Genomic DNA, 71,934 nt, shown 5'->3' with positions numbered 1-71,934 from the left:
CAAAATAAAATCGCTTTGCGTTCCTTCAGATTCAGGAGCCACAACAAAGTGGAGTCTTGCGTGCCAGCTGGCGTGAAATCAGGAGGAAGACGACAGCCTCTCTGTGAAATCTGCATGCAGATGGTCGGCATTGTTCCCTTCATTTAAGGATTGTTTCTGAGAAAATCAAAGGAAAATTAAAAAATAAATAAATAAAATATGCAAATACTCTAGCGATTGGAGCGAGCTGCTTTACATCCCACTATGTAGGTCGCAGAAGTCTTAAAGCTTTTCTTGCTTTTCACTATAATGGGACTTTTTCAGGAGGTTTTTGTTTTTCTACAAAACAAAAACCATCAAATATGTATTATTTTTTACTATTTTCAATGCTGATTCTGGCAGCAGCAAATCCTAACCTCCAATCAGCTGCGATCTTCCTCCAAGCCAAACCAAACTCATCCTGTTAATTAACTTCTCTGATGGCTTTCAGGTTGGGGGGTGGAGGCAGAGGGATGCTGCTCACCTTTCCAGCTGACATTTGCCTTGTTAGAATATTAAAAGCTTCATCATATTGAACCTGCGGGCTCAGACATCCATCTTTCCGCATGTTACCTCCGCTGTGAATTTGGCTCCTGGCTATCATCTGTCCATCAGAGCGGCGGCGGCAGCGGAGGTGGCGGCGGCGTGGAGATTTGAGCATTGTTGAAAAACAAGCGTTCACAAGAGGACTAATTAAAGTGTGAGGACACACTCGTCAAACCTGAAAGTGGGAGAAATGAACCAGTGACTGTTCATAATTTAATTATTGCGACATTTTATGTTTTTTTTTAAACTTTAACTTTGCTTTAATGAACTATCAGAATCCATTTGAGTCACTTCTGTTCTCGCTGCAGGCTCAGTCGTGACCACCTGAAGAATTTAAGCAGTTTATGTTTAACCTAAGGGTGTAGGGAAAAATCGATTCAAGGATATATCGCAATATTTTTGTATATCGATTTAAAATGCAGACAGGAGTCACCAATCTTTTAGAAACTGAGAGCTACTTCATAGATACTGAGTCATACAAAGGGCTTTTACTTTGAAATAACAAATTAACTTAGTTTGCCTTTAGTTATACATTATTAATAATGAATAATGATACTCCTCAATGTAAAGACACTGATTTCTCACCATAATGTTCAACAATGACAACAAGCTAGGAAACAGATGTCAATATTCGGCACTTTATTAATCTCAGTAATTGTTACATTTTCAGATAATCTCTTACATTTCATAGGAAAATTTCATAGGGGTCTATGGGGCAACCTGGTACCAGCAGTGCCGGGTGAACTGGACGCGGTACCGTATGCGGACCAGTACCGCGTTAAGGTTAGGGGACACCCAAAACGTCAAAAAGTGACGCAGTAGGGAGCCTAACCAAACACCAATATGTGACGACCTGGGGATGAGAGTGTGTTGTCGTGGTACGATAAATATTGTGAGTCGCATATTGCGATATGTATTGTAAACTACCCTCTTGCCAACACACACCCCTATTTTAACCCTTTAACAGTGTAGCTTTAGCCAGGTTAGGGTACCAGGTTAAGGACCCCTATGCGTTTTTTTCCTATCTGTGGCCCTTGGACCAGTACTGGTTTTCACCCCGTAGGTTGGGGACCCCTGATTTAATGGGAACAGCCAATACATCAGAAAACAGCGGGTCAAGGACACCCAAAATGTCAAAAAATAGCACAGAAGGGGGCTTAACCAAATGTAAATATATGACGACCTGGGGATGAGAATGTGCTGTCTTGGGCTATATCGTGATACATATCGTATCTTGAGTCACATATCGTGATATGTACTGTAAACTAACCTCTTGCCAATACACACCCCTATTTTAACCACTATTTTAGCTTTAGCCGGGTTAGGGTTCCGGTCCACGTCCTGAAGGTTGGAGACCCCTTATTATGGGTAGGGTGGACCGGTACTGGTTTATAACCTGGAGGTTTGGGGCCCCTGAATTAATGGGAACAACCAGCATGTCAAAAAAACGACAAGTTGGTGAAAGTGACACGTAGGGTGCCCGAACCATACGTTCATATATGGCGAGTTGGGAGTGGAATGTGTTGGTTTTGCATGCTCTCCTTGTTCATGTGAAGATTTTCTCCTGTTTCCTCCCACAGTCCTAAAACATCCTCCATAGGGTAACTAAGGATTTCAAATAGATGTAACTGTGAGTGTATGATTCTGCAACAATGGAGAGTGTGGAAAAGAAGTGAAGAGGAGAGTGCAAGCAGGTTGGAATGGGTGGAGAAAAGTGTCAGGTGTGATGTGTGACAGAAGAGTTTCAGCACAAATGAAAGGAAAGGTGTACAAGACTGTGGTGAGACCAGCCATGTTGTTTGGACTAGAAACAGTGGGACTGAAGAAAAGACAGGAAGCAGAGCTGGAGGTAGCAGAGATGAAGATGCTGAGGTTCTCTTTGGGAGTGACCAGGATGGATAGGATCAGGAATGAATACATCAGAGGGACAGCACATGTTAGAGGTTTTGGAGATAAAGTCAGAGAGGCCAGACTGAGATGGTTTGGACATGTTCAGAGGAGAGACAGTGAATATATTGGTAGAAGGATGCTGAGGAAGACCAAAAAGGAGGTTTATGGATGCAGTGAATGAAGACATGAAGGTGGCTGGTGTTAGAGTGGAGGATGCTGAAGACAGGCTTAGATGGAGGAAACTGATTCACTGTGGCGACCCCTGAAGGGAAAAGCCGAAAGGAAAAGAAGAAGAAGCCTATAAATTAATGACACAAGCAAAGGTGGAAAATAGTTCATAATTATAAAGATTCTTAATTTAAAAGTAACATTTTTTTAACCTGAAAGAAAAACCGTTTCGTTAATTTATTAAAATCAATGTTAATTTTCAATGTAAAATGTGTTGTTTTCCATTGAAGTGAAAAGATTAACAAATCAGTTTCTGTTTGAAGCTGGAAATGTTCACTTATGAACTTCATCTTCTGTGTCTTTCAGTTTGGGTTTTATAAATCTATCATGAAAAAGGTTCATGTGGTGAGTACAACATCAATGTTCTTTTAGCTTCAGGAATATAATCCTAATTTTATCTGAACAAACCTGGATTCTTCAAGAGTTTGCACATCATTGGTATCAAATATATCTGTTGTCCGAGCAGAAAGTGAAAGATGATGGTTCAAAGACCGTTTTCATCCAAAACATCTCAGCCAGCGAGGCCAGAGAGCTCAGGGAGATTCTGACAAACATCGGTTCCCTGAAGAACTTAATGCCTCTGCTCAACAAGGTACTCCAGCCGCAGAACACGCCCTCTGGTTTTTAGAAGTCACATTTCGTCTGTCTCCTCCTGTATTGATTTATACTTGTTTGGGGACTACAGATGGAAACTAGCTTCAGCTATAATCTGGTGTAAAGCATCTTTAATGTTTTTGCACATTGTCCCTGTCAAATAAACTACTACTACTACTGAAGGTTTGGGTGGAGTTTAAATACGTTGGCGGCGCCGACCGTCTGGGTGTTTGGTTCAGCCTCCTCAATCGTCGTCCGGTTTACAGCGTCTACAGGGTCAAGATCCCACAGAGCAGCAGCACGCCGTCGCGTAAGGATTGACTCACGTTTGTTCCCTGTGTGGAGAAAAGCTACAACATACTGTCATTACAGTCATTACTATCATTACAAATAACCAATTCTCAGATATTTATGAAAAAAATCCTAACAAATGTGCACGAATGAAGATGAAGAAAAAAAGTGTCCAGATTGAAGAAGATGTGCAAGTATTAGAGGTTTATGGTTTGAAATTGGCATTTAGTGAAGTTACAGCTTTTGGGAAGAAGCTGTTGAAGACAGTTTGAAGAGGTGATGATGGGGTGGGTGTGATCCTTCTGGATGTTTGTGGCTCTGTTGAGGCAGCAGGAGGTGTAGATTGAGTCTCAAATTCCACTGGAACCCGATGTCCAGGAGGTCCGTACGGCTGTAGAGTCTGTTCAGTTCTGTTAGGGTAGCAGCAAGCTGAAACAATGTTAAGAATAATATTTAAAAAACACACAAAGACGAGGAGCTGTAGGCTGCTGCACTTATGCACGCTGCCGTCCTCCTATACATAAGCTTATAAACGTATCTAAATATGCTATTTATGAGTGTGTACATACTTAGGTATGTGTGTGTAGTACTTATACAGAAAGTTGTGAACCGCTCTTAGTCTGGCTCGTCACCAAGGAAGTGTCTGTCATGAGAAACCCTACCAGGGGCAGAAGCCCCAGACAGCTCAGCTTCAGGGATCATTCGAGCTCTCAAACCCCTCCACCACGTTAAGGTGGCGGTCGAAGGAGGGGGGGTGTGTGTGTGTGTGTGTGTGTGTGGTGTGTGTTGTATGTATGTGTGTGTGTTGTATGTATGTGTATGTGTGAGGGTGTGTAGGTGTGTTTTTGTGTGTATGTTTTTTTTTTTTATTATTTTTTATTTTTTTATTTTTTTTTATTATTATTATTTTTTATTTTTTTATTTTTTTTTATTTTTTTATTTTTTTTTTACTTTAGTTTTTGGGTGCATTAAAACTAAACTCAAAACTAAAATCCTACTAAATTAAAACTAAACTCAAAACTAAAACATTAAAACTAAAACTTCATCATTGGACCCGGTTCTGGTCCATGTGGGCGAACTGGAGCTCCCAGAGAAAACCCACGTTTCTTTTTTTTTATATGGGGGGGGGGCTGCACTGTTGGAATCCGACCACATGAAGAATCACATTCTGATTTTTTCAGTGGTCAGAAAGGTTTGGGTCAGTGCAGCTGGTCAATGTCTGTTTTTCTTCTTCTTGCCTTTTTTGTTGTGTTGAACCTTCTTCATTTGTGGTTCACAGACATTGGATTGTTCAGACTCTGGATTTCCCGTGTCGTTCTTAAATTGACCCTTGGCAGCTTCCATTAGAACATCCAGTTGTTTGGTGAGCTCAGTGACCTCCTGTTGAAGCGGTTCATTTTCTTTTTCCTGTTTCTCCAGCTTGGCTGCCAGCTCCACATTGGATTGAACCAACTCCTCAAGTTGCTGATTTTTATTTTTTAAATCTTCAACTTCCCCAAAGTCATCAAGCTCATTCGAACTCCACGTTTTCTGTGCTTGTTTGCTTTTGGATTGAACAAGTTGAAATTTTTCAGTCAACTCAACCTCATTTCCTTGAAAATCACCAAGGACTTCTTTACATTTGGAGATTTCCTCATCCAAAATCTTCCTCCGATTGTGTTCCTCCTGGAAGTCTCTTTCCAGCGGTTTCAGTAACTGGATGTACCAGTCTAAATCCTTCTCAGCCGATTTACTCTTCGGTTTTTCCAGGTTAATAAAAACTTCCTTCTTCTGAAGTTTTTCTTTTATTTCCTGGATCTGTTGGAGGAGTTCGCTTTTACTCTCCTTTTTCTCCTCTTTCTTAGGAGGCCGGTAGTATTCCTCTTTCTTACGAGGCCGATATTCCTCCTTGTTAGGCTTTTGACCTCTCCACTCTTGTGCTGTCAAATCTCTGCCCTCAGCTGTTGACATGAAGCAGAACACTGTCTTAGGAGCGTTTTTGAAGGGGTTCTGCTTCTTTTTACCCCCTCCAGTCTTCACCTCGGTTGGACCGTTGGTGGCTGTCGTCTTATTGTTGGTGGACATGTTCTGCTTCTTTTTACCCCCTCCAGTCTTCACCTCGGTTGGACCGTTGGTCGCTGTTGTCTTTTCGTTGGTAGACATGATGATTTTAAATTCAGATGAATTCAAATTTCAAACTCTTGGGTTATCTCCAAGTTTCTTTGGTCTCTGGTGCTTTTGAAAAAGCTGAGCAGACGGTGGAAACCACTCGCCTTCAAGAATTTTCTGACAGTGACATGATGAGATCAAATGATGTCACACTATGATGTCAAATGACATCACACAGGGAGATCCACTTTGACATGGTTTAGTAGTTATGGGAGTAGTGACATCATAGGCTTCTGTGTGATGTCACATGATGACGTCATCTAACATGGATTTATTATATTCATTTATTGTTGCTTAAAATAAGCTGAAAGTGAACAACAACATTTATTGTTGCTTAAAATGTTTTTTTCACATGCAAAAAAAGTGGCTTGGATAGGCTCCAGCAACCCTATGACTCTAAAAGAGATTCAGGAAATTCAAATGATGGATGGATCGATGTTAATAGATTGGATTAATGAATTCTCTCACATCTAACTATTAATGGATTTTTTAATGTTTTCCCCTATCAATCAAATAAGGGCTAATTTTGTGGCAATCTCCTTAACCCGCCCCTAAAACACACATTTGTTATCTTGTAACAGAAAACTACATAAATAGGAAATATCACAAAGGTGTTTTAAATACATTTGACATCCAACACAAGTTGATGTGCTTCTTGACCTCCTTATAGTTTGATTCTAATGTCTTTCTCAGCAAAAGATCTTCTTCTCAGCACATGAACCGGTGTGTTGTGTCTCCACACGGGAAACTACGCGGCAGAAAAAGCAATTTAAATAGCTCCTAAGGCACTCTGTAACTAGAAGCTGGTCACAAAAAGGCATAATTTGTTTCCATTTCTTTAGCTGTGTCTGTGAGAAATGTCACAGATAACAGAGTGTGGGAGATAGATTTTCCAATAAAAAGGTGAGCTGAGAGTTGGGCTTATCTTGACGTGGCGTTGAGTGTCTCCTTAAAAGTTGGAGAAACTTTCCAAGTGGCTGTAAAAACGAGTCAAAAGGGATGAAGAGACGGTCGTGATGGTGTCACTTTTGGCTTGTAAATGGTTCTCTGTGTCGCCTGGTACGGTTCAAAAACTTCCAAACTCCAACCCATCAGGCCGGCCAATGGGGGGTTCATCCCCGGACTAAGATTATTGGTTTAAATCGTGAACATGAATACACTGGGCGGATAATCTCTGACTCTCAAAGGACTCTGAGGTAAAAGGAAGTCTCATATGGGGCGACCATATTGACTGGGATTTACTCCGTCCGACCCAACAATATTTTCTTGGGGTATGTTCTCATCATTTTCAAGAGAGATCTGAACCTGGCTTAAACACGAGTCGAGGGGGCCAGTATGAACGTACTTTAACCCTTTATCTGCCTGCTCAGCCACATTGATTGTGAGTAGAGCTGCCCCAAATGACGATTTTACTAGTTGACTAATTGGCAATTGATCACTGCTGACATCACACTACCTACCACTACATTTACTGCACTAAGACTATTTTATGTGACACTGGGTGTCTTTTATTTTGAAAGGTTGTCACATCAACATATCTCAAAGGTTGAAAGCATTGTCATATTTTGTGGGCACCAATTACAATTTTTAACAGCACAAATTATTATTTTGTGGAGACAAATTGAATGTTTTGTATGAGTAAATTTAAATTTTGTGGTAGAAATTACTGTTTTGTGGGCATAAGTTGGCAATTTTTTAGGACAAATTGGTATTTTCTATTAACAAATTAATATTTCGTGGGAATAAATTAGTATTATGTGGGCACAAGTAAGTATTTTGTGGGCAAAAATGTGTATTTAGCTGAAAAAATTAGTGTTTTGTGGGAAAAATAGTATTTTGTGATCGAACTGTTGTATTTTGTGGGCACAAATTGGTACTTTCTAAGCACAAAGTTGTATTTTCTTTATCCACTAATGAATTTTTTGTTGGCAAAATTTTGTACTTTGTGGAAAATGTAGTATTTTATGGGGAAAAAAATAGTATTTTGTGATTAAAAAATTTGTATTTTGGGGAAAAAGGCAATTTGTATCTGTGTTTTTGTTTCATTTCTGCCAAAAAAATAAAGAAAAAACTGTTTAATTATATTATTCATAACAGTAAATGGTGACGTAAGATTTTGTGCCTCCTACTGGGTTGTGGTCTGTAATAATTGGCCTTTTAAAGGTTCCAGATCCATGCAATAAGCAGCAAAAAATAATAATAGTAATAATTTATTTTGTCTTGATGGGTAGTTAAAGGGTTAAAGATTATGTTGTTTTTCAGCTTGTCACGTCTATGGTATCCTATTTTTTTATTGATTATAATTTTCTATTTGTAAGTTTCTTTTTTTGTCTCATTCAGGTTTGCCGAGTCATTTGCAAAGTCTTTTTAGCGATCCTCCGTCTGTTCTGTTTGGGTCATCCACCTTAAAACAGCTCGACAGGACGTTTAGTGAGCACCAGCAGCTGAAAACTGCACGTCAAAGTTCCACAAATGAGATTTTAATAGTGTTTGGACATCATTGGAGATGAAATGCTGGAGGAGGACGAGGCGCCGGGCTCACAGGTGCACGGCCGACGCTTGTTAGAGGACTGAATAGTGACAGACTTGCTCTTCCTTAATGAAACTCGCCAGGATTAGGCGATCACCAGGAGGGCCGGTCCCAGCCGCCATTAAACACAACCTGATTTAACATGAGAGCCAATGAAGCTGTTGTATTCAGCACATTGCTACGAAAGCGTTTTCGCCCGACTGTAACCAAACTCCCCCCTCGAGTTGGATGTATTTTTTTGGCCTAATTGCAGCCAGTGGCTAAATCCTTTTCCATTTGCATCGATCTCCTTTGAAGAGGGATGCAGATGAGCTTAACGAGTGTGCTAATTACGGCGGAGCGGCGCGGGGAGTCTGCTGTATCCGCAGCTTTGGGTGTCGGGTTGCATGCGAGCGCGTTTGGATGCTTCTTCATGCATGGAAATGATGCGGACAGAGCGTTGAATTAGAATAGAAAAGGACTTCAATTGATCCCAAAACGGGGGAAATCGATTTGTTACCACACCTAAAAAAGTAAAATACAATAAATAAGTGTCCAATGTCTATGGGTTCATGACATATTCAGCACAGTGAGTTTCACGTCTACTGCAGGAGCTGCATCTGAATGACGGACGCTTTCAGCGGTACTTCCATCTCAGCTTGATGACCTGCTGTCCCGCATTAGTCCGAAGAGGGAAACAATAAAAATAATAATAAAATCAGAAGGAATTTGTTATTGTTTTCTTGATCCAAATACCATAAAAATCATAAAGTTCAGGAGGAGAACGATCAGATTCTCCTCCATGTTGGTTTTGGACTCCACCCCCTGATCATATTAACAACGTGAAGTCCCTGATTGGCTGATGCAACACATCTTCTTCACCAAAGTTCAGATATTTATACTTAAATGAAACACAACTAGCATGTGACGCCCGTTCATGATTGTGGGTTCTTAAACACACATTTTACCCATAGAAATATATAAATCCCCCTCTGCCATAGTTGCTCTTTGGCTAAAGAATGATAAAGTAATAGCATTTTTTAAAACTAATTTAGCATTTATTCAATTTAGTTTAGTTAAATTTATAAATTAGTGACTTTTGAGTATCTAGAAGACAAACTACGTAAAGTTTTTACATCCCTCCTGAGTCGAAGAAGCCTTGTCTACTGTAGAATGCACAAAAAATTAAGCAAAACTTTGGTGAAAAGTCTGATATTTTCTGCATTTAAAGCACATATTAAAGCACAACAATGGTTAGTCGTTGTCCAGAGCTGCACTGAGATGATCCTCTTTGGCCTAGGGCAACTTTTATTTTGAAAAAAAATCAAATGAGCTTCTGTCAAACGCATTCTAACTCTCAACTCCACATATATGGACATATGGTTTGGGCTCCATCCAAGTCACTTTTTGACGTTTTGGGTGACCCCAACTCATCCTTTTTTGACATACCGGCTGTCCCCATTAGATAACCGGTACCGGTCAGACGGTCGCTTGGTACCGGGCCACGGACAAGGAAAAAAGTGCTTTCCCCAACCCTTAGGATGTGGAGCGGTACCCTAACCCGATATACCCGTATCCTAACCTGGTACCGGTTCCTTGTCCATTAACATGTCACCCAAGAGGTCAAAAAGTGATGCAGAGTGGCCCTGAACTACATGTCTATATATGAGGAGTTGGGAGTGAGAATGTGTCAAACATAAAGACAACTTCACATTTTGAGAAAATGCGAATTTCTCTTTATATTTCTGGTTTAATTAAGTCCAGAAATCAAATATGACTATTAATTGTTAATATAAATTAAAAAAAACATTAGTTTTAGTGGTATAAATGTTTCCTAAAGAGTCAATGAAGACTCTGCGGCTCCTACTTGGTTTTGATCAGTAGAGAACCGTCCAGAAGGCCTCTGTTCCTGTTAAAGGCTGCAGAGACCTGCAAGAACAGCAACATAAAAAGTTTATAGAAGAATCCTGCAATTTCTGAGTCCTCTCTGGCCCTTCTTCTACAGGAACGTCTGTTGAGATAAAAAGATTTTAAGTGTTTGTGTGCACATGAGGCCGGTTGGGTCCGGGTTCTGAGCTGGCGTCAGTTTGGCAGGCACTCACAATCACAAACAGACTCAAACGTTGTTCGACAGGCCTGTCCTTTCTCTCCTTCACTCCCCTCGGCTGAAAGGAGTGTAGCGACACGGAGGAGTGACGGGACGGCGGACTGACACCGGCCACAACACGCACTGTTTGCGACTAAACATCTCGGAGACGTGGAAAAACGCCGTTAACTGGCTGCGATTCTCTGAACGAGCTGAAGGGCTGCAGCCGTCACAACATGTCAGAGTTAATGGAAAACCTTTAGAAATCTCGCCGGCTGGCTTTTGAAATCGTATGTGGGGGGAGCTTTCAGCTCTCAAAAGAAGCTCTGATTTCCTTGAAACTCAGAGCGCCACATTGGAGAAACGGTTGACACCTCCGACATTCTCCAACGCCACGGCTCCCATTTCGGAGTCAAAGCACAGTTTGCGGCGTGTAATAATGACGTCTTTGGGGCCCTGCTGCTCCGTTTCAATCTGCCTTGTTACCTGCAGAAGGGAAAACAAAGCAGGGGCTTCATTTTCATGTTGATGAGACAGACGCTTTCCACTTTATTTCGCCCTGCTTGGAAATCCTGCGCAGGCCAAAGATGCATTGCCAGCAGACACGTCTAACTACACCGCTAACAAGGATAGGAAATTGGATATTCAAAACAACCTGCTGTAATAATAAGCCAGAGCAGTATATTGAAAGGAAATTGTGACTCGGAAAGTGTACACACTGTTTTAAGAGATGGAAATGAGTGTTTGTTCAGGACAAAAACATCTCTCAACGTCGCGCTCAGATTCTGCTGTGGTACAAAAATGGTTTCTGAAATGAAATCAATAGTTTCCCAAAATAAAAAGAAGTCTAAATGTATATGTTTACACGTAATATACTTTTCCAAAGTTGGACGTTATCTGGGATAGGACTTCATACGTGTGCATGCACCTCAATACATGCAAGACTTTGAGATGATGTACTGTTTGTGTTTGGGAACAGTATAAAAAAGCCTCAAAAGTAAGGCCTTCGTGCACTCTCACCGACAGCAGGTTTTAAAGAACAGTTGACAGTAAATCACAACAGTTATTTCTTGTAAGAAAATGCTCATTAAATTGCGCTAATTGTGTGCATTGTGCTGATGCTGAGTCAAAGTCAGCAGAGGATGAGGTTTGATGAACTCTGTGGTTTAGTGACTCCACTAATGCAGTGTGACCCTTTGTAATTTCAATAGGATAATTGGAAGAAGTCCCTGTGTCCCCTCCATGTCCTCTCTCACACTTGCAAAAAAGCAGTACAGCTCCCCCTGTTGGAGAAGCTCAAAAAGCTACTTTTTTTTCACAAACCTCTTTGTGGCCAAAAGTACTTTAAACACAAGAGGATTCACTAAAGCTGCAAAATACTCCAGTGTGAATTGCAACATAGTAATACAATGTTATTTATACTATCAAGTCAATGAGTGTGTAACATTGTGCAATAAAATGAATGATGTTAATATGAGAGAAAGGTTCAGCAACGATCAAAAACTCACAAATGAATGTAGTCGGCGGCAGTCAGGCATGCAGAATGGTCCACTTTTATATACCTCTGGGTTACCAGGCGGCTGGCGGTCAGTTGTACTATATATGGACGACCACAATCTTTAGACATTTAAGCCTCGTTTCCACTGAGCAGTCCGGTACGGGACGGGCCAGTCAAGTCTGGCTAGCGTTTCCACTCAGTAAGGCGTGTGTGATTGTGTGTCACTGTGACAAGCTGGCGACTTGTCCAGACTGTAGTCCACTCATCTTTGACTGGTTAGGCTCTGGCAACCCCGTGACCCAGAAAAGGTTAAGAAAATGTAAAGCAAAAATCTATTAAATATGAACATTTTACAAAGACTATTTATGAGTTCTGATGATGAAAATGTGGATAGTTTATTAAAAAAAAACACTAAATTAAAATTGGGTTTTTGTCACCAAAATCATTCAAATGCAATGCATTGTGGTCTTTATTTGCTAATATAGTGAGCACCGATGAAAACTGTTTTTTTGCAGAAACTCCTGGGAAATTTCTAGGGCACTCAATTTTGGAATTGTACAAATGGTGAACGCACTGTATAGTGAGTAGTGAAGGAATTGACACAGCAACCAATTAATCTAGCTGGAACAGCCGCCATTTGGGATGCTTTCAATGACTTCATAATAAAGTTGTAAATAGGAACATCCAGTTTAAAACAGTAAAAAAAAAAAAAATCGAGTTCTTGGTAAAAATCAAACAATAGGATATAAGACAAAAAGGCTCACTTATAAATTATTCTACTGTTGATTTATTATACCTATGTGAAGATTTCTGTATAAAAAGTTTTGGTGTACAGAGTTTAAACGCACGAACAGACCTTGAACGCACCGCGCTCAGCACTAACTTCCGGTTCGTCGGAAAGTGTCGATACAGTCTATGGTCCGAACATGTCCGCGTTGGTACGAAGGGTCGCGGCTCTGTCCGGAGCGTCCGCCGTTGGACTCGGAGCATACGGAGCTCACGGTGAGTCACGCGCGCACATTTTGTAGTAATAGTCGTCGTTCGTGTGTGGTGAATAATCACCAGAAGGAAGAGTTCCAGCCTCCATTGACAAATCTCCCGCTTTAAGGTTTTACTTCCTCGCGACACAAAGTCCCGTTCTTCATGAAATTTTTACTCATCGCGGAAAAGGTAAACGGACACCGGGAGTAATTCGGCATTAAAATTATCCGCCTAACTGCGTGTTTTAAGAAAAACAAACGTGGTTTTGTAATAGAGGTGACCCGTGTGTTTGTGTATGTATGGAGGAACTTCCGGTTTGTATGTTGCGTCACGTGATTCCCAGTCTCAGCGTGCACAGTGGAAATCTGATAACTAGAGCTGGGTGTCGCCAGTAATTTTAAGAATCGATTCGATTCCAACATTTTTAGATTCTTTCAATACATAAATTTGATTCAATTCAATTTTCAGTTGACACATTTAGACATATTTGTTTAGAAATACATTGTCTGTTTGTGTCTGCCTAGAATATTTTCATATTAATCCAATAAAGTTCACATACTGTAAAATGTATTGGTGAAATAATGAGATTGTTAATAACATACAGTGTTACACGGATCTCAAATGGAGAAGCTACAACTATTGTTCTGCCTCTCCTGGAGGGCGTCTCAGTTTGGCCACTAGGTGGCGATCACCCTATAGCGTTACACCTTATTCCAGAAGAAGAAAGTATGAGCAAAAAACTGTGTTTTAGACCACAAATGGTCACTATTTCCTTAAGAGTTTGGAAAATTCATGCTAGTAAGTTTATAAAGATGTTAATGTATGTTTAGGTCAACCAAGCGTTAGTATTAGTCGTCCTATGGGAAATCCTGTCATAAGATAGCATCAAGCTAGCAGACTTTAGCAATATGTGTTAGATCTATCCCTACTTTTATGGATTGATTATTGAACTATTAAGCTTAGATTTAGATCGATTTTATCAACCCAGCCCTACTGATAACAGACTTGGGTTGTATTCATCAAGGTGGCTTACAGTCAGCGCAGTGCCAGTTTTCCAGGTGCTTTTGCTGAGGTAGGTGCCTTACACCTGCCCCTTTCTCGTGATATTTTTATGATGATTGACATGTGACGTCAAAGGGAAAAATTACCCGACATGCACCATAATGGAGGCAATCTGATTGGGTGATCTCAAACACACCTAATATTAGGTAGGGATTGTGAGGGGTGAAGTTACTCCATGCAAACAGCCCCACTTATAAATCAGAAGTGAACTGCTGCTGCTCTACCGAAACTGTCAAAGTAAACAGCAGTTTTTAAAGATTTTGGCCAAAAACGACATAATTCTTATGATAAAAAAAAACACTGGCAACACTTTTTGGCTTCTAAAAGAGGATTGGAGTGAGTCTTTAAAATCTTGTCCCTATGTTGTCAAAATTAGACACTGTGAAGGTTGACTTTATTTTTTCAGTTTTTTTTAACATCAGATAAGTTAATATAATCTAATAGATATTAATAGGCAAAAATGATATCACATTGTCTTGCTTACACAATCACTTAAATGCCGATGATCTAATAATCGTGGGAAATAAAGATAACATTTTGTTAACTCTTAACTCTATTTTAGGCATAAAAAATGGGGTCATCTGGACCTCACAAGACAGCACGAGGGTTAAATATCTGAGGTTTGTCCAGTGACGCCTGAATAGCACACACTCTTTGACATACCCTTGATCGATCAACATGAATCAGCTGATTCTGATGCAGAGAAAAACAGTATTGGCTTTGCATTTATAAACAACACATGAAAAGTAAAAGTGTTGCATAACAGCACTAAGCCGCTTTTCTCAGTGATAGAATCTTGCTGTCACCAGTGTCATTTCAACATAAAACCAGTTGGCCAGTTTTCTCATCTGCAGTTCTCATTTTAGGCTTCAAGAGCAAGGATCCCGATGACTATCAGTTAGTGGTATGTTCTGTTTTTCTCATTTATTGGACTAAATCTGAGTTCCCTTCCTACTCCATAACTATTGAAAAACTCTAGCAAGAGACTGGATTACATAAGCAATTCGGACACCATGCTCAATTTTTAATTTCTTTTTACATCTCTGATTTCCCAAACCTAATAAGTCTCAACATTTACAAAGACTATTTATGAATGAACTGTTTTCTGGTAATGAAAACTTGGATGGTTAAAAAAAACAAAAAACAAATCCATCCACATTCCTCCGCTCATCCAGGACCAGGTCACGGGGTAGCAGTCTAAACAAAGCTACCCAGACTTCCCTCTCCCAGGTCAGGAGGAGCTGGATCTACCAACAGGCAGAGTGGTAGATCTCGAGGACCAGGATTGGGCAGCCCTGTCCTATATTGTATACCAAGTAGTGAGTAGGGAAGGGATTTGGATAAAACTTTAGTCTTAAAGTGTGTTACTGCATAAAACTTCTACAAAATCTGATACTTTTTTGCCCTAATAAAAGATTTCTCTTGACTTCTCTTGTAACCAAAGAAGGCAGACTTCCTCTAACAGTTGGGCTTGTGTGTTTTTGATTCCCCCAGCTTTATGAAACGGCCAACAAGTACCATTTCTACCACAGCCTGGCCCTGCTGGGAGCCGCCCACTGCGGCAAACCCATTGTGGTGAGTATGGAAGCTGAAGATCAGCAGTGGTGGAAGTAGATTAGTGAGGAATACATGTGTATATGTAATTATCTTTGACCTCATTAAATGCATAAGTTGCATACACTGGCAAGATGACCACAAAAAAACATTGGTTGAAATGAAAGGTATTAGCATATGTGGAAACATACTCAAAATTTAAGAGGAAAAACACACTACAGGCTGATGTAACTTTGATGCAATGTCTTTGAAACAAGTCAAAATGAGGCTCAGTGGTGTTCACATGTCCATATAACTTCCCTCCAATGCCTGGGAATGATTTTGAGGATGCGGCGGATAATCCTCTGGGGATCTCCTCCCACATGTGGACCAAAGCATCCGAAAGCAATTCAAGACAGTCTATGGAATAACCTGGGGTTAAGACATGATGTCCTAGAGGTTCTCAGTTGGATTAATGTCTGGGGAATGGTTGGACCAGTACATTATATCAATGCCTTTGTCTAGCAGAAACTGTTGACACACACATGAGGTCTAGCATTGTCTTGGATTAGGAGGAACCCAGGTCATATCGCACCAGGTCTCACAAGGGGTCCAAGATTTTTTCAGCCCTTGTGACGCTCACCTCACAGTCTGTCCTTATGATGGCCCTTCCTTGGTGGGATGTCACACGTGGTATTTGAGGAGCTCAAAACTGACACTTGGTTGCAGCGGCTTCCAAACTGCGTTTGCTGATTTGCGTCCAGAGCAAAAATAAATGGCGGCGCTGGGGCTAACTTGCTGGGCCAATCCATTCTGGATTCCTGCCACACTGGTGTGGACTCTAAGAGGGGGGGCTTAGGTCGCTTTGGGATTTTAAAAGAAGGTGGGTGCTGGACAACTTGTGCTAAAGCCTGTTGTGTAGCCAGCTGAGGGTCTGGCTTTCATGGGAGGCAAAGTTGGAGATTCTCAACTTCCTTTTTCCTTGCCTCACACCAAGGCAGAAAATACTTTCTAGAATGACTGGATCCATCCAGCCTGCCCCTTCCCTCCTCCACCTGGGGCAAGAGCACTCCACCCACTAAACGAGGGCAAACTACCTTTCTCCAATCAAGAACGGCTGAAGGTCCTTGCTCGATGAAGCCAACAGGACAACATCATCTGCAAAGAGCAGATAAGAAATGTGGTCTCCAAACTACACCCTTTTCACCCATAGCTGCGCTTAGAAATTCTGTCCATAAAGAATGTGAATAGAACCAGTGATAGAGGGCAGCCAGAGTCCAACAATTACTGGGAACAAGTCTGATTTACTGCTGGCTCTGCGATTCAAGCTCCTGTTCTGGTCATACAGGGACTGGATGGCCCTTAGTAAGACCCCATACTCCCAGAGCGCCCTCCACAGGATACCACAAGGGATTCAGTTGAACGCCCTCTCCAAATCCCCCCCTAAAATGGATAAGCAAACTCCCACAAACCCGCCAGAACTTAGAGGGTGTATAATGTTCCATAATCAGGACGTAAACTGCCCCGTTCGACTATCAGCCAAACTCTCCTCTCCAGTATCCTGGCATAGACCATCCCATAAAGACTCAGGAGTGTGATTTTTCTGTAAAGATAAATCAGCCAAGCCCCTTAAGCATTTGTGTTCTTTTACATCCTTGGTTTTTATCAGTAGTTGCATTTCAAGATTCCATTTAAATTGTTTTATTAAAGTTATTTTCTTTTTGTGTACTATGTCGTTTAGGCGGGAACCCTGCTAATTGCAGGCATGGGGATGTTCTGCGGCCCTCTGTACCACCAGGCCCTCACAAAGGACCCCAGCCTGAGCAAGCTGGCTCCCATGGGTGGGATGGCGATGATCGCCGGCTGGCTCGCCATGATTCTCTGAAGTGTGACAGCTCGCATCGTCTCCACGGGGCCAGCACGTGACACTAAGCTGTCAGACTTCTTATGGATGAATTGGACAGCTGTAGCAGCAGCAGCAGCAGTTTTCTGAAGGGTAGAGCTGAGTTATAATGCCAACCGTCCAACTGCTGCCTGTCTCTGGGAAACGGATGTCAGGAGGGGATAAGGTCACAAAAGGAATATTACTCTTCTGCCATTGCTGTCTGTTTATGATGGGCGCTCTTTGACGTCTGCGTTTTATTGAAAATGAACGTAGATTGTTATTTTTAACTTGAAGATATTTTAATAGTTTTTTTTTTTTTTTTTTTTTTGAAAGGCGGACTCATCTGGGCTTAAAGTGGAGATAAAAAGTTTGGATCAATCTGTGCTCTTCAGGATTATTATTTTTTTATTTATAAATACAAAGTGAGATAAAATCAAATCAAAATTATACATTTTTTTGTTCTTTTTGCTTGTTTAGTTAATGTTTAGAATTCATAAATGTGTGAATAAACCTACTTGTACTTGTAAAAATGTTTACATCTTCATTTCCAGTTGCTTTTGTACTGACGGGACTGAGGATGATTTCCCTCCTGGTTGTAGCTTATGTCAGTCCGTTGACTCTATTGGAGAACTGGACTTAGTGAGAGTGATGTCACCCATAAAAAATGGCTTACATCTGGCTCCAACCAACTGAAGTCAATTCACTAGCTATTTTTTTGCGATATAAATGCCGCCATGTTGGAGCCAGACTTTGTTAGTCAGCAGTGATTAGTCGGTTTGAGTTACGTTTCTATGGCAACCACTCCTAACAATCAAGAGTTAGCTTGTTGGAAGTCCACTTTTTAAATGATTTTATTTTCAGTAGTTTAAGTTGTAAAAGTAATAAACTCAGATGCCTCAATAAAAGTAGGTGGCCCAAAGTTTAAAATGTTTGACAGCTTTTAAGCGGTAGCGGTGTGGACCTTCTCAAAGCTCATTCCTGATTGGCGAGAGTATTTCTCATAGAAACCAATTGGATCACCCACTGCTAACAAATGAGATCTGACTCCAACTTCAATATTGTGAATTACTGCCGACTGACTTGACTTATTCTTGTCCATTGACTGTACATGTCCACAGGGCGACTGGCTAGCTTTGCGGACTCTATTGCTCCAGTTCCGTGGGCTCTGTGACAGGCTGACGATCTGTCCAGGGTGTATCTGCTTCGCTCAACGGTGGTCGGGACAGTCTCCGACAACCCCGAAAATGGTGACGTCACCATTTTCAGTGGTTGCAGTAAAGGGTTGCCAAAATCATCATAATAAAAAATTAAGATTATCAAGAACCCTTTAAAAAACTATGGTTCTTCTGACAAACAGAATGACTGAGTAATCGCTGTTTATCTCTCTATAGAAGTGTATGGCATTTTGGCTTCTTGGAGGCCACTTCACTTCCTGTTTCAAGCGGTTTTCATTCAATGATTCAAACGCAGTTTGTTCAGGTGTAAATGTTATAGAAACGTTGACTCCGAATTTGGGTCTGTGAACTCTGGCCTGGACTAAGACCCTAAGAAGCGTCTAAATCAGGGATAGGCAACCCCAGGGCCGCAGCCCTACTGGTGACTGATTACCTGGTTCAGGTGTGTCCAGCCAATTGGAACATGCCAAAGCAGGGTATGTTGTAAAACATGCAGGAGTGCAGCCCTCGAGGCCTGGAGTTGCCTATTCCTGATCTAAATGGTGTGTTATTGGCAAGAGTACGATATGTATCGGGATACGTGTCTTAGGATAGAACATGGGTCACGATATATCCCTATACTGTACCAGAACAGTTTCACTTTTTTTCTCTATTTATTTTGGTGAGGTTTAGAGCAGCTCAGTGCACTGTGCTGCCAACTAGTGGTCTGGGGTTTAAGTGGAAAACAAAAGTAAGACACTGAAAGACGCTCATAAATATTTAAATAAATATCGTTTTTTTTCTGCGTTTTAAAGCAATACAAGTATTGCCAAATGAAATATTGTGATATATTGACAAATAGATTTTTCCCCACACCTCTACTAGAATGACTCTTTAGTTCTCTTCATTATGAGTGAACATGAACTTTCCTAACCTCTTTGTCTTTTTTGGAACTATAGAGGTCATGCTAACAGTTGAGAGTTGTGAACAAAGCTAGACCAATTTCATTAACGCCCAGCGTCCAAATGGAGAGGGACACCGATTCTACTCTCGCCTTTGTGTCTGTGAATGGAGACCCTCCGAAAATAGCTTCGTAAATCAATCTCCGGGGTCAGAACATGAGGCAAAACTCTGGTCTGAAGAGGGGAAGCGACGAACCAAACTCATTCCCGATGACTTTTTGATCATGACTCGTGAACCCCTCATTAAAACGAAAAGACGGATTTTGCCTTTCAGGATGGAGTAATTGCAGAGCACAGAGAGCTCTGACACCCAGTCAGAGAACACACATCTACCGACTTAATGCAACCTTACAGAGTGTTCTGCTCTAAAGCACCTTTTTTAGCCACTTGTTAAATATTGGAAATAGAAATTGTGTGACAGGAGGTGAGTTACTGATTCTTACCAGTTTAATTAGGATTTTTCTTCCTGCTCTTTTGACACAAAGCTCTACACTTTGAGTTAAACAGATTGTTAGAAAAGTCATGACTTGATTTTAAACTGACACCAGTGGAAATATTAGGCATAAAAAATGAAAATTTTGATTTTTCAGAACATGAGAAATGATTTAGAGTTTAAAAATGATTTTGTTCCAACCCACAAATGTGATTTGGGTTTACAAGTAGAACTTGATCAGGTAAGACTATGGTCACATGTCTCAAAAAGCAGCCGTGCAGAGACCTAAATGCAAGTTTTTCAGCAAAATTGGCAGGCATCCATTGACAGACATTTGTAACCAGGAGGTGGTTATCAAATTTTTCACACCAGCAACCAGACAATTTTTTTTACATCAGTTAGTGGCCACCGAGGCACATATGGGGGTTGTTCAGTGGGAGTCCAGCGAGAGGAAGGCAGCAGCGCAATAATAGACTGATCGGAAGGTCTCAAAAGTCAACCAAATCGTCTTATGATTGTCAGATTTTAGATTGCCACACCCCTAGCCCCCATGCTGCAGTCCCACTTCCACTTCCTATTGTTAGATATCATACGGTAGTAGCCCGGGGTGCTGACGTGGGCCGGGGACCTAACAATGACCAGCCAGTAATGTAGAGAGCATGGGTCCAAATGGGGAGACTGCACTGATCCTGTAGAAAATATAGCGATATTGTAAAAAGGAGGGATGAATTAGATTCCAATTTAGAAAATAATATTTTATTGCAATGGACTAGTACTACACTAGAATGTAGAACTGGTCTATACTTCATTAATATGATCAAGTACAGCATATAATAGAACTGGACTATACTTTATTAATATAATGCAGTACTACACAAGTACACTAGAGTGTAGGACTGGACTATACTTCATTGTTATGGTCTAGTACTACACTAGAATGTGGAACTGGACTATACTTCATTAGTTTGGTCCAGTACTAAACTCGAATGTAAAACTGGACAATATTTCCTTAATATGATCCAGTACTACACTAGAGTATAGAACTCAACTATACTGCATTAGTATACCTACACTAATTAAGTATAGTCCACTACTACACTCTAGTCTAGCAATGTGCCATACTAATTAAGCAGTGTCCAGTTCTACTCTCTAGTGTAGTACTGGACCATATTAATAAAGTACAGTCCAGTTCTACAATCTAGTGTTGTACTGGATCATGCTAATGAAGCAAAGTGTAGTTCTAAACTCTTGTGTAGTAATGGACCATACAAATTAAGTAATCAAACTAATAAAATATAGTCCAGTTCTACACTCTAGTGTAGTACTGGACCATATTAATGAAGTATAGTCTAGTTCTACACTTTAGTGTGGTACTGGGCCATACTAGTGAGTCATCGTCCAGTTCTACACACTAGTGTAGTAATGGACCATACTAATGAAGTAATCATACTAATAAAGTCTACTCCAGTTCTACACTCTAGTGTAGTACTGGACCATACTAATGAAGTATAGTCCAGTTCTACACTCTAGTGTAGTAATGGACCATACTAATGAATTATAGTCCAGTTCTACACTCCAGTGTAGTAATGGACCATACTACTGAATTATAGTCCAATTATAGTCCACTACACTAGAGTGTAGTACTGGACTATACTTCATTAGTTTGATCCAGTACTATACTACAGTGTAGAACTGGACTATACTTCATTAGTATAGTCTAGTCCTACACTAGAGTGTACAATTGGATTATAATTCCTTAATATGGTCCAGTACAACACTAGTGTAGTTCTGGACTATACTTTGTTAGTATGGTTCAGTACTACACTAGAGTATAAAACTGGACTATTCTTAATTAATATGGTCCAGTACTACACCCAAGTATAGTACTGGACTATACTTCATTATGGTCCAGTACTAGAGTGTAGGGGGGGGGGCACTGATCCACTTTGCATTTGTCCGCCTTTCATTAAAGACTGTTTGATGCTGCCTGAACTCTAGTAAGGACCAAATAAGTGAACCATGGTGCACTTGCAAGTAAACCCTGATGTAGTTTATTTTATTGTGAATGCAGAATATTTAACAACTCAATGAGCAGAAACCCAAAAAGTTGGTCTCCTTGGCCAATTTGGGTGACACCAACCCCAAATAAGTAACTGTTGTACCTATGTGACGGTTGTGGTTCGGTTCAGTTTGGGGATTTTCACCTGAGGTTTATGCAGTTTTCTGGTGTAGTATTTCTCACTCATTTTTACTCATGTGATCCTGTCAAAACCTGACAAACCTCTCCAACTCTAAGAATACCATGAATTGTATCAACCTACGATATGTCTTCTCCCCTGTGGTTTCAGTCATTTTACATCACAGCTTGCCCTGTAGATGGTTAATTAGATGAACTCACTCCCACACAGGGATACGTCTTATGCATTTAATGCTTCTCTTCAAGGACTCTTAGAATCAATAGGCCATTATGCAAAATGAATGCTTGTCTTTGCTGTTTGCTGATGCTGTTTCGATTCACTGTAGTGTGTTCACAGCCTGCAGATCTTACCTTTCATTGTCTACAAATGTTCAGGATTGAAAATACCATTTATTGTTTGTTTCAAGTGCCTTGTGTAAAATATCTTAAGTAAAAAATATATAACCTTTCATGTGATAAACAGACAATTCTTTAATTGCTTGTTTTTGCACACAAATAAGTCACTTTGGTCTGAAGACTGGTTTCGCATCTGTTTCAGTGTGAAAGCTGCTGTTGTTAGCTTCACCAAAAACAGAATCCATTGTTAATTATATCTCCAGGGACTTTCTTTTGCACTTCACAAGCATTTCTCCTGCTGTTTCTTCACGCTGGAATATATATGTTGCTTGGTCAAAAATATTTCCTATTTCCTCTTATTGCCCATTTTTAAAAATGACTTAATCTTAAGTCACTACTGCCCTTATCGGTGGATACACTGGTGGGCATAAAAGGGTTAAACCTGTAGGCAGGTGGCCCACACGAAATATTAAGGTCATAGACTGTTCAGTGAGCGTGTGATATCAAAGTTTCCTTGTACATTTCTTTCAATGGCCATGCTGCGAGCGACATGAGTGATGTAGGTGATGCACAGTTGTGTCATACGGATATTTGCTTAATCACAGTCAGTTTTATAATTGTGGCTCCTTCCAAGTTCCCTGCATCCAGTTGGACTGCTACAAATTAGGAAATAACAGTGTAGTTTTTTAAGACCTTCTCCAAGCGTCCTATGCATTCTTATGTTCACTTGACATCAGTAAAAGGCCAGTACTCGGCCCTTACCAATAATTAGAGAGCACCATCAGGGCACCATATGACACCATAGTGTACATCATGAGAGCATGCGCATTCTCCTGATACACTGATCGTATGCAAGCCAATCAGACGTTACATTTTTAACGACCATTGAGGGAACTGCAACTGGTAGATACAGGATGTCTGTGAGCCAAAAATGGGCAAACAGCACTCAAAGATAAGTAACGGTGAAGTAGGGGAGATGAAGGTGTGTCATACAGATTCTTTGTGTTTTCAATCTCCCGAATCCTGCGCAAGTAGCCCGTTAGTGCTGTTCATGTATTAAATGTGCCCTCCCTGTATCTAGCTTGACTGTTAAGAATGAGGAAATTAGACAATCAGAGTGTAGTTTGTGAGGACATCTTTATGTATCACAAATACACCTCAAGCATACATCACTGTGGCATCAGTAAGGATCCAGTACTACACTAGAGTCTAAAACTGGACTATAATTCATTAGATTGGTCCAATACTACACTGGAGTGTAGAACTGGACTATGATTCACTAGTATGATCCAGTACTACACTAAAGTGTAGAACTGGACTATACTTCATTAGTGTGATTACTTCATTAGTATGGTCCATTACCACACTAGTGTGTAGAACTGGTCTATACTTTATTACTTGGGTCCATTACTACACTAGAGCGTAGAATAGGACTATTCTTCATTAGTGTGGTCCAGTACTACACTAGAGTGTAGAACTGGTCTATACTTCATTAGTAGGGTCCAATACAACACTAGAGTGTAAAATTGGACTATACTTCATTAGTATGGTCCAGAACTACACCAGAGTGTAGAACTGGATTATATTTCATTAGTATGATTACTTCATTAGTATGGTCCATTACTACACAAGAGTTTAGAACTACACTTTGCTTCATTAGCATGGTACAACACTAGATTGTAGAACTGGACTATACTTCATTAGTATGCTCCATTACTACACTAAAGTATAGAGCTCGACTGCAGAGTGTAGAACTATACTATACCTTATTAGTATGGTCCAGTACTACACTAGAGAGTAGAATTGGACTATACTTCATTAGTATGGTCCAGTACTACACTAGAGAGTAGAACTGGACACTGTATGGTACATTGCTAGACTAGAGTGTAGTAGTGGACTATACTTAATTAGTGCAGGTAACTGACCTTATGAATACTTCATGATACACTGACCACACACACAACCATGTTTAATGTTCATGACGTCCCTTAAGGTGGCCATACAACCTCAAGGGAACTGCAAAACACAACTGCATAGGCCGCCCCTCTCTACAACCTTCTACAGGCCTGGACCCAACCCAGAAACCCACAGCACCTTTACTGGTGCAGTTAAAGCCTAAGACTAAGGCTTTAACTTCATTTCTACTGGGGTGTGAAAGACTTTCAATTCCATTTATTTTAAATTCAGTCTTTCTTTTTTCTCACACAAACATGTACAGAAATAAGGTAATAGTGAGCTTACAGGTCTGATAGACTGAATGGATGGATGTGTTCACTCCAGATCCTCCATCAGAAGAGCTAAATAAAACTCTTTAGCAGAGAAATCGGACTCAATTACCCATAAAACTTCCTCCCTCTCATTCGCAGGGTGCAGGGGACACACAAACTCCTTCCCACTGACACATACAGGCAATATATTAAAGTGCATGCTCAATAATACACACCGGTGCAGAGCCAAATCCTCTCTCAAAGGCATCAATCAGGCAGCTGGGACTCAAACGGTGAAGCGGAATGACTGGAACGCTCATCTCGAGTTCTCCCGCTCCCCGGCGCCCCCTCTGACCTCTTCACAGCCGCTTAAACGACGGTCAGTTTTATCTCACCGTCAGATAGATTCCTACATCCCTTCAAAGGACACCGGCGCCCGTCACTGCTGACATTTTTCACGGCGCCGTGCCCGACCCTTTCTCTGCAGCCGAGGATGACTCCAGCGGGAGCTGCCATTGTTCCCTTATCATCACCGGGACTATCAGCAGCCGCCGTCTCACACAGAAATGCAATGTTTGGGGATGGTTATCGGCCCTCTGGGAGACGGTATAGATGGAGGCGGCAGTTTGGATTATACTGTGTAAATGATGTCACATAAACTGTATTTACCGACATGGTTTACAGGAGGAAACACGGGCCGGTAAAAAGCTCCTTAACTTGATTACCTTAATGCTCCCAATACAGCACATCAGAGGGAGCTGCCATGATATTGCTGAGGGGATAATGCAGCTGAATTTATCACTTTTTTATATGGATATAACTCAAAGTAACTGAACTGTGGATCGTCTTTTAAGACACTTGCTTTGAGTGCTGTGTTGCCATCTGTCGCATATCTCCAAGTTACCTATTTAAATGAACAATATTTTAAAAAGTTTCATGGGATACAAACTATATGCTACTATATGCCTGTTTCAGTAGACAAGAACATTTACTCACTATAAAAGAAATAGAAATATAGCATGTTGTTTTTTAAATATATACCAAAAGTATTGGCTCACCTGCCTTAACTCACATATGAACTGAAGTGCTGTCCCATTCCAAACCCATAGAGGTCAATAAGATGCTGGTCCACCTTTTGCAGATATTAGAGCTTCAACTCTTCTGGGAACCACAAGGTTGAGGAATGTGTTTCTAGGAGTTTTGGACCATCCTTCCAAAACTGCACTGATGTTGCCTGGGTCTCAGCCTCCGCTCTAATTCATCCCAAAGGCGTTCTATAGGGTTCAGCTCAAGACTCAGTCCAGTTCATCCACACAAGACTCTGTCCTCCATGTCTTTATGGACTGTGCTTTGTGCTGTGGTGCACAGCCATGTTAGAAGAGAGAGGGGCCCGCTCCAAACTGTTCTCACGACGTTGGGAGCGTGGAATTGTCCAAAATGTTTTCCTGAAGCATTCAGAGTTCCTTTCACTGGAACTAAGGGGCCAAGCCCAACTCCTGACAAACAAGCCCACATCATAATTCCTCCTCCACCAAATTTCACACTCACACAATACAGTCCAAGATGTACTGTTCTCCTGGACACCTCCAAACCCAGAATCGTCCATCAGATTGCCAAGTGGGAAAGTGTGATTCATCCATGAGCTAAGACGCCCTGTACTAGCATCACGCATGGTTAGTAAAGGACCAGTAAGTACACCGTACTAACGATCACACTGTGCCATAAGGGTACTGAACGACATCTTCTATTTGTCGTAAGTGCTTGCCGTTTCCATTAGCCTTCCAATAAAAGTTCAAATTTTAAGACGTGTAGTGGAGATGTGACAGTCCAAGTCACACTTAAACATGCCTGTGCCTCTTTATCAACCTCTACGGGCTTGGACAACCAAAAACCCACAACACGTAGTTGGGTCAACCTCCATAAAAGTATATGTGACTATAGCTTTGTTTCTACTGAGTGTTCCACGTTGGCACGGTACGGTACAGTTAATTCTGGTGTTTCCACTCAGTTAAACCTCGCTTCCACTGAGCGGTTTGTTTCACGGCGCATTCATGGTGTAGACCGCTAGTGTTTCATTGCGTCATTGTACTGCGACGACTTGAGAAGCAACGACAATGGAGGTCTTCCAGCCGCTGGTCTTTTTATTGCTGTTGCTTGCAGGTGTTTTCAATATAAACTCGTGACCAATTAGCCTTGTTTCCACTGAGCGGTCAAACCAATGTGGACTTAATTCATATGATTATTTATTCATTTTTTCCACTGGTCCATTTTACAACGGAAACAGATTAACTTGACAGTTAATTAGAAAAATAATATTTATAATACTTCTGTTCATGTAAATGTACTTATTTTGTGTGTATTGCTTATTTTTTAAAGAGATAATTTAACTCCATTTACATTAAAAAAGAGAAAAGTTGTATGACTTTAATCTACAGTGCTACTAATAACTGACAGGAAGAGTGATTTGCCCATTTTTTTTTGTATTAAATAACACTTTAATGATTTTTTTCCTATTATGTGGCACTTATTTCTTTTTTTCTGTCTTCTTTCCTTTTTTCCTCTTCTGGCTTTGACTCTTCTTAATCACTTTTCCTTCACTAATGGTGCCGAAGATTGCTGCCAGACTGAAACTTTGGGTTTAGTGCTGAACATACATCTTTTCAACTGAGACAAAACCACCACAAGCTCGCAATTTCAGCCTGATTTGACTTGCAAAGTGGAAAGTACTTCAGATTTAGCTCCGAATCTCGACAGCAATGACATATGTGAAGAAAGCTACAATTGTTTCTCCAGTTCCCGGTGGGAAAAAAAAAAAAAAAAAACGACGGAGAGGACGGGGATGAAAGCAGCCAGTTTATGAGACAGTACATTCATTTTTGAAGTATCTGCCGAAGGTCGGGGTTGTTTCTAGACTCTCATTTGGTAGACGGCTCATGACGCCCCCTCAACTCGCTCATTTAGCGGTATGCACGCGGCGTTATCTTGATAAATGATCCACTTATCCCCCAGGGAGGGTTGATGAATCAGGCTCTGTGTGGCTGCATATTGTCAGCTCTTCTTAAAGTCAGTGTGATGGCTGATAGAGGTCTGACAGGTTGCGCCCGGTGCCATCAATCCAGTGAAATTTAGCATGCACAAAATGAATAACAGAGCGTTGTCAAGGACGCCCACGCACATTAAGCTACAAGTGTCTGCCGCGCGGTGAGGAACAGCTTTTAGTGCTTTCACCTGCATTAAGAGAGACTTAAAGGTGCCATAGACAACACTGCAGCTCTTTTTTATTTAAGTCACCCATTGCAGAATGGAAAGAAGGACAAACTGTTGTTGGGAAACCTCATACTAGAAGAAAAGACCTTAAAAATGAAAGAAAAATGTGTCGAGCATTAGAAAAATTTATAAATATGTATAACTATGATTTAAAAAAAAAATCATAATATAACTGATTTATTTTAGTTTATTTCAGATCATTAAAAAAGACCATAAATACACATCAAATGTATTTAAGATATTAATTTATAAATTGAGTAGAAAATAAAAAAGATTGAGATCATAATTGCTCCCAATCATAAATAAACATATTTCTACTACGATATCACACAACTAAATCCATGTAATAATTGTCAAATAGTTTGAAACAGTTGTAATGTTAAGACTGGAGCTGAATTTCAGGTGTTAAAGGGTCAAATTGCAATAAACTAAATTAAAGCTGATGCTAAAGTAAACATAAAACCACGCTTTATGTAATAATCTGGAACATAAAAACATATATATTTTTTAATTAATATAATAATGATCGAGACTAGCATTAACTATATTCACTCATGTGGGTAAATTCAGTTGTACTTGTGTTTGTACCTGTATATTTGTACTTGTGATTACCAATATGTCCCATTGTTCTACCCGAAAGCAAACGTAAAATATATAAAAATTCATAACTTACGTAATTTAGGTCTATTAAGCCATGTTATTTATATTTGTGTTCAGAATTTGAAGGTCTATTATCTGTGGTCACCAGATTTCTTCTTTGGACGTTAAAAAACGGTATCTTGTAGTCCGGATTAGATACAATCCCTGATAATTCAGTTCTGCTGTGGCTTTTTTATTCTCAGCATTTTTTTTTATTAATTGCAGCACCATTTCTATTATTTGTTGCTTTTTTTTTGCAACAATCTTTTTTTCATTTGCAACGTAAGTTATTTTTATTTTGGGCAGTGTTTTATGTATTTGCAGCAGAGTTTCTTATTGTTTGCAGTGGATTTTTCTGCAGCATTTCCTTTATTTGCCAGATCATTTTTTTCTGTTTGCAGCAGCCTCTCTTTTATTTGCAACATGATATTTAATTATTTACAGCAGTTTCTCGTTGTTTGCAGAAGCACTTCTTTTAATTTGTATTTTCTTTTTATTTGCAGCAGTGTTTCTTGGCATTTTCAGTGTTTTCCTTTATTTGCAGCTTAATTTCTTTTGTATTTATAAGATATTTTTTTTATTTGCAGAAGCGTTTCTTGTTGTTTGCAGCAGCACTTCTTTTCATTTGTAATTTTTGTTATATTCACCAATGTTTCACTTTTTGCAACATCATTTGTTTTAGTTCGCAACATAAATTTTGTTTTCAGTAGTGTTTCTTTTATTTGCAGTAGCGTTTTTTTTTAAATTTGTAGCAACATTTGTTTGCAGAAGCATTTCTTTTTGTTTGCAGCGTTTTATTATTTGCAGCATCATTTCATTTTATTTGCAACATATTTTTTTATTTGCAGCAGAGTTTCTTGTTGTTTGCAGAAGCACTTCTTTCTATTTGTAGTTTTTCTTATTTGCAGCAATGTTTCGATTAATGCAACTTAAGTTCTTTTGATTTGCAACATTATTTTTTTGGTACCGTTTATCTTATTTGCAGCGTTTTATTGTTTGCAGTTTTTTTTTTTTTTTTGGCAGTAGCGTTTTTTTATTTGCAGTATTTCCTTTATTTGCAACATTTCTTTTTATTTGCAGCAGTATTTATTGCCATTTGCAACGTTTCTTTTATTTATTTTTTGTGTTTGTTTTTTTTAGAAAAAGAGTTAAAAAGAGAGAATTGGGACACCCCCCAATCCCTGCCCTTATCCGCCCATTTTCTAAATGCGGCCGTGTCCCAATCATAAACTTGAAACAGCATTAGCTGGATTAGTAAACAAACCCCCCTTTCCCGTTTGCCCTCGGTTAATTCCATTACGCACATTAGTGTAACCCTTCTCTGGTGGCTCCTCTAATGCCTCGATTAATTGGGTGTAGTGGCATGTGAGAGCCAGCCTCCACAGCCGGTCAGTTTCCATCCCCAAACCCGGGAGGGGGCCACCTTTGCACGCGCTTCAGATCCGCGCAGGTGGAGCCCCGAAGCCCATTGAAGCAAACTTTATCAACGTTACGAGGCAATAGGGGCAGTTTGAGTCATAATAAAAGAAACTAGCGTGGACTCGTGCCAGTGGGCACGCGCTAGTACACCGCTAATCCCAGAATCCTGTGAGCGGGACCATGAATGCTGGGACGGCGTTGCCGGGGGGAAGGTGGTGGCGCCTGGGACCTGTTGGAGATGACTGCTGAAGGTGGAGGATGGACGCAGGACGGCAGTAGATAACGAAGAAGGTCCGTTTGGGTCCCCCGCCCGACAGGTACCCGGAGTCTTAGCCGCGCGGGCTAATTATGCTGGCAAGCTAGCGACGCGCCCGCGTGGGCTCGCGCTTATGCCGCGTTGGGGTGGAGGTTTTCTCGTGGTGTTGGAGGTGCGTGGATGTGGGGAACTTCGCTTCGACGGTCCGAGTCTCACGTGTTAGCTGGAATGCTAATTTATTCCTAGCTAGGAGGCTAATATTTGGCTAATAACAGCAATTAGCCGGCTGGGCGAGGCGGCGTTCTGACTCCTCCAGTGAGAGTAGGGAGTGTTAGTGACCTCATTAAGTCCTTATTAAACTTTATTCGAGTCTCACTGAAGTTAATTGGTAGTATTCTATCAAAATATATAGTTTTCTGGCGCCGAATTCTTGACGAGAAGAAGCTAATTTCTTCTTTAAGCTAAGTAGCCGAATGCGGGGCAGCTAATTGACCCAGTTCCGTGGGGGCAGAGGCCGTCGGTCCAGCTGACACAACTTTGTTTACAACTTTTCCTATTTTTTCTTACACATAATTGTGAAAATTACATTTTCGTGGGCTTTATATTTCGTTTGGTTCGGTTTAAAGCACTTAAAGCCCCCCAAATGTCACTGTAATGCGCGTGTTTACATTTAACTTTAGCTCTCAATTTGATTTCTAAAAAATACCTTTTAGGTTTGAAATTGGGATTAATTAATCTGAAATTGTGATCATCTTTGCTCCATAAACAGTGTAAAAGAAGCTATTTTTTATGTTATCTTTCATAGATACAGTTTAAAGCTTTATTTGAGAAAATAAAATAAATGTAATAATTAGCAAAGTGCTAAAATAAGTCACCTTTGTTGGTAAAAATCCAATTAAATTAGCAAAATATCCTCATTAAATTGTGTATTTGATGGGTAATTTTAACAGTTTTAAGTGAAAATTAATCCAAACTTTCATTGTTTTGAAAAGTGGTTCTTATCCATTTCTCCAAGTGCATCATGGGAATTGAGGTTTAAAGGGTGCTGTCGTTTGACTTTTTGGCTCAGAAGAAGTTAAGCAATAAAACAAACAAACAAACAAACAAACAAGAAGAAAAAGTAAATTAAACACACATTTTTAAAGAGAAATATATAAAACTTAAGAGTAAAATTTTTATAGTCATGTTTTATTTGTCCCTATTATGTCAATTACCTTAAATCAGCATCTATGACGGAGTACCACTTTACTAACATAAATTTTTTTAAAATTACAACTTTAAGTCTCGAAAATTTACAAGATAAAAGTCGTAACTGCTAAATTACACAACTAAAGTTGTATATTTATTACTTTAAAATTAATCTGCTAAATTTATGAATGGTTTTCTTGTACATTCACAACTTTTTATCTCGGAAATTTATACGATTAAAAGTCAAATTTACGAGATAAAAATAGTTTTTTTTGTTTGTTTTGTATTTTTTTTGTGACCCTAATGCTCTGTTGTAAATCGGTACTAGACTGAAGTTGGCGTCTGATTTCTTTTTGTCTCCAGTTTTCCTTCAACTTTTGAGGTTAAAGTTCATCTTCATCCTCTGTAAAACATCCACAGCTGCGTTAAACTTGATTATTGCCCTAGATTTTGTGTAGGAACCATTAAAATGTGGTATAGATTTCCCCTTAACCAACAACTGTCAAAGTAGAAGCAAAAACAAAATCCAACACCAACTTCGTCTGATTTTCAAAGTTCGACAGATTTAATAATAATAAACATGAATTCACTGTTTGAACAACTTTATTAGCATCATCCTCATAACATTAGACAACCGGTTGCTGAATATTATTAAGGGTATAGGAAAAAAAATCGATTCAGCGATATATGATACTTGTATCGATTTAAAATGTTGACAAGATGATATTTAGTTACTTATTAGTGAGCGTCTTCTTATTTTTTCTACCTAAACTCATGAGAACCAGTTTGTGTTAAATGTTCAGTCTCATTGGTTCAGTCAGCCTCATAGTTTTTGTTGTAATGAGACATGTATGACTTAGTTTAAAAAAAAAAAAGAAGTAAAGAAACATTGTTCTGGTACAGTCTTAGGATATATTGCGATATGTTTTGTGATACAATAAATATCGTGCATTATTATTGGCTGTAAAGCTCTGTTGGGAGTAAAAATTCCTGGTTTTTGTTTATTAAATGGAGCTGTCTTTTATTTTGAAGTCTGACTGCCCTTTTTCTGTTTCCTCTCTGGCTCTTCTCTTCAAAAATAAACTTTCCAACAGCTTCTGTTCTCTGAGGTCATGTGCTTCTCATGTGCCGCAGCAGTTCACGCCCGTCTTTGAAATCAAAGAAAACTTCAGAATTTGTGGGAAGAAAGATCTTTGTCAGATATTTGTATTTCAGGATGCATCACTGATCCAGTTTTGTAACCACAGGGTTGTAGAGATGGAGTCCATAATGAACGCAGTGACCCCGCGCTCCCCGGCCCCGGTCAAGAAGCTGTCGGAGGTGGACTTCCGCTCGGGGGCGCCCCTGGAGCAGCTGTCGGCGCAGGTGTCCGAGCTGGTGCTGCTGGAGCAGGGGGAGTTCGGGGACCAGACCGCCTTAGAGGTCCACACTGCCAAGGACTTCATCTTCAACATGCTGGGTAAGAGAAAGTTAGCTGAAGTTTGGAGCTTAAAGTGACCTGTTGGGACGCGAGTCTGTGCTGCCTGGTTCAGGTCTTGTGCTTCACTGGATTGTCTGCTTAAATATTTAGGGTCTTTAAAGTGGAGGCGTGTCCAATCAGATTTTGTGGCGCATTGTTCGGCTGAAGTAGGCCACCTCGGGCCGTCGGGGCGGTTGCTATGGATGCACATGGGCTGTCCACAACCATCTTTGTTTTGGTAGCAGAGGATTTTCCCAGCGCAGAGCTGCATGTTCGTGCTGCATGTTTGTCTTAAAGCTGCAGTCAGGTTGGACGCATTGATACTGGTGATCACGGTTACTGTGGTAACACGGTGGCTGCATTTTGGCAGCAGTTTAGCCCTGTTTGTGTTCCTCCTGTGAATGAGGATGTATTGATCGGGGATGTATTTGTTTGGAAGGGAAAGGAAGACTTTTTGCGGCGCAACAGTTCACTATTTAGGTGATGCAGAAGTATACATTTTTGACATATTTTGCTGCTGCATATTTCCATGCAGACGACTAATTCTTTTATTTGAGTGGCTGTAAATGTCATTTGTAAACCTCAGATGGGCAACATTAACCTGCAGTTCTGGCATTTTAGTGATGTTTTTAGCTTATTGGAGGGGCATAGAGAGGAGTGGCGACATCTTCAGTGGAGGATTAGAGTGTCTTCTTTCAATTCCCTTGATGCTGGTGTCAAAAGGGACGCCTTAAAAAATGATTATTACAAACGTCCGCCACCAACGGTTGGAAAAGGCTTGATGTGAACTGTTGAAACGGTTCAAATCCTGTGAATCTTCAATAATTCCTCCTCCATGATCAATTTTCAAACAATCTGTAATCTCAGGAATTAAAGGAAACGGCATCTATACATCACAAGAAAATCTGAGTCCCTGATTGGTCAAACTTTGACCTGCTTTAGCTTTCGTATTTTGTACGTAGTCCCCAAAAACGGTTGTAAATACTTGAGATTTTGAACGCCGAAGACTTTTCATTAGAAGTGGCTGCTTGAACTCGTGTTCCTAAGAGTGTTGTTAATGTAGCTTAACGTTTGCAGCCAATTTCAAGAGAATCTGGCTAACAGCTGGAAATCCATCCCCCTTCCCAAGCCGACTGCAAAAGAAAAGAAAAAAAAAAAACAACATAATTTGTGCCCGAAATCACCGGCCGGAAGTCCTCGACCAGAACCCCAGCTTTAAGCTTTCAACCTTTTTCCCGTTTCTTATCTCTTTTATCGACCGGCTGTTTCTCTGGAGGTAAACGTGTGTAGTTATACAAACGTGAACACTTGTTAATATTGACTTAAAGAAATAAAACGATTAACGTTCTCTGTCTCATTTGAAGCTCATCTTACACACTAAACTGTTAGACCGTTACAGTTTATTCACATTTAAAAGCTGGTAGTTTAAAAAAAGTTTTAAAAATATGATTCTGAAAGGATTTTTCTAAAATTAAGGATATTTACAAGTACAGTACCGTCTAAAGTTACGAAATTTCCGCTTCCGGCTACAGATTGATTCTGGCGCCATCTTGCGTGTGACCAGAGGCCCCTCGCCAATTTCAGACCTCAGATCTGGATCATTAACTGGCAGTTCTGGCCTTTTTAGGGATCTTTTCAGCTCACCAGAACTGACTCTCATGTCCTCCTCCATGGATTGTTTAGGAGAAACTACGTCCTCCAGATAGGATGCTAGCTTGCTCTGTTGCTATGCTACCAAACTGTCTGAAAGGAGCTTTTGATAAAGTATTGAATCTTCCTGCAGAATAAGATTCTAATGACACTCTGTACTCTGCTTTGTCGATTAATACAAATGCACCTGTTTATCACTATTTATTTTTGCCTTCGTTAGAAAAGCTCATTCATTTTGTAAATTGGTTGTTTTTGCTCCTTCCTTCGTTTTCTGCCTTTCTACCCGTTTTGTCTTGGGTGTCGCATAAATCGGTCCGCAACATAAGGAGCTGATTACTGTATTTTCTGAAGGATAAGTCCCACTTTGGGAGAAAGGTGCAACACTTAGGAACAAACCCAGGATAGTTCTGCACTGACGCCAAACATGATTGATCAAATTTGCATCTGCTGCCTCTTTTGACTCACATTACATTTGGTTCAATGCTTGTCCAGAAATGTGTGAATAAACTAGACGCTTGTGGGAAAAGCTACAGTCAAGTACAGTCTACAAGCTACAGTCATTTACAAAGCACAGAAAGCACAGATGATGTTGAGAGATCAGATTTATTTATTTTTAAGAGTTCAACATAAACATGGTTTCAGATCTTTTTTTCTCTTTCTTCTCTTCTTACGACGATTGTTACCTTTTAGCGGTACTTCCATCTTTTTGTAACCCAGTTTGATGACTTTCTCTTCCATGGAACGAAAAAATTAAAGCAAAATTAGTATTGTCTTGTACAGAAGCCAAAATCAGGCTGCCCTCTGTTTTTTTTTTGTTTGTTTGTTTTCTTGGGAAAATGAGATCCACTATCTTGTTATCTTGAGAAAATGAAATAAATGTTCTCGTCTGGCACTGAGACGCTGAGACTTTACCTGTTTACGTCTATATTTTGTGGTTAACAACAAAAACCGAAGAAAACACTTGGACAAAAGTTGATTTTTCAGTCATTTTTATATTTATTAGTGGATTTACGCTCCTTAATCCTCTCAATTCTCTCCCTTTATTTTCCTAAAACCCTCGAACGAACGCGTTTAATGACGAAATCCAGGGCCAACAAGCTTCTCGGCGTGATGCGTTCTCTGAGCTCCAGACATTCGTGGACCAAACCAACCACTCAGTCTGCTACAATACTTATTTCACTTTATATAAAGCAGTATTTCAGGAAAAAATGTAATCACTCCATACATTGGAAATAGATAAATTATTTGTTGTATGTCCGGACCAGGTAGAAACGCTCGGCGGCCCAGGGTTCTGTCATTCAACCTGTTGTAAGGGATTTTAGGGACATAAAGGGAGAGGGGCTGGAGCATGAGAGCAATTAAGACGCTTGAAGAGTGTAGATCCACTAAAAAGTGAAAAAAACAGACTGAAAAAAAAAATATTTTTCGGCTGTTTTTGTTGTTAAAATAAAGAGACTTAAAACGAGGAAAGTCTCGACGTCTCCATGTGGGAAAGGGAGAGAGTGACAGTATATTCGTCATTATCTCGTTATCACAAGAAAATCTCATAATAATGAGATGGTGGATCTAGTTACCCTGAGAACCCCCCCCAAAAATAGTCAGGGCAGGCCACTATGGCAAGCCAAAGGGATCATAAATCGCCAGGAAAATCATATTTTAAATATTTAAACGTTCCCAAAGTTAGTTTTAATAAAACGGTTAATACCCCAAAATAATTTTAAGTTTAATTTGAGCTGATTTATTTACGATTTCATTTGGACATCAACATTTTAACTCCAGATAGTTTCTGTGTTTTCAACACTATTTTTAGGAATTCTTGTCTCAGTTTTTGCAGATTTGCTCTAAAGACATGTAAATGTAATTAGAAACTACACGTTTTAGCACTTTGTTAAAATTCAAAGTTTAAAAGTGTTTTGTTTTAATAAATAGGCCTCAATGAGAAAACATTAAATATTTGTTTTGAAGCTTTTCCGAAAATTAATTTTAGGCTTTTTTTTCGTTTTTACAGATCTGAAAAATGGTCCGAACCGTGACCCTAAAAAAGCAATACGATCCGAACCGTGACTTTTGTGATCAGTTACACCCCTAATGTTAAATGACGTATATTCCCTTAACTCCCCTGATCAGTAGGAACGAACAAAATAAAATACTTCACTTTAACCAAAACTTAGCAAAGATAGTTGAGCTTAGCTGGACGCCACGCGCCGTCAGGAAGGAAGGCGGCGGATAGACCCCAGCTGAAGGCTGAAGCGGTCCCTCCGGCCTCTAGGCTCCTCCCTTTTTAACAGGAGAAGTTAAAGCTGGGGTTTGGAGGACGCCTCCACCTCTCAGCAATCCAGATCAGAGAACCGTGATCTCAGTTAGATGACGATCCACGGAGAGTTGCTGGCTCCACTTCCTGCCACAGAAATGGAGCACAAACCACAGCGGTAACACTCCCGTCAGTTTGGGTGGTGCGTGGCCCGTGTGAAGGCCGAGTCTGACCCAGAACATGCAGAAAAACTCGGATATAAGCCGCTCTGCTGTTTGTGGTGAAACTGTTCCCTCTCCAGAGGCGGATTTTTTGGATCCTGGTGGGTCACATGAATCCTACGGGATTCTCTTCGGAGGGGAAGATTCCTTCTAAATATGGAATACTTTAAATTCCATTTACATTTTGCAGACTTTTATTTTTTTGTTGTATAAAGAACAGCTGCCAGGTATACGGAAAAATCAATAACAGTTTGTTTGGTGAAATAATAAAGATTTCTGCATTTTTATTCCAAATTTCTTGCGGGAAACTTTAGAATTATCTGGAACTGGCTGTAGACTGTTTACCAAACCTTTAATAAAGTTAACTTTTTAACGTCTATGACGAGCAGTTTTCTGCCTCATGGATGTAGAAGAAAAACGGCGAGCGAGTCTGGAGGGGACGCCAACCAAAGCTGTTTCTGTAGGGCTTGTAAAGTGCTGGAAGCGGTTTTCTCTTTTGGTTCTGAACAGCAGTCTCCTGTTGTGCAAACAGGAGTTTGTTTTGATGCTACTATTGTGTTCTTAGGGTTTGTTACATTGTTGTGGTCGTTTTACAGAACAATACAATAGAATTCAGCTGTGTTTATGCAAATAAATGAGAAGTAGGATGGTTGAGGATCACCACTACTGAATGAAAAGCACCTGCTGGGATTGGGAAGGAGTGGGAGTTACCAGGATTGAGATGGATTTTTTTTTTTTCTTGGATAGGGAGGAAGAAGTTCTGCTTAATGGGAGCGCAATGGGGAAGTAAGGCAAATTTATTCCCATGTCATCCCTGGGATGTTTGCCCTCCCAGGATATGCACAGAAAGCTGTATTGGAAAGAAAAAGGCCATCATTGGTAAACAAAAAATATATATATTTAAAAAAAAAAGATCATCAGCCAATCATTCTTCCCGCTATGAAGTACAAATGTATGAACACGTCTTTATTGTCCTACAAACTTGAACTCAAACATGGTGAGAAAACAAAGACAGATTTAATAATTGTGCCTCCAGGTGATCACATTTTATATTAAATCATAGCAAAAAACAACCTTAAAAAAGTTTTCCCATATTTTTATTGAATATCATTGATATCAAAACTGCAGCTTTAAGAGGACGGGAGGATTTAGCACAACACCTGACAGGTCACAGGCTCTGTAATGCTACAGACGCTGCTAAAACATAGCTGATTCAATTCTATTATTATTTAGAAAATGCAGTTTTTATTAATGTCCTATGAATGAATTTTGTAGTATTTATCCACCATGTCTTAAAGACTTGTCTGTGAGAATACTGTGACATTATTCTGGTCTGTGATCACACATAGAAGACACACAGAACAGCTGTTGGCAAAGTTAAAATATTTAGCACGTAAAGAAAGCACTGCACTTTAAAACTGTGCTCTTCTTGGCTTATTAGTGTTTTTTATGACATTTTTATGTGTACTCTTTTAGAAAAAGAACCAGCTCTTTGCCTTTTCTCACCAGTCTGAGCTGCTTCATTTCATCAGGGATGATTCATTCTCTTTGTATTCGTGAGACTGACCGCGGAGCTTTTCAAACCGTAAACAAACCGGTTTTGTGGTCAACAGGGGATCACCAGGCAGCCTGACGTGTATTTGAGGCTTTGGAAGGATGGATGTCAGCACTTCTACACAGGTGGAGCTGTGTTTCTCTTGTTCTAAGGGGGATTTTTAGGGTAGTGTACTGTTTGGGTTATTGTAAGTTGAGAAGGTTGAAAAAAGTGACACAGGGTATGATATGGTAACATCCGACTGGATACTTCCGTTGGTTAAGTGCGGGGATAGCACACAGGAAATCGGGGTTTGATTCCCAGGATAATATTCTATTCTAGTGAACAGGTTGAGCTTAAGTGCAAACATGATAAACAGTTTATCTTTTGGTCGGCGCCATAGGCATATATTATCACAATGGCTTACCTCCAGCTTTCGCAAAACAAGTGAAAATCTGTCGATGGTTTTTCCGCGTTATGGGCGATATTGTGTAGGCCATAGAAAAGTATAATTTCTAACCTAGTTTGATCAGTTATTACATCAAATATATCATTAAATAGCCTGAGACAATCGCATAGGTGTTGCCTCATCAGTGTGTTTACGAAAATGTATAAAAGTGAAAATAAAGACAAATTAAAAAGAGATTCTTCGCAACGAAACGCTGTCTTGCGGTTTTGCAACGTAAACAAACTGGACACCAAAAGTAAAAGGAACACAGTTTCTTAAAACGACAACCTGTGTCCTGAAATGAGAGAAAAATAATTGGTGTGCTGGTTTAAAAAATAGAAGACAAAATGTTCGATTCTCGATTCTGACTATTCAGTTATCTGTAACTTAAAATAGTCTGAAAAGTAAGCTGACATTTTTTTTTTCAGAGAATAACTGAAAATACACTTTATTGTGATGTATATGGTGAATGGCGTATACTTGTAGAGCGGTTTTCTACTTTCCTCGAAGGCCCAAAGCGCTTTACAGTGACTGCTGAACACTGGCGGCGACCTTCCACCAGAGGCAATTCGGAGTTCAGTATCAGTGGGTGGGCAAGGCGGGAATCGAACCCTTCAATCTTCCGATCAGGAGTCGACCGCCCTACCTCTGCATCACTACACCGTTATTGGGATATAAAGCCATTTATTTTGTGAAGCACAGTTTTTGCCCCTCACTAGGTGTTGCCATTTGGAGCCAGATGACAGTGATTGGTCCGAGTCACGTTTTTAGGGCAACTACAGTCACCAATCAAAAGTGAGCTTGTTTTAAGTCCACATCTTTTTCAAACTGTCAAACGCTCAAGGTGAATGAATTGTGTTTTTGTCCCCAAAGTTTTCTTCTCAGTTCATGATGAGCAAACTTTATGTTGTTTCAGTCTGTCGCTGGTTCTCTTTATGTTTTGGAACAATCCAACGCCCAGTCCTCTGCTCCTGTCAGCTCGGTAATGTTTCCATGTTGACAGATGGCTCTGGTTCTCTTGAAGACTTTTTTTTGTTTTTCCTGGGTGTGGAAGGATGAAATCCAGGCCTGTTCTTGGTTCTTTCTTCCACGTACCGGCAGAAATCCCTTTTTCCTGCTCCTGCCTCTGGTTTCCTTTCTTCCCTCTTTGCTCCCACCGTCTCTTTCTTCAGCATCTTCAGATGCATTTCAGGATTTTGAGGCTGCATAATCACCAGTGGTTTGCTGATATTTTCACAGCCCGAGCCTCGCCGCCTGCTGTGACAGCTCCAACCGCTTTGGGAGGGTAAAAAGAAAGGGAGAAAAGTTTGACACTTTTGAGCAGAAGGAGAAAGTTTGTGTAAGATTCTGGGAATAAAAGTTAAGCTGGTGGCGGTTTGTGCATGCGGAGCTCCGGGCCGTGTGGAGGATGAAAGGCGGCTTTGGTAGCAACTATCAGCCTCTTGATGCAGAGGTCTTGTTCCAGCCTGCATTCGTGCTGTTAGATGCTGCTGCATAGGTGTATGCTGAGCAAAGTGGCTTTGTTACAAAGTTTGATCTGCAGATGCATCTCCACTTGGGCTTTAAAATTCTGCTGGGAGATGGAATTACTTGGATTACTCTCAACTATTTGAACTCAGTGATTTCAAAAGAATTCAGCTTCTAACAGTTTCAAAAGGTCTTTTATTTGCTCCTTGTTTGAGTAAACAATCTGATGGAGGCTTTAAGACTCGTGATGAAGGGTTGTTGGATAGATACTTTCAAAAGTAAAAGTGATGTAAGCAGAAACTGCAGATATGTCCTCTACTGGGGAATTCAGATCCGAAAGTAGGTTAAGAAAAGAAAGTTTAGTCTGTTCCCTTTTCTGATGTTGGGAAAATTGAGCGTTATTGTTCCAATATTTAACATTGAATGGAACAAAAGGCTTGATAATTTGAAGGTTTTCACCTTATTTAGCCAAAACGTAGTAGTGCTCTTGCCCCAAGTGAAGGAGTTTGTGTCTTGGGGTCTTGTTCACAAGTAGGGCTGCCACGATTAGTCGACTAATCAACTGTTAAAGTAGTCGACGGCTAATTTAATAGTCGATAAGTCGTTAGTTTATATTATATGGCGTAAAAGTGTAGTAAAGTTCAAAGTTATAATGGCATTCTGCTGCTTTTTGGACTATTTTGGCATTTATTAAGATTTTTAAGGCTATTTTGGAGTTAATATTTCAGCTACATGCTAGCTATTTTTGGCTAATTTAGGATTTTCTTTTTCGGCTAATTTGCCATTTAACTAATATTTTATCTGGCTATTAGCTTCAGCGTTTTCAGCTATCAATTTGAGTATCTTCAGCGTCCAAATTCAGTTTACAGCATTCACACTAGCATCATCGCAGACAATGCTAGTGTGAATGTTTTACATCCACTTTGTGCATGATCCAATTAGTAGACTAATTGGAAAAAATAATCAGTGATTAGTCAACAAAACAATCCTTTGTGGCAGAAACTAAACTAAACTTTGTATCAAAGTTTAGTTTTTTGAATCAACTATTGTCGACATTCAGTGGCTGGGATGATCCTGTTTATCAATATTGGCATGGATTACTCTTAAAGCTATGTTCAAGCCCTCGACAATGAACGTTCAAGCGGAAAATTCTAATCAAAATTCTATGTAAATAGGCTTTGACAAAATGGTTAAAAACTCTCCCATTCAAGCATTGCTATGCAAGTTTCTACGACAGTTTCTGGGCTCTACTTGCAAAACATGAGGCTATTGAAAGCGTGTCGGGACCAGGGCTGAGATTGGGATTGGTCCAGGACCGCTTGTGAACCTTTAGCTCAGGCGCCAGAGTTCACCCCACAGGACTCGCATAATAAGTAATTAAAAGACATTGCGGCGGATGTGAACAATACTTTCACAGAGCCAATAACCATTTATGATGAGTAGCCCTCTAAGTTTTACTCTCCAAACAGAAAAAATGCTCACGAGTGGGAAGTGTTAATCCTGCTTACACAATTTTTTTTTACTCAGAAATAGACAAAAAATAGTAGTTGTACTTTTTAAAAGCAGATGGCAAATTTTCACCAGGTGCCGGCTATTTTTGAGTCCCCTGCTGGACGAGAGAAAGGTTGTTTCCCCCCTTCAGGCGAATGGAGTACTTCTTCTCCAAGTGGAGAAGTTCAAGTATCATAGTTGTTCACAAGTGTGGTGAGATCGTCAGGCGCATTGGAGTGTTTGCTTTTGGGCGGTTCTGTGTCGGTCTGTTGTAGTAAAGAGAAAGTCAGAAATCTTCTGTAGAATTGTGGTTTGCACTCTGGCTTCACCGTGAGAAGGCTCTGGTTTGAATCCCAGTTGGATCCTTGTTCTGAATAGTTTGCATACTCTCCTTGACTTCTCCTGATTCGCCCCTGTGGTCCAAAAATATGCTCCATTGGTTGGTTAATTAAGGATTGCTCGAAATTGTCCCACAGCGTAAATGTGTGGGCCTATTGCAACAGACAGAAGACCTGTCTGTGGCGCACTCCCCTAGCCCAAAAGTAGCAACCCCTAAAGGGATTCTGTGGGTTTGGAACATGGACGGATGTCTCTTTAAGTGTTGAATTAAATCACGAGTTTGACTTTAAGTCCCAGCATAATTTCAGTTTTGGTATATTATATTAAGATTTAGGCGTAACAACTCTTTCTCCAATTGCTGCTTTCTGAACTAGGATTTGTTGGTTTTGCTGACAGCAAACCTCTTGGTGGAAGTTTCACTCTTGAGACTTTCTGTCTCTGTTTGACATGGTTTGAAATGTGTTTTCCTCTCCAAAGCTGTTTTCTGAGTAACATGTTAATAGGATCGTATTAGCTGTCAGCCATGACATGCCGTTTTGGTTTGATGCCTTTGTTTCAGCTCTTAGGAGCCTGAAGTGCCCTCGGGGTAATTGGGGGGGCACTGTCTTCCCAGTCCAGAGCCTGTGCTTTACCTCCACCCTAATGTGGATCATTACGGTCTTTGTTGTGTGATCAAGTTCCTCTTTGTCACTCTTTTCACTTTGGCAAAATATTCTTCTCTTAAACTCAGGCTAGCGGCTCTCCTGAGCCCAGAGCCGGCCAAGCACACGCTCCGATAAGTGGCTGTTAAGGGATTTGGAGGCTTCACTTTCTCTGGTTTAAACTGTGCAGATTGGAGGAATGTTTCTGAGCACTGCGAGAGGGCAAGTGCTCCTAGATCGAGCAAGAATGTAATGAAACGATTCACTGGTTACTCATTTCTCTGCTCTTGCCCCACTTCCGTGTAAAGCTTTTGCTTGTTAGTGTAGCTCAGGGGTAAAGGTTACGTAAAGTGTTGGATTTGATCTGTATTTTAATTGCTTGAAATGCAGTAAAGTGATGATAACTGCGGTGGAATTGGTTTGTAATTATGTGGAGGCAATTCATGTTTGTTTACTGAAGGGGTGGAGTCAAATTTGAAGATTTGAAATAACTAGAACAGAAGGTTTATTACAAGAAAGAAAAAAACTGTTTCCTTCATTTATTAATTTGTAGTACATATTGTACAGATAAAATTAGTTTAACCCTTGTACTATCTTATGTGTGATCCCTCCCATGACAAAGGTGGACAGGATTTTGTCTTCCACAGATATCAGTGAAGATAAAAAAAAAAATAAAAAAAAAAACCTTGGGGGTGAGTTCAGTGCGCTTAACGTAAACATATATTTTAATGTAAACATGATCTCTCAGCTGTCTTGGGAGCCCCTCAGGATCCCCCCAGAGGAGCTGGAGGAAGTGGCTGGGGAGACGGCCACCTTGGTGGGAACGCATGAGGACCCCCTCCCCTCTTTGAGCTCAAAAGTTAATTTTGTTGCAGTTTGTAGTTTAGCCTGTAGATGTCGCTAAAGCTTTTCTTTCTAACCAGCTGAGCCACAATAACAGGATTTTCTTTTTCTCCTCATTCTGTGTTCAGTGGCTGTCTGGCGCCCAACAGTGAAGCGATCCGTTCTGCTTTCTGCTGTGTGTGTTTGTGTGTGAGAGGTTTGTCGTCTCACACGCTGTTTTGTCAATATTGCTGCAGCTCAGACTCATAGAGACGTGCAGCAGCTCTCCAGATCCTCCAGCTGGAGGTTTTCCACGTTCCCGCTGCGTTTAGCTCTGCTAGAACCGCATTTCTGTTTCTCTGCTCCAGGTTTAGTCCAGAAGGTGGACCAGCGCCTCCCCGTGGCCAACGAGTACCTGCTGCTCTCCGGCGGGGCACGGGAAGGCGTGTTAGACCTCAACCCGGAGGACCTGGGGGAGTACGCCAAAGGGGCTGACTTTGACTTGGATTTCACTCTGCTGGTGCCAGCCCTGAAGCTCCACGACCGCAACCAGCCCGTCACCCTGGACATGAGGCACTCGGCGCCGTGCCACTCGTGGCTCAGCCTGCGCCTCTGTGACTCCAACATCCTGTCCCGCTGGAGCATCTGCTGCCAGGAGGAGAACGGCCTCCCAGCTGAGGAAGATGAAGAGGAGGAGGAGCGGGAGATGGGTGAGTAGGACACAGCGGGTTGGACGAAATGAGGAAGAAGAAAGGTCTGATTGTATGTTCTGCTCAGGTAAGGGCTCCATCCCCTCCCTGGGCTCTCCTCAGGCTCTGGATGGGTGCTACTTCTCCCCCACCCTGGTGACAGACTGGTTCTGGGGCGTCGTGAGGGAGGCCGTGGATGAGCTGAGGCGCAGCCCCCAGCGGGGCATCCCGACGCCCGAGCGGCTGGAGAGGAACGGCCCCCTGACCACCATCATCCTCCAGGTTCAGAGCAGCTGCCGAATCTAAGGAACATTCAGCTTCAACAGACGTTTGGAATGACAGACGCTGTTGTGGTGTTGTCCCCCCTCACAGGCCGGCTCCAGCCGGGTTCTGTACGACCTGCTGCCCGTGGTGTCGTTCCGAGGCTGGCCCGCCGTGGCTCAAGGCTGGCTGACCGCCAACCACTTCTGGGACGGAAAAATCACAGAGGAAGAAGCCATATCCGGCTTCTACCTGCTGCCCTGCAGCTCCCCCATGGGGGGTCGAGCCGACCGGGAGTGGAGGCTGGCGTTCTCCCGCAGCGAGGTGGAGGAAGTTCACTTCATTCAGCTCTACTCACAATAAGTTGGGGATATTGTTATTGATATTACTAGAAATAGACGAGAAGAAACTCCAGTTTGATATTTATTACCCTAAAAAATACAGACAGTGATAAAAATAGAACCAAATAACAAACATTGACCACGTCAATAGCGAGTATTTCCACCATTTGTCACAAGGACAGCTTTACAGACATGTCCATTGCTCTTCGTGATGTTGTTCACCTTTTGGCCCCCTCAAATCGTGGTTTGTTTAGTTAAAGTCCTTTAACCGTTTGGTGTTCTAAAACTCTATCAGTGAGTAAGCTGCAGGCCAACATTGAGTCACTGATAAAGTCTAAAGAGCAGCTCCACGTCTGTCTTTAAGATCCCAGTTTAATGTTTTCAATGTTTGTTTTTCAATGAAAAATGACCAGTGAGGCCTCGCTGTTAAATAAGACAGACGAGACTCATTCTATGTGGAAGACACAACCTGTTCTGATAATGTGTCACAATATTCCTAACTTATTGTCAGAAGTTTCCTTGTGTGGTTTGAACGTCTTCATGAACCTTTCTTTTTCCTGAGAAGGTCCAGCTGAAGAAGTGCATCCCCTTCCCCATGGCTCAGGCCTTCCAAGCGGCCAAGGCGGTCCTGTCTCGCATCCTGGCGCGTCCTCGTACGGGCCTCAGCCTCTACCACCTGCGTACCCTCCTCTTCTGGGCCTGCGATCGACTCCCCGCTGCTTACCTGTCCTGCCCCGACCCCGACACTCCCGGACGCCTCCTCCTGGGCCTGCTGGACGACCTGGCCCATTGCATCCTTGGTAAAAACTGTCCAAACTACTTCCTCCCGCAGTGCAACATGTTGGAGCACCTGACGGACGCTCAGACTCTCCTGGTGGCCAGAAAGCTGGCCCACGTGCGCTCGGACCCCGGCGAGCACCTGCGGGCGGCTCTGGACCAGGCCCAGCAGGCGGGCCAGTTGAAGAAGGAGCTGACGGCTAGCACAAACGGCCACGGCTCCCCCAGCCACCACCCGGCCAACGGCATCATCTCGCCGTCAGAGGACAAGCTGGCTCAGCGGCTGCAGCAGCTGGTCACGGAGAACCCGGGGAAGTCCATCTCCGTCTTTCTAAACCCCGACGACGTCTCCAGGCCGCACTTCCGCATCGACGACAAGTTCTACTGATGTTCTCGATCTACAAGCACACCGAGGAGGAGAACGAAGGGGAGGGGCCTTAAAATGAGGCGGAGTCTTAATGTGCACACAGCCCCTCCCTCCTGCTGACTCCTCCCACTGAACAATGCAACCAGGTTCTGCTGCTTGATGACCCAACCAAAAAAAAAAAAGTTTCCTGACGACGACGTCCAGGTCGTCACTCTTTATCAGCGAGCTGTTGCCACGGAGACGGCCCTCTGCTAACGAGCTGGCCTTAACGAGCGTGTTTTACAAAGATCTGCTTTGGTCATTAGAGATGAGAGCAGACTGTGTGTGTGAGTGTGTGTGTTATTACAAATGAACCCTGGACATGCAGAAATGCTGCTTTTCATCTGCTTGTCTGAAGATGAATTAGAAAACGCAGAACTTACTTGTGATGTAACTGATTGTAAGCGTGTGAGGAAAGCTGCAGATTGTGTGAACAAAGTCTCACAGCGGCTTTCTTTGATCTTCTCTCCACAGTTGATCTAAACTCATTTCCATGTCATCAGCGTTTCTCAGGAATGAAGAATGTTTTTCCGTTAGTCTTTAGGAGCATTTCATGTCCTGCACATTTCTGAAACTGATGAGGATTAGAAACTACGACATTTATGTAAACAATCCACCAAAATCTGCCTCATGAAAAGTTTTCCTCTAGAGCTGGTTAAAAATATTAAATAATATAACATTAGGCTAGTTACAAAAAGGGGATCCTTCAAATAAGAATTGCTTGTAGTTTTAAAATAAGTCATGACTTAATTACCAAAGTTCCACTTTTGTTCAGTTTAAATTATGATTTATATAAAATGATTTGTCCTTACTGAATATAATTAGTTTAATCATTTAACAGGAAGTTAGAATTGGTATTTAATAAAAACAAAACCAGTTTGCATTTTAGTCTCTTGGCTGCCATAATTCTCCATAAATATCAACAAAAATATAGTATTTTGTGACCAATTAAAGATCAGTCATGAGGATAAAGTTTTACAAACTGAATGTTCCTTCCTCCCCTACTGTTAATTCATCTTTGTTATTGGAGATTTACCAAACGTAAAAAGCACATGGAAATAATCTGGAGGAGATTTACAGTAATCTAGAGGTACCTAATAATACTTTGGAGGTGTATCATAACTACCTTCTGGTACATAAAATATTATTGAAGTTCTTGAAAACAATATGGAAACGAATCACGCCAATCTGGAAGTAAATTACCTTAATTTGGAGGAAAATTACGCTAATCTAGAAGTAAATTATCTTAATTTGGAGGAAAATTACGCTAATCTGGAAGTAAATAACCTTAATTTGGAGGAAAATTACAATAATCCAGAAGTAAATTACCTTAATTTGGAGGAAAATTACACTAATCTTGATGTATTTAACCCTAATCCAGAATTAAATTACTTTAATTTGAAGGTAAACTATGCTTATCTGTATTCGCATGACCCTAATTTTGAAGTAAATTACATTAAGGTGGATACGCATAATCCTAATTTGGAAGTAACACTAATACGGATATACAAATTTTAATTTGGAAGTAAATAACTTTAACATGGATTTACAAAACCCTAATTTAAAGGTGAATTAAACTGATCTGGATGTACATAGCATTAATTTGGAAGTAAATTGTGCTAATCTGGATTTACATAACTCTAATAAAATGTAAATTACTCTAATCTGGATGTGTATAATCCTAGTTTTGAGGCAAAGTTCGCAAAACTGGATGTACATTACCTTAATTTTTCAGGTAATATACACAAATCCTAATATACATTACTCTTTCCTGGGTGTTTTATTGTCAAGATACTTGAGGTATATGACAATAATATGATATTAATATATAATCTGGATGTACATCACTGTAATATGAAGATAAATTGTAACGTTTTGGAGGTACTTGATTATAACCTTTAAGTACATGACAATATTGTGATGATACTTGACGAGAATTTGGAGATACATGACAATGAAACGAATAAATGACAGTGGATATACATATATATCTATATGATCGTAATCTGAGGATATATGGAGACAATGTGGTGATAAATGTCACTCACCACTGCAATGGTGGTATTTGACACTACTATGGAGGTAGTTTACTGTACTTTGGAGCAAAACCTGAAGGTTTATCAGTATCTGAAGTTTCTCTTCAGATCGGAGGTTTCCTGTTTGCACAGTTTTGGTCTCCTGCTGCATCAAAGCGAAGCGTTCCTGTTTACTGACATTTACGTTTGCATTTTATATGTCTGAGAAGCTTCCAGCTGCAATCTAAAGAGACTGGGATTAAAAGTTGGATTAGAGCGGTACAGAACATAGACGTTTTGCTTTAGAGCTTTCCTCTGGTGTCTGTTTCTTCCGTCTGCTGTGTGTGTGTGTGTGTGTGGATTGGTGTGCGTTTGTGTGTGTGTGTGCATTACAGACCTGAGACAAACCAAAACGCGATGAAGCGGTTCAGAGCGTCTCAGCTGGTGTCGGCACTTTTCCAGCCTGACTTTTGTCACGCAGACTCTCCCCGGACATGAATATTCAAAGACATAATCATTTATTCATCCGATTACGGCCCAACCGTAAAGGTACTGACTCCGTCGGTGTACGAAAGTGTTGGATGTTACTACGAACTGTACCACTTTGTACCTTAACGCGCCTAGTTGGAGATTACCAGACACTGAAACAATCAGTCACTTTCCCTGAATTGTACTCGTGAACTCTGGAGAGCATCACATATTGTATCTTAAGATTGTTTTCTAGATATGCAATTAAGCCCCGCCCCCTTCTAAACGCCTGTCTTTTTAACGCCTGCTGTAATTTACTGTTTGTTAGGGGGGAATAACTGCTGTGCAGAGATTGCATGAGGAGCGTGGCTCTCCACACTCCGGGTCTTCTGGTCATGGATTACAGATTATGGATTAAAGATGAAAGACGATGAATGTATCTGATTTGTCTCTAATCTGTCTCATACTTGATAAGAACTCTGACTTTACCAGAAAGTTCTCTAAATCTGTCTGTAAAGTGCTGAGAAGTTTTAAACCTTTTTTTGCTATATTTATTACTTTATCTGGGGGTTTATATTGATCGGTGTTTAGGCTTTAGCATGAAATAAATCACTACAGTTGAAATATTATCAGTTTTGTTATTTATTTACACTTTGTATATTGTTGAAAGGAGGATTTTGGCTTTTTTTGGCTTTCTTTTTCTTATATCCCCATAGGTGATGCTGCACTTTTGAGCCATCGGATGGCGCCAGAGGACCGTGGTTGCACTGAGGACTCCCTGTCCAAGTTGGAGAACAGGTAAAGTAGAGCTGGAAAGAACAATATTTACACATTAAAAAATTGCTAACATATAATTTTAGAACTCTATTGTAGTTTATAATATCAGATTAAAACCACATTGAAAAAAATAGTAATTTCTTTTCCAATTTTTACTCTGTAATTTATGTTGAAATCAAGTATATTTTTATTTTATTTAAATGACATGATTATAGTTTTAACTACAACCACTAGGTGTCGCTAAACCTTGCTGAACCTTTGTGTTTCAAACCTAATGTTGCTGACTCAGCAGAGATTCTCCCATCAACTTCCATTGTATTTTAATAAAACATTTACAGATTAGAAACTGCAGTGAAGTCATGAATAGTAAAAAAAAAAAAGAACATTGAAGCTTAAAATTATGTTCACTATTTGGCCACAGATGTGCTTTATTGTCATATGAACATTATCTACGTGTTATTTCGGTGTTTCATGATACATGCCGGATATACGAAAAGTGTTTTTTGCGTTGATGTTTCAGGGTTTTTTTTCCAACGTAAATTTGGTTTTGCGCTGTTTGAAAATTTTCATCAGTTAATAATTACGCAGTTTATGCAAATTTTACGTAGTTTATCTGAAATTATTTGTTTTAATCGGTCTGCTTTGGTTGCTTTTACCAACCATTTTATTTTGTATTACAAAGAGATGATATATTTGGTTAAAATATTTTGGTTTTGTTAAATGGGGCAGAGATGATACGTTTTCTTCTTTCTGAGCCCTTTCATTTTCAAGTCAGGAATATTAAGTCATTTATTGTTGTGTGCTATGAAAATGAAATAAAGTAAATTTTACGCAATTGTGCGTTATTTTTGCAAAATGGATGCGTAAATCTGTGGTTTTCCACAACAGTTGCATATATGTCTATATTTTTATTTTCATATCTATCACAAAATGCTTTACAAACAGAACATAAAATCTAATCGAAACACAAGAACTAATACAATTCAGTAATAAAAATAAAAGTTAAAATATTAAAACATAGTTAAAGATCAACTAAAGGTTCTCCTGAATGTACCACTGAAAGGACGGGAGGGATAAATGTTGGGACAGGGAGGATCCCTGCGGTAGGGAAGCTATTTAGATTCCGCCTTTTGCTGCATTCACATTGGACACTTTCAAGAACACGTTTTTGCAGTTTCATGAACACGCTACTGCTTACAACAGTTGTCCGCCACGTATAATTGGTAGAGGCTTGGTGTTCTACTAGTTGAATTTTCCACGTGTCATCAATGACCCCCTGATCTTTACGTAGAGCTCACGACTGGAATTAAAAACCGGCGTAGGCCTGGACCTTCTGATGATCACAGCTCTATTGTCGTTTTGCTTCCTGATATTTGCTCCTAGTTATCTGGTTTTTGTAGGTATTGATAGTTTTGGACAGAATCGTGATCAGGAAGCTGCCCAGTTTACGGTTGTATTTAAGTCTTATCTTAGGTTATCTTTTGGGGCCGCCAAGACGTGGCTGTGGAAGCCATGGAGTGTGTAGTTAAAATGCCATATCTGTTTCTGTTTCCCATTGATTTTCTATGATGTTTATAAAATATTACGGCTGTAACATGCTTTTGACCTCCGGGTGGCGCTGCTAGCACTTTCTTTGGGAGCAGCCATGAGTGAAAAAGCCCACAAGTGAGTGAATCCTGGGCTTCTTTTTACTACCAAGAACCGTCACAGTAACTTCCGATGCTTTTAGCTGCCTTTTTTAGTTAGCAGATGGCAACAACAAACGGATAAAGTGAAAAGACCAGATCCACGTCCCTCATTAGGATCCCAGTTTGCTGTTTTCATTGGAAGAAAGTAAAATATTGTATTTGGCCCACGGACCGGGATCCCATTTAGATTTTGGCCCTTTGAGCAAAAAGAGTTTGGGCCCCCCAGCTTTAGATGCTCCATTAAAGAGAGCATCTATAAACCTACAGAATAAATGGATATTAGCCTGTTTCGTTTGAGGTGTGAATACCCGATACAGATGAGACCTCCAACATTTGGCTCCAAGTCAGAGCAGAGATGCCAAAAGGATTTCTGTGCAAATTGGTTCTAGACGCTGCAGTCAATACTTTGGTTTGCACACAGATCTTAAGGCCTTTTCTTTTAAGTTTTCGTACCTGTAGACGCTCTACTATAATCTGAGTGATAGCACCTCATAGAAGAGATGTTTAAATCTCTAGGTGTGTCTGTCGGATAAATCTAGTCCCATTTTTGTTCCTTCTCTTCATCTTTCTCCATTCAAAAAGCTTCTCATGATTTATTGTAGCACTCTAAGGTACATCTGTCATCAGACATAATTACTTTCATTGACCAGTTTGTTGATCCCTCTTTTAACTCTGATCCCTGTTTGAAGGAACCAGCTAGAAACTAACCAATAAATATTCCAAGCGTTAAAGAATACGTTGTGCCTCCATTTGTTGAACATGGGTCACTCAAACCTACAGAAAAGACCAGTTGGGTTCCTGGAAGGTTTTTTACGTTTTTGCAGAACCAAACATTGAGACAAAGGATGTGACTGAAGGCCACAGACGCTGTGTCCAAAAGGACCGTGACCTATCAATGTCAATGCTACCTAGCCCTAAAGCACATCCCGTTTTATTGTCTATTTTACTGCTAATTGGACAATAATTCACAAAATGCACATCATTGGGGAACAGCGGTGATAAATCAAGTCAGAAACAAGGGCTACACTCTCATATATCTTTACTCGTCTTATTGCAACTGTAAGAGTCGCTTTTCGTTGGCTGTCAGACGTGCATACAGATGGTTTCTCAGCAGAAGGATGGTGGATGTGACTCGTGTCTTCACTGGAACAACTTCACATAGCAGAGATGGAAGAAACTATAGCAGCTACTAGAGATTAAAGAGCAAAATGTTGGCAAATGCTGATTGAAGACCGGAATATCAAGACTGATGTTGGAAACGTTTGTTGGTCCTAAACGTCCTAAATCTTACTCGCTATTCACTTAAACCTCTGCACTAAGGAGGGAGTTCTAAGACTGTGAGAGTTTTTAGGGATTTCTCTGTTTTGTTCTTAATTCAAAATTATTTCCATCTTATTCTATGTTTTAGCATTTGTCAAAATAAACACAAACCAATCTAGTTTATGAAAAGACGAGAAACGCGAGAAAAGTTTTTGACCTAAGAGACTAAATTGTGATTGAATGAAGACAATAAAATAAGAATCAGACATTTTGATGTCTTCCAACGGATTCTAACCCCAAATGTCGACACAGACCCCTCACGCAAACTCATCAGCAATGTCTGAATTCACTCCCTACTTCCTAAGTACTAAAAAGTATATAATAATAATAATGGACTAGATTTATCTACGCTTTTCCAGGCGTTCAAATTTTTTAGGGCAATTGATTTTGGACAATTTCTGACAGCACTACAAAATGGCAAACATACTATATAATGAGAAGGGAAGGACTGCGGACAAAGCCATTGATTCTCTGAATTTGTTGATATTTTGCATATTTTCTCACATTTTTTTCAACAGTTTGCAATTTTTTTAGAAGTAGTTGCGATCCTGATGAGATGTTAGCCTTAAGCAGACGGATTCTAGCTAACCCCTTGACACTTGAGTTTCTGCCCCAACATTGACATTAGAATTATCCCATCTCAGATTACAAATTGGATGTTCAATGCTTGTCCATATACATCTTCATAAACTAGGTGCTCCTGTCCATGGTAGTAGAAGCTACCATCAATTTTTTCGCCTCATTGTTACTTAGAAGCATCTTATTTGCACAGATGATATCGAGAGGTCAGGTTTACGTATTTTCAAAAGTTCTACAAAATCATCTGGTTCATGAGATCTTTCAGTCTGTTTTTTTTCACAGTAATTGTTATCTTCTATACTGCAGTAGCTGTCTAGATGACGCCGGTTTTACCCAGTTTGATGACCTTATGTTCCGCATTAGTCTGAAAAAATAAAAGCTAGAATAATAATGTTTTGACGCAAATAAGAAAAATATCAAAGTTTAAGGGGAAAACAATCAGATTCTCGTCCATGTTTGTTTTGGACGACGCTTCTTCTTCTTCTGGTACTGTCGGTAGCAAAACTGATACACATAAACAGCGCCCTCTAGTGGTTGTTAGTGGAAAAACCGCTCAAGGGCAAACAGTTGTTAGTGGGAAAATAATGAATATTTGTGTCTATTGATTAAAAAAAAAATACAATTAACTCTCTCCTGAGTATAAGTCGCACCCCTTGCTAAACAATAAAAAAATGCTGACTTATACTCTGGAAAATACCGTATTTTTTAACAAAAATCCCAATAAAAAATGTACATCTCCTAATCTCAATTAGGATCTTATAAAGTCTTATTTATCTTTTAGTCTTGAACATTTTTTCTAACATCTTGAGCTGAACCGAAAGACGGACCACCTGCAACGTCCCTCCCTCTCACGTTCCCCTACATCCCTCATTAGCTCTTCGTCAGTGCAGAATTATTCCTCCGTTTTGTTATTCTTCAGAGGTGGCTGGTGCTTACGCAGCACCCTGATGTAGTCTTCTGCTGTCTGCTCCCCCCTTCTCAATCTAAATGAAACTGCTGACCAAAAACAAAAAAATTAAAGGACGACGAGGTGAAGCAGAGAATAAAGTTATTATGTACAGTGAAAGCGTGACACAGGTGAAAGACGGACACGGCCCAGATCCGGCCGAGACGATTCGACTGGGTTTCAGATCAGAATCCAACACACACTTTTGCCCTCGGTGCTCAGTTCAAAGACCGCTCTGCTCCTCCCCGCTTGTTCCCACATTAATTAAAGCTAAATGTAATTGCAGCCGTTGAGGAGGGAATCTGAGACGAGCGTGGAAAATTGGTCACTGCCTTTCTGTCTTTGAAGTCAAATGACTCCAGTAATCGTAATCGCGGGACTTGTAGTCACTGTCGGTTCTTAGGAGGGTGAAGACTTTTCAGAAACGACCTAATAGGCACAATAAAAAAGGGTTAGAAAAAAGTCTCTGATTTTCACAACCTGGCAGCATTTGTACGAAAATGTTGATATTTGGATCAGACATCAGTGGATGCAGTTTGTTTTTAACAAACGAAAATGTTACGTTCACATAAAGAATGCACTAAACGCAATAGACTGTTGCTTGTATATTTACTAATAGAAATTGTTTCTTGTCATTTTTTTATTTCAAACAAAACGGTACCAAGTGGTAACCAAAATACACAAGTGTGAAATCGGTCTAGGAGTCCGGTCTTGTGACATTAAGTGGAGGTTGCTTCCATGAAGTGAGTTATTTTCTGATAATGCAGACTTTGAAGGGCATTATCTAATTTATACCATAGTCACGTATAAAAAAATAAATATTAAATTAATTTTTTGCTCTCAATTCTTGTTATTTTACAGTTTAGATCACTTTTTCTACTTGATATATGTTGTGGCGCGTTGTCATGGTAACACAACGCCCTGCTGGGCCAGTACTGATCTTAACTACAGCAACAAAGGAAAGTGATATCTATGCTGATTTTCACGAAACGTTAAATAAAGCATTGATTCAGAGACAAAGTTCACCTCTTACCCAACACATTCCTTCTAGCCCTAACCCTTTACTCATCGACTCCAAATGGTCTGAAACATGCTCCAAAACAGGTTCTGGAGGGACACTTTTCGGGTTCCACACTTACAAAAAATTCGCCAAGGTTGGATAGACTTGGAAACAGCCTCTGTCAGACATAACTTGGCCACTCTGAACACACTGGAAGTGCTTCAGACTCTCCATGACCCTCCTTTCTGGAGATACAGAAGAAAATATCCAAAAAGTGGGCTTTTCTCGCAGTCGTAGGCGAAAACGGACTTCACCAGCAGTTTTCTGACCCAATTGTCCCAGAGAGTAGAGCTTGGTCCCTTGTCTCTAGAACCTTCCGTTCTGGAGTTATGGGGGTGGACAATGTAGCTAAACTGCATATACCCTAACCCTGGGTTAGGAACCCCCACGTTACTTTTTGACATTTTGGGTGTCCCCAACTTGTTCTTTTTAGACGTGCTGGCAGTTCATAAAATCTAGGGTCCACAACCCTCTGGAGATGCTACTGGACGTGGTACCAGAAGCTGTACCGGACGCGGACCACGGTACCGGGTTAGAGTTAGGCTATCGGTACTGGGTTAGGGTACTGGCGTAATGGAACAGTTCTGATTCATGGACTGGAGGTCGACACCTGTGATTTAATGGGAACAGCCAGACCGCAGTAAAAAAGTCTCCAGCTTTTCTGTAGAAAATGCCGTGGTGCAGCGGTAGGGCGGTTGTCTCCTGGTTCGTTCCCGCCTTGCCTACCTATGTGTCTAAGTGTCCTTGTGCAAGACACCTAACCCCGAATTGCCTCTGGTGGAAGGTTGCCGCCAGTGTTTGGCATGCGGAGCCACCACCAGTGTGTGAATGTGTTAGTGAATGGGTGAATTGGTCTGTGACTGTGAGGCACTTTGGGCCCTTGAAGGAGGGTAGAAAGGACTATACAAGTATACAGTATTTACCATCATTTCTATTCAACTATTTATGCAATTAACATAAATCCAGCTGATTTTGATGTAAAGAAACAGATTTGAATTGATTTGTAGCACTCATTGCTAAGTGTTGCATTGCGTAATTGCGTAAATGATTAATGACGTACAGAAGCTCAGAGAACGTGAAGTAATTTGCTGTCAACGACAACAGCTCCAATTCTAAAGAGGTGAACGTTGTGCATTTGTGTTTTATGCATAAAAGAAAAAAAAACTGATATTTGTGAACGCACATAGTCACGATCAGCAAAAAGTACAGTTCTTGCCTAATAAAGGGTCAGTTTAGGGAAAGGTTTGCTTTGTGAAGATTCTGTTCCAAATTTACTTAAAAACTAACATAAACATAAATAATTTTGTAAGTTTACAGACTCTTTTACCTGAAAACAGGCACATTTTTTTCATACAGATGATTATTTCTCCTTATCTGTCCTCCGATGCTTGTGCTTAGCTTGAGCTACACATATTCCAGTGCGGACAAATGACAGATTTGATGCCTGTGTACGTTTTACATTCCATTTTGTTCTACCTTTCACAAACACTGAGCCAAATGAGGTACAAAGGAGCGTGCTGTGATGTATGAGGCCTGTCTGCACCTTTACATACATCAACAAACTGCATTAGCAGAAATACACACAGTTGCTTTGTACAGCTCCCCTGCAGAGCCCGCCTTTGCAATGGAATAAATGCATTTTAGATATCATTTTAAAGAAAGCAGGTAATCCATTTTTTTCTTTGCAATGGGTTTGTTGTGCAGGAGAGCTGGAATGCTATGGGGACAGATAGTGGAAGCAGATTAAAGGTGCAGAGGAAACAGAAATGGCAAAATATGATACGGGGTATAATGCTTCTGAATCTAATATAAGCTGTTCTGCACAGAAATGATGTGGACTCTCCGGAAGAGTGGAAGTGTGCGTTTTATTTGTTTAGGAGGAGATTGTTTTGGAATGATCCATGGTTTTTTGAATCATTGCTGCCGTGCAGAAGTTCTGCAACACATAAAGAAACTATGTTGCACACAAAAAGTACGGGTTTCTGCTTTGCTGCAGATATTATTGAAGATATCATGTTGGGACTCAGCTAAAGCCTTGGTCATGTGTATCTGCTGCAGGTTGTTGGGTTGTCCAGACATGTAGGGTCATAGAGAGGAGTGGTTGCATCTTAAAGGTGTTTCTCGACAAGATAAGAACATGTGACCTCCACACAGAAAGGTCCTAGTTGGGATTTGGACCATCGCCCCCTTCTTGTGAGACGAAAGGCAAGTGCACAAAATATCCAGATAGTCGACTGCTCAGTGAGTCCATAGAGTGAAAATGTTCACACATTTTTCTATGGGCGTGCTGCGGGTGACAAGTCATTTCGAACGCTTTCATAACACACACACAATGGGTTGAAGTAGGTGAGACGCAAGTGTGTCGTAGAGATTTTTTATTTTTTTTAATCTTCCTCAAATCCTGCAGATTGCATAGGGAGTTCGTGATATCACTTTTCATATGATAATTGTGCGCTCCTTGTGCAAGTTTGTCAAATTTTCTAGCGTAGATAGTACAGATATTGCTGTAATGGCAGTTCTATCCAATGCTTTCCTAATGACTAGGCTTGAGGGCACCATACAATAGCATCACGCGTACATCATTAGAGCGCTGAACTTCCTCTAACTCCACAAATACTTTATGATATACCTACCACGTGCTCGACAAGCAAACGTTCTATTTTCATGAACTTCCTTGAGGTGGACACACTCAGGTTAACCGCAAGACACACCTAAGATGCCGTCATCTCTATGACCTATGAGCCCAGACAACCCAAAAATCAAAAGCTAAGGTGACTCAACCAAAACTCCACCATGCAGCTCAGATAATCGACACATTACTGTTAATCTGTGTGAGGGAAAGACTCAGACGTTTGAATTAGAATTGGCATCACAATGTGAGGAACACTGACGTGACCTGAATGCTTCCGGTCTCCTCTGTTACCTCATCAATCCACCCGAGAACATTTCCTTTTTTCCTGTAAGGCGTAAAAAGGAGGCGGGACTCCTGCTCCTCCTGGTCTCCGCGGGTCCTTCACGGACGTGTACAGTGGCAGTCAGATGCAGCGAGGTGACGCGAGGTGCATGTCGAGCGCCTCCATCTGCATATATAACATGTGCTTTTTTGTCGCAGCCACTTACTCTGCTTGTCCATCATGGTCTGCATCTCGGGGGGGGGGTGTGACGGACAGAGGCTGTTGTGGGGAGGGGGGGAGGCCGTGGGAAAGACAATGAGGCGAGCATGAAGCAGATCAAGTCGACGTAGGATGAGTCATCGCATTCAGAGCAGTGAATGAAGTGAGAAGGGGGAGGGACCCCTGCAGAAGATGGGAGGGGGGGGTACGTTGACGGAGAGCCAGCGAGCATTGCGCTCACGTGGAGGAAAAAACTCGGTTCGTCAATGAAAGTGGGAGGGAACTGGAGTTACTGAATGAATGAAAGGGAAGCTGAGCGCCTGCTGCCTGGAAATAGTGACTGAACACTAGGGCTGCCACGATTAGTCGACTAATCGACGACTAATCGACTATCAAAATAGTCGACGACTAATTTAATAGTCGATTAGTCGTTACTTTATATCATTTAGTGTTGGAGTGTTGTAAAGTTGAAAGTTAGAATGACAACATGTGAGTTTTTGGGTTATTTTGGCATTAAATGTTTTTTTTTAATTTTGGCTAATATTTAAGCAACATGCTAGCTATTTTGGCTAATTTAAGATTTTTAGTTTTTTAGATTAATTTGAAGTTTAGCTAATACTATAGCTACATGCTAGCTGTTTTGTCTAGTTTAGGATTTTTTTAGGCTAATTTGGAGTTTAGCTAATATTATAGCTACATGCTAGCTGTTTTGTCTAATTTAGGATTTTAATCAGTTTTTTAAGCTAATTTGGCATTTAGCTAATATTTCAGCTACATGCTAACTATTTTGGCTAATTTAAGATTTTTCATTTTTTTAGGCTAACTTGGAGTTTAGCTAATATTATAGCTACATGCTAGCTGTTTTGTCTAATTTAGGATTTTTTCAGTTTTTTAGGCTAATTTGGCATTTAGCTAATAATTTAGCTGGCTATCAGCTTCAGCGTTTTCAGCTATTAGCTGCTAGCTATTTTCTATCAACTTTAGCTATCAATTTCTGCATCTTCAACTATCAGCACTAGCATCTTCAGCGGCCACATTCATGATGTTGGGGGGGACAAGTAAGTTTCTTGCCCATTCTTGTGGCGAGTTATAGTTGTTTAAAGAAATGGCTGCAGCGTGGGATTCTGCCACTAGGGGGAGCAAAAAGTAAAAAAGAGATACCGGCCTAACAAGAAATGAAGATAAAAAAAGCATTTGTTTGCAAGGGTGTGCCACGTCTGGCTTCTAAGCTATTCTTTCTTATTCATTTATTTTTTTATTCAATTAACTCTAATCCTTCTAAAGAAAACGGCAGCTTGTTTACAATGGGCAAGGCATGATGGGACAAAATTAGCCATGGCTAGTGAGCATATCTATAGCTGTAAACATCAAAACAGCCATGGTTTAGATACCCAATAGATATGTTCGTGTCTAATTGGTTCTTAATAATTCATTAATGAACTAAAGTCCAAATACTTCCGTACGAAGCCTCATTATTTCTGCTCTTCTGATGACTTTGCTCTCAAGGGAGTTTATACTCCTAAAACTGCAGATTTCTGTGAGATTAAAGCAAGTTTTAACACTTTTCTTCTGGGTTTCGGTTCAATTGTTCGCTCTGGTATTTCCTGAATTCCTCATTTCAAGCCCTTTAAAGTCTGGATCATAAAAAAAAATAAAATAAAATTGTGAGGGTATAAAACCCCAAGAGGGCTGCCATAAAAACAGCATGAACTAATGTAAAAAATAGGATAAGATTGGAAAAATGAAAGCCATGCAGAAGAGTGGTCACTACACAGCTTCTTTCTGTCGTTGGAATGTGGTATTAAAAAAACGTAGTTTCATTAATATGGTCGAACAGACCCAGTTCTGAGATTTTAGGATATTTTAGAACGTTTGCTCTGCAGAGAATGTGCAAAATGTGACAAAATTGGTACAAAACAATGCAATGACTGTGTGTAAATGAAGAGACCAGAACGTTTCACTGATCGTGTTTCCTTTTTGAGACTGATTCAATCTTTGTGTCAACATCTAGAAAAAGTTTAAAAACATTTCCATTAAAAAACCCGACCTCAATTATTACAGGGTGGATTCTTGGTGTTCAAGTAAGGCTAGCTTAAATACAAAATTTCTATAGTAATTTCCGTTATGTTGAACGGGGAATAGGATGTGAGGTTTCTACTTCATCACAACACTCAAAACTGAAAGTTACTGCCATAAAGCACTTTTAAAATAAAACACTTCTGGATTTTTTTCAGAACAAAAGTATTCAAGCTGTACTTTTGATAATACATTTAGTGGCTATCATACAAACTGAAATCCTATAAACCTAAATTATAACAACGTTGTCATTTCAACTGTTAATAAGTGACAACAAAATGTTCTCTGGTAACTTGATGGTGGACTTGGTGGACTGTTTTTTTGTTGGAAACCTCTTAACCTCTGCGCCAGAATGTTAAATTGCTCACTTTAATTAATAGAGCAATGTTTGTCTGCAATCTGATTGGTTGGACTGTAAGATCAAACAAATGTAGCCCTAATTTGATAGGATGTAGCGCCAACATCACACACAGAGACAGAGATACACACAGAGAGTCAAAATACTTTTTAATCCTTGGATTTTGGGGAGAATACCAAGTCTTTCTGAGTCAGAGGGCTAAAGTCAGAGTCAAGTCACAAGTTATTGCTACGAAAGTCCAAGTCAAGTCACAAGTTACTGGTTTTGAAGTCCAAGTCAAGCCTTTATTCTTCAAAATGTCGAGATTGACTCAAGTCCAAGTCTTGTGATTCGAGTTCAAGTCACGTGACTCGAGTCCAAGTCACTTGACTCGAGTCCAAGTCATCTGACTCGAGTCCACACCTCTGGTAAAATCTCTGATCATGATTAACAATCCTGCTTTTTAGGGGTGAGGATTGGCTAGAATCTTACAATCCCATATCTATCGCGATGCACGTCTCATGATACAATACATATCACGATATATCCTAAGACTGTACAAGAACATCTTTTCTTAGTACATGTCTCATAACAACAAGACAGACTGAATCAATGAGACTAAACATTTAACACAAGCTGGTTCTTTCAAAGTCTTGTTCTGCTAGTGCGGTGTAAAGCTGCTCAAAGTACGCTGTGCTGCTGACTAGCTGTCGAGGGTTTAGGTAAAAACAAAAGCACGACACTGAATGACGCTCACAAATAAATAATTAAATATCGTCTTGTCAACATTATAAATCAATATAAGTGTTATTAAATAAAATATTGCGATATACAGTATCACTGAATCAATTTTCCCCTACTGCTTTTAGCTTGAGGACATACATTTCTTTTCAGGTAAAAAGAACTGAATTATTTCCTACGCCCCCTGGTGGTTTGGAGGTTCCAGTACCGTCTTGTGAGTCAGTGAGACCATTGTAAATGATTCGTTTTTTAACCCTTTAACATCATTTCCAAGCGATCATTATTCAGTCATAGACGACATTATGACAGCAGGAGAGTTCAACCTTAGTCCTCAGGATCTACCATCCTGCTGTTTTTAAGATGTCATTATCCCGCTAATTACAAATGAGCAGAATTAAGTGTTTCCTGGAACCATAACCTGTAATTAACTGATCAACTCATCAGCAGCCAGTGAGGGAGGGGTATGGGGAAATCAAGCATGGTGGGAGACCTTTAGGCCCGGGATTGCTCCACATTCCTTAGAAACAGGAAGTTGACGTTTGATATGATGTCACACATTGAGCTGATTGCTAAGCCCATCTCAGCAGGTCCTGCTGTGGGGCGTTTTGTCACTTTCACTCTGACCCTAACTAATGGTGGAGGAGGGATGCTTGAGTGTTGGAGGTTTGGGTTGTTTTTTGCCATTCTTTGGATTATGGTCTTCTTCTTCTCTTTAGGAGACAACTGTGTGAATTGGTGCTTAATAACCATTTATATCCTGGTCTGGGTGAATACTGATTGGCCACAGGGTGTCAATTAAAAAGTGATACTTGACACCTCAAATGTTCAATATTATTTATTTGGCCTAAATGCCATCTGCTAACCATAACAACTAAAACTTGGAACATACGTAGACCGATGGTATTGCACTGTTGCAATATGTTGCGCTAGTATCATGTAGCAACTCCAGTGTGAACACCGATGCTAACATGCCTGGTGTATGTGTAGCATGATATTGCAAATCGATTTGTCTGGTTCTTGTGAAGAATGATTTAAGCATAAACAAAAGAAAAAAGATTAAAGTATTTAGAATTGATTAATATGTATTTATTTTATGGTATTTCCAGGATAATGCCTTTTGAGGAGTCAATTATTAGACATTAATGGACTCCGCTTTGGGTTGAACGGTTCACACCTCCCCGTTGTAGAATAACTGCTGATAAGAGACATTTTGTTGGGCATTATCCATTACTTGAACCATTTTGGTTCTTTATTTGGATACAAATAAGTAGTAGGTGTTTAACTTTTCACCTAACACGATGATTAGCATATCTATAACTTTCATCAGCTGGTTAATCTTCTTTCACTAGCTTTAGCTGTACCATGACAAAGCGTCACACTGTGTATTCAATAGGGCGGTGTATTGGTAAGAGTCTGGCAATACGATACTTGTATGTGTCTCACAATAAGATTTGTATCGCGATATATCGCAAAAGTTTACCAGAACAATTTTTAACTATTTTTTTTCACTATTTATTTTGGCGTGGTGTTGTAGCTGTACCATGATAAAGCACAACACTGCCTATCCAATAGGGGTGTGTATTGGTAAAACCCTGGCAATTTGGTACGTATTGCAATACGTGTCTCACGATACGATAAGTATCAGGATATATCCCAAGAGTGTACCTGAACAATTTTTTTTTCACTATTTTGGTGAGGTTTTAGCAGTACCATGACAACACACAACACTGCCTATCCAATAGGGCCGTGTATTGGTAAGAGTCTGGCAATACCATACATATCACGATATGTGTCTCACGATATGATACGTATTGCGATATATCCCAAGAATGTACCAGAACATTTTTTTTCACTATTTATTTTGGATAGGTTGAGGGTTCAGATGGAATAAAAAAGTAAGATGCTGAAGAAAGATACTTAATTAAACATCGTCTCGTCAGCATTTTATATCAATACAAGTATCGCCAACAGAAATATCGCGATTATATCCCCAAATCGATTTCTCCCTCCCCCCCGTAGTTTCAAATAGTTAATTTCTGGTATGAAAACATAAAAATCATTGATTTAATCTTATATATTTCGTAAGTGAACCTATAAACGTGATAATGCCCTTCAAGGAGGGGTCCATTATCACAAACGAAGGGATCGTCCATTCATTTCTGATAATGGACCCCTCATTGGGCGTTATCTCTTACATGTGAGGATGTATGTCACACCACACCTGGGTTAATGATCTCCTGATCGGTTCGAAGCTAATCTCTGCCGGAACATTGTTGCTGCTGCACATTCTCCCAAACAAATGGACTCACTGCTGGACCTCCTCCTCCTCCTCTTCCTCCTGGAGGCTCATTCATCAGGGAGTTTTCTCATCTGTGATCTGCAGACAAGCTGAAAGTGCTGATGAAGATTTAGGACTGCCCCTGTACCTCGTCTCCAAGTTTTTTTAAGACTTACTTTTTCCCTTTTGTGTGTCTTTTTACCTTGCAGACACACACACAGCAGGTATCAACTCAGTGACCTTGACGAGGCAGCTCTGCACACATGCTTATATGCAAAGTACTAGATCGTATAAAATCTTGAAAATCTCTTTTCCTTTGCGGCTCTTGACGAGTTGAGCACACCAAAGCCAGGATTGGTTTGTTTTAGGAGCGTTTTGGTTATCGGAGCCTTGCAGGAAGGATAAGGACATATGTCGTCGTTTGCACCTCCATGCATCTCACGTGTTTCTGTATCCTAGAAGGTCATGAAGAGCATCTCAAGCGTCTCTCCTTGTAGGCAGTCATTCATCGTGAATCTGATCGCCCACTAACCTCTGCGGAGGTCAGACCTGCAGTCCCTGAAGCCCCCCGGCTTTTTAAGGAACATCAATCGTTGCAGACCTTGGATATACCTGTTCTCTGTGTTCCTACACTATAGAGCCATAATGTCCTGAAAGGTCAGATGTAGCCAACTGCTCCACGGAGGCTGTTTTGATGTTTTATTGTGCGTTGGTTGTTTTAATTTGGAGAAGATTGCTGCCCAGCATGATCCAGTGTTTTCTTGACCTGCTTTTATAGAGTGAATGTGAGGAAAAGATGGCTTTATGTCTTCATTATTGTCCTTTCAAGTTACCAGTATCCAAACCCAATTAGTGTTATGTTGCATCTCTGGCTAAATGTCAGACTTCTTGTGTGTTAAAGGATGAAAACAGTTCCGTGTATTTCTCATTGTCTCCTTGTGCTATCTTGTTCGTGATGCCCCAAAGTAGGTGGCAATGTCTTAAATGTATGTATGTTTCAGGCCACATGGCCATTTCAAGGGAAGTGCCAGCATTCTCTTTTATCATGAAAGACTCAGCGACCACATTTAATGAAAATCTGTGCAAACTCACTTTTCTGGGTTCTATGTTTCAAACTCCTGGGTTCACTCGTTGCTACGCATGTTTCTAAGACCATTTTTGGGTTCTACATCCAGAACCATTGAAAGTTAAACCATTTGAACTTCGACCAATCAGGGAGTTGAGCTTGGTAGTTATGTTTATTGCGTTCTTGACATGTGGTGTGAACATTTTGTTACATCAACAAAAAAGATCTTACTATAAATCAGTCTTTATTGATTCTACAGCATTTTGGTTTGTCTACAACAGGATGTCATTGGTGATGCTCCGCCCAGATGCAGCAGGCTGTCTTCTGATTGGTTATCTTGTCAGGGAAGTGAGTCTCTTTTTTTTAATACCAATAATTGTAATATTGAGTCATTTCCTACATTTTACAGATAGGAAAAAGTACAACAAAAACAAATTAAAATTTTGAGCTTTCTTTAATATTTTTAGATTTAGAATTTAGATTTTAGAAGTCTTTTTATAAGATTTTTTTTGGTGGTGGTGGGGGGGTGTTTTCATCATGGTAAGGTCACCCCCCCCCACACACAACTGCTCTGTGTTTATCTATTTCTTATTAAATCTCCATTGTTTAGTTTTCTGTCTTTTACGTCATTATTTTCCACATTTTTTTGATTTGTCATGAAAAAAAATGATTGTTTTCATGCTTAGTTGACTATGTAATGTTTGAAACGTACTGCATTTATCAAAAGTGTTTGAGTTTCCATCATCTGAGTCTTCAATCACCTGCGTGACCTCTGTGAATCCAGCAGTCGATTCTTCATTGCAGTGGCAGCTGCTTGTTTGTCCTCAGGAGGGTTGTTGGGGACACTCCTTTTCTGATCACCTGCCCTTGATTTTCCTGTCGTGAATTTCTGCTGGTCACCTGCTCCTAAGAGAGTTGCTGTGGATGTTCCTCTTCCATTCACCTGCCCCCGAGTCATTGCCAGGGACACTCCCCTTCTGTTTATCTCCCCCTTATTGCTAAGTCACATGTCTACTCACTTGTTCTTGTTGGGCTTGCTGTAGAGTCTCCTCTTCTATCTATCTGGCTCTAATGAAGTTTCTGAGTCACATGTTTACTGCTTTCTTGCTCCTGTGGGCTTATCTACACCCGAGGGGACTGCCAAGGACACTCCTCCTCTGTTGACTCCTTATCTGTGTCCCTTCTCTTGAGGGATTTGCAGGGGACACTCCCTTTCTTCATCTGCCTATATTGGGGTTTCCTAGGTGCATGTCTGCTGCTCACCTGTTTCTGTGGGGCTTGTTGTTGACACTTCTCCTGTGTACATGTGATACAGGTGTTCTAGATCAGATGCTGTGAAAGGACCAGGACAACCAGGTACAAGGGTTCAAAGAGGGTGAAATAAAAGTTAAATTTTTCATGAGCTTAGTCTTTACCTAGAAAGTGTCCAGTGACTAGGAGTCCACTCCACAAAGATCAAAGGAGCATGCAGCCAGAACCCAGTCTGATAAAAAGAGAATACAAAAAACTAAATAAAAAAAACAGTAAAATAGTTAAAATGACATGCAATAAAATCAGTTAAAAAGAGAGGGCTAAGGAAGCGTCTCCATGCTCCATGAGAGGGTACTTACCTGAAAGAGGGGCGGGTCATAACTGCCCTCCTCTGCTGCTTGTACGTCACTCCGGCGCTGGCAGTCTTTCTGCACCCGCTATAGGTCCTGACGCTGGCTTCCTTACCGCGCCCACTTCAGTCCCCGCACTGGCTCCCCTGCCAGGCCCACTTCAGACCAGCAACACTGGCTCTACCGCTTCGCCCGCTTAAAACCCGCAACGCTGGTTCTCCTGCTGTGCCCACTTCAGGCCCATCACTGGCTCTACTGCTGCACCCGCTTCAGGCCAGCGGTGCTAGCTCTCCCGCCATGCCTGCTTTAGCCCCGGGGTGCTAGCTCTCCTGTTGTACGGTTTCACACACCCAGCGCTGGCTCCCTGCACTCGCTCCCATGTCAGGCCCACTTCAGACCAGCAGCATTGGCTTTACCGCTGCGCCTACTTTAGACCCGCGGTGCTGGTTCTCTCGCCACGCCCGTTTAGGTCCCCACACTGGCCCTACTACCGCGCCCACTTTAAGCCCTGGCGCTGGCTCTTCCGTGCCACTCGCTACAGACCCTAACGCTGGCTGTCCCACTGCGCCAACTTCAGGCCCCAGCGCTGGCCCTACTACCGCGCCCACTTTAAGCCCTGGCGCTGGCTCACCTGCCCCTCTGGGGCTCTCTTTGGACACTTTCACTTGTCCTTGAAGAGTTGCTGGGGACAATTGTCCTTTTCTTATCTGACACTAAGGTGGGGTTGGGATTACCAATGATGCTCCTCTTCTTCATTTGCTTTGATTTTTTTGGTTCTCAAAACCCGTCCCTCTTGTGCATTTGGAAAACCACAGAGTACACAAAGTCATTTAAAACAATGTAAAAAACTATGTAACTGTTCTTGCATATACAATTTGATCTCCAAATATTGTGCTTGTTCCGCAGAAAATATTTTCTTTCATAAGAAACTTTCTGCGAACACATCTCCACACAAGTCATGTTTATTAATTCAAAGCCAGAACATGTTTCTCAAAAGCTAATCATTTCTGTGAGCACATAGGTTGTACAAAGTTTAAACCTCACACAGCAGAGTGGATTTCCCAACAAAGACAAGAGTTCAGGTCCAGATGGCGTCCTGCCCTCCAGCACACAGTATCAGCGCTGTGCTTATTTATGCATGCAGAGATCGCTCAGAGCTCATCTTTGCTGAAGTAAAAACATCTTCTCCAGATAAGAGCAAATACCCTTTATGGTAATGTTTATTTACATTTTTCTCCTTAAGATATTCATTGTTTTTTCCTCACCTATAAACATACAAATGTACCACTTTTTTGTTTTGAATGTAAACATGGAACCAGTGTAATACATCAAATGCATGACATTTACTAAAAAAATATATATATTTTAAAATTTTAGTGTTTGTGGAAGAACACCATAGTTATAAGACTTAAGTTTAATCCATGTTTTATGGTGGAAAAACAGTTTTTCCTAATTGTAATTTATCAAATACAAAATGTAGATTTTTTTTTCATATATTTAAAAAAAAAACACAAGATTTTGCTGAAATATAATCATGAATTGGAAGCATTTAGTTAAAAATATATAATCTGGATGTTCTCCGGTCTCCTCTTCCTCCTCTATCACTCTTCTTCATCTGTCTTTGAGTTACCAGATGCTGTTGGTTTGCTGGCAATTTCCCCTCTGCTGACTTATTTACATGCCTGTAATCACCAGAATGCATAAATGTTTGACGTACTTTCTTAAACTGAGGCGCTCTCTGTCACAGTCTGCTCATGTTTCTGCAGGTTTGTGTTTCACAGTTGAACTTTGCTCATTAATTGCACATTTTTTGCATAATGCTGTTCTGTGAGCAAGTTTTAATCTATGTTGATTCATTTACTTTGTTGTTCTACTGTTTATTTAATTTGATTAAGGTGTGATTTTTTTTCATCAAAATAAATAAAAATCTAATCAATGTTTTATAAAGGCCTGAATATGCACATTCAATTGGTTCTTCCTCCAGAGCATCGTTTAAAGTCCCCTTAAAACATTTATATCTTGAAAATCAATTTGTATCATTAGTACTATTGGAAAGTTTATAAAATTAAATCTTTGAGGAATTAATTTTATTTTATTGGGGAATCTGTTTCCATTATAAAACATAAAACAAGGCATTGTTTAACTGCCAACTGCACAACCAAACCACCAACCAACAACCAACACATCAAACCACCCAACCCACTAATCCATCCAACCAAACCACAGCCAACAAAACCAAACAAACCCCCTAACCCATCCAACCAAACCAAAAACCCACCAACCCAACCAACCAAACCAACCAATCCTACCTACCAAACCAACGACCTAACAACCCAACCAACCACTCAGACCACAAACCAACCAAACTCACAACCAACCAACCAACCAAACTAACCAATCCCACTAACCAAACCAAACCATACCAGCCCAACCAAGCCAACATAATCCTTTATTTATGTAGTATCTTTCATCACCATGCTGTCGAACACAAGCGGCTTGACATAAAAAACCTTACTAAACATCAGTTAAAACAATGAAATTAATAAACAATATATTAAAAACAACAAAAAAGACAAACCAAAACATTAAAGAAAACACTGTGGCTAAAATTTTGAAAAGGCACTGACAAGTTTAAAAGATTGAATGAAAATGTGATAAACCGTGAAGTAAATAAAAAAGTTGATGAATTCTGTTGTATGAGAGCCAAGTTAGAAATATATATTTGTTTTTTAACATTTAAGATCCAAATTTGGCATTTTTATTGTAGTTAATACATTTGTAAAACTTGTAATCGACTTAAACACATGGAGCGAAGCAAACCTGTGAAGACTCATTTATCCAGGTTGGTTCCACACCACAAAAAGTTTTAAAATGAGTCCAAGTAATTGAAAAAAAACCTGTTGGATTTGTACACACACAGAAATGATTGGGATTTGTTAAAATTAAGTAGTTCATAAGCACTTTTACACCTGGAAGTCGTAGTAGTTTAATCTAATTGTCACTTTGATGACAATTGTGTATTTTTTTACATGTACTTGCGGCATTCTTCTGCTGATGGCAGACATATATAAAACAACATAAGATTCAAATTGCATTTCTGAGTATTTCTTTATTCAAATTGTTGTGAATTAAGTGCAGATAAAAACAATTGTTTAAAAAATATCACATTTTTGACGTAGAAAATACGCCGGCGGGCCACAAGGTTCCTTCTCCGGGCTCTTAGAAAAGGGGAGGGGAAAGGGGGCGGAGTTTCTCTGCTTCAACAGTCTCACCCACAACTTAGAGGCAAATTTCTAATGAACCACAGCAGCTCTGCAGAAACTATGTCCTAGAAAGGAACACAGTTTTTTTCCCAATTTTGGTTACAAACTGCATAATTATAGTTCAAAGACCACTGGGAACCATTTTACTTTAAGAGACTAGAAGTGATTTAGTTCCTTTGAGAAGTTGAAACTCCATGAAAGAGTAAAAAAATTAGTGTTGTCATGGTGTCTTTGTTTACTTTCGGTGGTCCTTAATGAGAGTAATTTGTTGTTGTCTAAATCCAAGCAAAGGTTAAAGACTTTGCCTACAAGTGTCTCTATATCTCATGAGGCGAAAGTGCTGACTTTGCACATGAAGGTGGAACACAGAAGAACAAAAAAAAAAACTGTTAGTGCCATTGACCACCTTTGGCTGCATGAGCGTACGCATTCACACATGCAAACCCTGCACAATGACAGGCAAGGACTGTAAGATTTAATGCGGCGTCGATTCTTTGCACCGCCCTTCTCTTTGCGGGACACCAACCCATTAGGACATGATGTATAGATCATTGCAACCCAGTTTATAGTATAAACACATGGAGTTCGATGGTTCAAATCCCCCTGGAACTCATGATGAAACTCTTATTATTAGTAAGCCAAGCATCCCTTGAGGTTGTGAAATCCCTAAATGTGTCTGCTGTTCTGCTTAGAGGTGGCACCACAACTTGGAGGGGGCATCACCAACAGCTGTACTCATGGATAAAGAGACAATCAAGATAAACATTTTCAAACATGTGTGGTCAGTCGATATTTAGAATTCACACCTACTTAGACTTTCCTCCTTTAACTTGCTTACTTACTTCTGAACCTGGAAAGGATCAATTTCTAGATCCTCTCATATCAGGGATTGGCAACTTCAGGCCTCGAGGGCCGCATTCCTGCATGTTTTCCAACTCACCCTACTCTGGCGTGTTCTAATTGGCTGAACCAGATAAATAGTCATGATTACCATGGTTTGGCAAGCAAACGATAGCTTGGCGAGATAGAAGTAGAAAAACTAGTTTGAACATGGATTATTGAGCAAAAACGGAAAGGTGCACGTGTGTCCAGGAAAATGATTAGCTTAAAATCAAGGAGGATTTTTGATCTCAGATTGATGATGCTTCAAAGAGAACAGAATGGTTCACAGCCAGTGCTAAACTGAACATAATATAATGTTCTCATCATTTCAGTAAATCCTGAAATGATTATCTGGTGTTGTCTGCATTTTGTGATCAAGTTTTACCGAAAAACCCCACTAGTCATCACCATTCGCTCTCCCATAGATGCCTATTGGAAACTTATTTATGCCTCTTATAAACGCTGGGGAAGTTGCCAAATTTTTTGAATAAACGCCACTGCTATTATTGGAAGATATATGGTATCAATAATCAATAATGCCTCATTGATTTGGTAGTAAAATCCCCCAATCCAACCTCTTAATGCTGAATTGTGAGGAGGGAGGCATCACTTTTTTTAGAGACTTTGCTATGACTCAGCCTGGATTTGAACTCGCAACCTTCCAGTCTCAGGGCGGACACTCTACCACAAGGCCACTGAGCTGAATTCAAGTTATAAACAATAAGAGTACATGGCGTCTGCCAAACGTTTCACAGATTTAATATAGTACACTTTGAAGTGGACTTCTAACTAGTTCACTACTGATTGGTGGGAGTGGTTACCATAGAAACGTTGACTCAGACAGATTGAGACCAATCACTGCTCACTAACAGTGACTGGCTCCAACATGGCCGTAATCGTGAAAACTGCAGACTAGATTGACTTAATTCGATTGGAGCTGGAAGTGACATCACACTAACTCAGTCCAGTTCTGATATACAGTCAAAGGTTGTAATTGAGTTTGGTAATTGCTAATCCAATCCCTGTTATAACACATCTTAAGGAACACCGATGGGTCATAACGCTGTAGGGTTTCTCACCACTCACCCAGTTAATGCAGTCAAAGCGGTTCTCGTGTATTGTGATGAGCCAATCTGTATAAAACAGCACTTGAAGAGCGTTCTCATCAGGACTCGTCATTTTCATCGCCACAACACTCCGATAATTCTCTCGGAGGTTTAATTTACCCACAAGGTTGACTGTGGGAGGTGCCGCTGCCACGTTGAGGTAACTCAGAGGTGAGATGATGAAGACGGAGAGCCTGAAGTGAAAGGAATGGATGGTAGAGTTTACAAATGTGTGCTGCAGTGGCACCACCCTCTGTAGCACAAAGTGGGGATGCAGCTCAAGTTGAGAATGCCGAAAAACAAACAAAGATCCACCCTCTCAGGATCCTTTTAAACACACCCTCTCCGTTAAGGCTCTTTCCCTCGCCATCCCGGGCTGCCTCTTCCATCCCTCTTTTGTCCTGCACGGATCATAGCGGACTAATCTCAATCTGTTTCACCGCGATATCACACAACAGCTCCATAGCTGCAGCGGTGCCAGCCTGTCGGGCTGG

General features: G+C 40.5%; 2 protein-coding genes and 1 non-coding gene across 6 annotated transcripts; 2 read left to right on the top strand and 1 right to left on the bottom strand.

Moving 5' to 3' along the window:
• The first annotated feature begins 12,329 nt into the window (after positions 1-12,329).
• Positions 12,330-17,799, top strand: tmem256 (transmembrane protein 256). Of its 2 annotated transcripts, XM_024287361.2 has the most exons (4): positions 12,653-12,810; positions 14,718-14,755; positions 15,346-15,426; positions 17,126-17,799. In XM_024287361.2, exons 1-4 carry the CDS (start codon positions 12,735-12,737, stop codon positions 17,267-17,269), a joined length of 339 nt encoding a protein of 112 aa, XP_024143129.1. In that variant the 5' UTR covers positions 12,653-12,734; the 3' UTR covers positions 17,270-17,799. The 2 variants fall into 2 exon arrangements, with proteins under 2 accessions (XP_024143130.1, XP_024143129.1); XM_024287362.2 differs by lacking the exon at positions 14,718-14,755 and having other exon boundaries at positions 12,330-12,810.
• An 11,437-nt stretch (positions 17,800-29,236) lies between these two features.
• tmem102 (transmembrane protein 102) lies at positions 29,237-49,236 on the top strand. 3 transcript variants are annotated; one of them, XM_024287789.2, is made up of 6 exons: positions 29,237-30,174; positions 32,575-32,786; positions 44,019-44,360; positions 44,428-44,621; positions 44,712-44,924; positions 45,507-49,236. In XM_024287789.2, exons 2-6 carry the CDS (start codon positions 32,585-32,587, stop codon positions 46,104-46,106), a joined length of 1,551 nt encoding a protein of 516 aa, XP_024143557.1. In that variant the 5' UTR covers positions 29,237-30,174; positions 32,575-32,584; the 3' UTR covers positions 46,107-49,236. The 3 variants fall into 3 exon arrangements, with proteins under 3 accessions (XP_024143557.1, XP_024143556.1, XP_024143558.1); XM_024287788.2 differs by having other exon boundaries at positions 29,237-30,200; XM_024287790.1 differs by lacking the exon at positions 29,237-30,174 and adding an exon at positions 30,204-30,311.
• A 15,229-nt stretch (positions 49,237-64,465) lies between these two features.
• LOC112156534 lies at positions 64,466-64,576 on the bottom strand. The gene has a single exon (XR_002921000.1). It is a non-coding gene; the product is annotated as a U6atac minor spliceosomal RNA (small nuclear RNA).
• Between the last annotated feature and the right edge of the window lie 7,358 nt (positions 64,577-71,934).

This window comes from Oryzias melastigma, linkage group LG18 (genome assembly GCF_002922805.2).
Source record: "Oryzias melastigma strain HK-1 linkage group LG18, ASM292280v2, whole genome shotgun sequence".
Classification (NCBI taxonomy): Eukaryota; Metazoa; Chordata; class Actinopteri; order Beloniformes; family Adrianichthyidae; genus Oryzias; species Oryzias melastigma.
This window is presented reverse-complemented; position numbering and strand designations above follow the sequence as displayed.

What these genes read in the sequence shown, in the direction of transcription:
- tmem256 (XM_024287361.2), top strand. Translation starts at nt 12,735, where the DNA reads ATGTCCGCGTTGGTACGAAGGGTCGCGGCTCTGTCCGGAGCGTCCGCC. An exon ending in CCGATGACTATCAGTTAGTG is followed by an intron (nt 14,756 to 15,345) that starts GTATGTTCTGTT and finishes TGATTCCCCCAG; the next exon opens with CTTTATGAAACGGCCAACAA. An exon ending in ACTGCGGCAAACCCATTGTG is followed by an intron (nt 15,427 to 17,125) that starts GTGAGTATGGAA and finishes TATGTCGTTTAG; the next exon opens with GCGGGAACCCTGCTAATTGC.
- tmem102 (XM_024287789.2), top strand. Translation starts at nt 32,585, where the DNA reads ATGGAGTCCATAATGAACGCAGTGACCCCGCGCTCCCCGGCCCCGGTC. An exon ending in GGAGGAGGAGCGGGAGATGG is followed by an intron (nt 44,361 to 44,427) that starts GTGAGTAGGACA and finishes TGTTCTGCTCAG; the next exon opens with GTAAGGGCTCCATCCCCTCC. An exon ending in TGGCGTTCTCCCGCAGCGAG is followed by an intron (nt 44,925 to 45,506) that starts GTGGAGGAAGTT and finishes TTTCCTGAGAAG; the next exon opens with GTCCAGCTGAAGAAGTGCAT.